The sequence below is a fragment of the Pseudopipra pipra genome, chromosome 2, assembly GCF_036250125.1.
Source record: "Pseudopipra pipra isolate bDixPip1 chromosome 2, bDixPip1.hap1, whole genome shotgun sequence".
NCBI classification, from domain to species: domain Eukaryota; kingdom Metazoa; phylum Chordata; class Aves; order Passeriformes; family Pipridae; genus Pseudopipra; species Pseudopipra pipra.
Window position 1 is genome coordinate 47922923 of NC_087550.1, and position 52542 is coordinate 47975464.

At 44.9% G+C, this 52542-nt stretch overlaps 1 protein-coding gene across 1 annotated transcript; it reads left to right on the forward strand.

Moving 5' to 3' along the window:
* The first annotated feature begins 13175 nt into the window (after positions 1-13175).
* Positions 13176-43125, forward strand: GSX1 (GS homeobox 1). Its single transcript, XM_064645427.1, has 3 exons — positions 13176-28347; positions 28389-41708; positions 42131-43125. The coding sequence occupies exons 2-3, from the start codon at positions 41321-41323 to the stop codon at positions 42484-42486; spliced, it is 744 nt and encodes a 247-aa protein (XP_064501497.1). The 5' UTR covers positions 13176-28347; positions 28389-41320; the 3' UTR covers positions 42487-43125.
* The last annotated feature ends 9417 nt before the right edge of the window (positions 43126-52542 follow it).

Genomic DNA, 52542 nt, shown 5'->3' on the forward strand with positions numbered 1-52542 from the left:
CTTGCATCATCTGCTGGCAAAAGGACTGAGGATCGGCCCCACTGTGGGGGAATCCCTTCCTGAGGGTGGTTCTAGGTCTGCCTCACCAACAGGTCCCATTTAGACTTGGATCCCTACAGGAAACTTGCAGCAAGGAAGGGACCAGGAAGGCACAGCTCTACCTTTCTGTAGCAAGACCCATTGCATCCTGCTCAGTAAGCTCTCTGCTGTCTGAGAAATGAGTTAAACTAGCAATAAAAGTCCACTGGAATGAATTTCATCTAAACTTCATTTTTCTTTGCCTGTTGAAAATCATTTCCCAGGCATCTCCGCCCTTGGGAAAGAGCAAAGAGCCCCCACCGCACTCTCATTACTTGAGATTCACCTCCAGCCGTCGCTGCCAACATTTTTTCTTTTTTTTTTCTTCTTTCTAGGTTGAGTTCTTTAATAGCTCCATGTCTCTTTCAGTCTAGGCTCCAGCCTGAGAAAAACAAACCTGCTAGCCTGGCGAAAGCCAAACACACACGGCCCAATTACCAGCTTCCCCACTGTTCCTTTGGGCCGGCTGGTATTCTCCCTGCCTTTGTTTTGCTGCCTGCTCCCTGCCTTGGAGCAGCTTCCTTTGACTCAGCTCCGTGCAGCCGGGCAGAACGAGATCCAGCAGGTAAACTGAGGAAGGGCTATTGTCCGGCTGCCCCTCGCCTGCGGACCACTGTGGTTTATCTGCCAGCAGAGCTTCCCACAGCATACCTCTGTAAAGAGCTGCTTTGCTTTTGGATTAGGGGGAAACGCCTTGTTCCTTTGCACCTAGAATGTTTGTGCATAGGGAGGGCAGCATTGGTGTGTCAGTAACAGCAGACCTTGTTGGGGTGCTGGATGTCGGTCACGTTGCTTTGGCCCTGACTGTGTGGGCCTTGTCTGTCCTCCAGCCAGTGCCTTGGCTGGTGCTTGTTCTGACAGCCTTGGGAAGAGTCAGGGAGGATGGATGGGACTGTCTCCACAGCTGTGCACTCCCACAGCTTTCTGGGACGAGGGAAGGTATGTGGGAGCAGTGCTATGAGGACCTGGCCTGACTGTCCTGTGGCAGGGAAAGGATGGTGCCCATTGTTACCTGTCAAGTTTGGGAGGTGAGAAATGGCAGGCCCTCGTGGTAGGTGCCCACCATGGTGGGGTCTCAGCTCATGCCACCACCAAGCTTCCCTGGTGCAGCGGCAGGGTGTCCACTGGAGGGTACAGGAGAGCAAACTGTTTTCCCAATGTGCTGCACCAACTGCGATCCCCAGAAATACTGGGAATGAAGAGAAATGGCCAGTCTTGTGTCTGTTTGTCGAGCCATACCAGCTTGTCCCTCTGCCCCTGCTCCCCCACCTTGCTGTGACCTGAGCTCCCATGCAGCCCAGGCTATCCAGGCAATGAGGGCTTGTACTGAGGACCAGCTCTCTGCAGGTACATCAGTGGGGTCCTCCAGCCCCGAGGCTTCTGCCTCACATCTACCTGGCTGCAGTACTTTAAGCAGGGCAGCCCCAGGCAAACTGCCCATGCTGAGCCTGGGCACTCTCTGGGATGGAGCCAAAGCTGTGTCAGGGTCACAAGGCTGGAGTTAGGTGGGTTTCTCCCTCTGACTCTGCTGAGTAGTGTGAAGGTGTGAGGTGTGGGCCATGCAGCTGGCTGCTGGTACCTGTCCTGGAGAGCAGGGTGCTTCAGGAGATGCACCCAACACAGAGTTCCCCAAATGCACAGCAGCTGTGTGGCTGTTCTTTAACAACTAAGACTCAACTTTGAAGGGTGAGAACTGACTGGAAACAAAATATCTTTACCATTTTTCATTAGCACCAGTACAGCTACAAATACACTTGTGCTGCTCAAAAGGATTTACAGTTCATGAAGGATTTATGTGTTGGGAGGTAGCCAGCAAGGGGAGCACTGGGGAGAAGCTTAGAATTGTTAGAACATATCTCCATCTCAGTGCTCAGTTTGTAAAACAAATTCTTCAGGCAGGTGCTTGAATTCACAGCCTCTACAGAGGGAATTTATCAGCTTCAGGAATATACTGGTTAAGAAAAAAAAAACTATCACCATCAGCTGCAAGGAGGGAAAAGCTAATCATCTAAACTTTATGGCAGGAGAGGTGCAGCTGTCAAAGCAATAAGGTAAATGAGTCTGAGGCTGAAATGGTTTTTGCAGCAGAACTCTGCTCCCTGTTAAATAGGAGAGATTGAACTATAGCACCATTCCACTATTCCCTGGTAATGCACCATTTTGGGGCTGACTGGGTGGTCTTAAGTCCATTGCCACAGTGGTTATATCGCTGATACCAATCAAGGCCCCGCAGCTGAGACCCTGAGTGACCTGCTTCAGCAGCTTTTTTCAAACCCCAATTCACTCATTTGTGTGGGATGCTTTTCTGCTACTTTATTTATGGGATTACATAAATGAGCCATTAAAAATGTAAATCTTCAGAACAGTTGAATAATACAGATTTAAACAATAAGCTCAGGGCGGTACAGTACAGAAACTTCCCTGAACCAGCAGTACTGCACCATCGTGGCTATGGCAACAATAGTGGGTTAAGGGAAAGAGAGCAAGGAGGAAAATAAAACGTCCCAGCATTGTTACAGTCACTGGCACCACAGAAAGATTAGGGATTTTTTTTTTTTTCAGAGTATTAGAACAATAATGAAGATGTGTCATTATGCACCACAAAGGAGACCATGCCATCCCACACATAGTGCAGGTGTCAAAACAATCAGGCTGGCCACAGAATTGAGTTTAAGTGAAGTTTGTCCCACCTCACCACAAAGCATTTAACCCTTCCAGGGCCAGAGCCAACTACAGCCATGCCATGGCTAGCACAGGCTCTTTTCCTCTCTCCCATGCCATTAGGCATCTAGTCTGAGCACCTTTCTTCAGCAGCAGCAGCAACAAAGCTGTACACTATGTAACTTATGGAGGAGGAGCTGGCTGCAGATTTTATTTGCCTTTCTTCTGTCCTTATGCCATGTTAAAGTACCTGGTGAGGCAATACACAGTGAACTAAAGTTTAGTTAAGTCCCACTGCAACCTTCTGTCTGCAAAGGATAAGATCATGGAAGTAGCTTCTAAGCCCTGTTTAGTTCACAATTTGTGAGAAGCGGTAGCAGTCTACTGATTTTCCCTGTTCAGCAATGTATTTTAGGTATCAGTAATAACCTTAATGTGACAACTGTTGTGAAGAGACATGCCTACCTTGAAGACAAGCTCTGAGACATATCAGTGCTCTTCCTAGAAGTGGATTACATCATGTGGCACATTATTTTAGTAAGTTTTTCCTATCATTTGGTTCTGGAACTGAGTAGATATTTTGTATAAGTAAATTTGGGAGAGTAAATTTGGTAATTTATGTAAGAGGCATGTTACTTCTCTATTTCAAAGGTCAGCACACCTTGAATTTTAATATGTCTAACCTAAAGGCAAATGTATATTCCTATCATCCTAATTCCTATGCTGTAAGAAGGGCAAGGTTGCTGCCCAGTGAATCACAACTCACTCTCAGGAAAGACCACGGTCCCACCAAACCAGAGCTGTGTTTATAGGTCTGACTATGATGAAAACAGCTGAATACAGATACAGTATTTTGAATTGCTTCGGTTTGTAAAACTTACAAATCAAGTGCCCTGTGGAAAAAAAGAATTAAATTCTTCTGCAAATAAGTAAGCAAGGTGTGAAATGGATTGCAAGTGAAGGCTTCTACAACAATAGTTTTTCATGCATCACTGTGTTTGACTGACCTTTGAGACAACTTCTTTTTTCAGAATTGTGGAACCTGGACTGGATATATATATTATAACATCCAGCACTCAACTTAGCATCACAGGGAGGTTGACGTTGACCTCTGGAGGTCACCTAGTCCAACCCACCTGCTCAAGCAGGACCACCTAGAGCTCATTGCCCAGGACCATCTTCAGAAGACTTCTGAATATCTCCAAGGAGTTATGAGTATCTCCAAGCATCATAGCCTTACTTCATCATATTGTGATGATTTTTTATAGGTTCAACTGCTATTGATAACAGTAGGACTGATTTCACTTTATGTAGATAATTGACACAATAAAAACTTGCCAACTCCATAGTATTTTCTACCTGCTGTAATGTGAGAGGAAGAATTCCTGGTAGTGGAAACGGGGAAATACCTAAAGAATACTATGATTATCAGCTGTGCTAGCGTGATGGTTTATTTTATTAATGGTGGCTTTCCCAATGGGATTGTTTCTTTGGGGCAAGGGAAGGGAGAGTTGAAACAGGAATTTTGATTTATTGGCAAAATAGAGAGGTCACAAGAATGCAGAATGTAGACAGCTTTGTGTTAATGAAGAAAGTCTTCCTCTGGGTTGCACATGAGACTTTTTGAGATCACTAGATTTATCTCAGGGCAGCAATGGGTTTTTAGGACAGATAGACCCTGCTCCCAGTCAGAGTGGTGGTATATCCAGATGTTCCTGCCTTGTTGTGTGTGATGTTGTTAGTTACAAGTGGTTACAGTATTGCTTTGTGCAGATGTGGGCACTAAGAAGGCAGGTCATGGACTACAGCCCCATCCAGCCCACCCACCAGGGGGGTAGCACATTGGAAGAGGGGCACATGTTGGGCAGCCTCTTCAGAAGTTCCACTTCAGTGCAGAAAGTAGGAAGGGCAGTACACAAGAAAGCTGTCCTTGAGGAAGATCTTCCATGGGTTAATGAGCCATGTGCATGTTCAGGCTTCTTAGATATTGTGGCCTGAGTGATCTGGATCCAGGTCCATAAACATATGTAAAGAAGTAGCAATGGGCTACAATCCTGTTTGCTTCAGGGAGATAGCTGAATATTAATCTTAACTATTCTATCTGAGAGCAGGGAGTTCATTGCAAACAGATGCTTAAGAAGATCAGCCACTCCACCATCCTAATGTACAATATTTTCTTTTTTCTTTATTCTACATCAGCTTAACTCATTTATCTCTGAGAAGGGGAAAGAAGATCCTGCAATAAATGTGGCCAAAGAGATTTTTCCCAGTAGCCAGTTATCCTAATCCCCATTCTGGTTCTTAATGGTGTGACTTCGAAGCGCCCGCAAGGAAAAGGTAAGGGCATGGGGTGAGCTGGAGAGCTCCCATGGCACAGGGTACTGCCTTTCCTGGGGCTTGGCTGGGTGAATAATGTCAGAGACTGTCAGCTGGTGGGCAACACCAGCTCAGTGAAGGCATTTCCATGGTCAAGCAGCTCAAATCAGTCATGGTCCTGGTTGCACTCCAGCCTGGTTAAAGTGAATTCATGTGGCAGTATGGGACGTGCCCACCAATCTCACAGCTGTGAATCCACTCTGGAATGGAAGAGCAAAACAGACCACATTCCAAATCAATTAACAACATGCCACTTGCAGGAAAAATCCCTCTTTGAACCACCACATTTGGTTAATGATGTTTTTGATTATTATATCATTGCTTCAGTCTCTGTGTAAAAGCAAGTGATTTTATTTCATTTCCAAAGTAGATAGAAAGGTAACTGCAGTCTTCATTGGCTTTTCCTGCATCTCATCAGCAAGCCAGGATTTGGATCCTGAAGATACTAGGACACAGAGTTGAGAAAGGTGTGGTTTACACAAATGTTAGGTTCACATGGTGGAGTGCACAATGAATTAAAAGTTTCCCAGTACTTCGTGTGTCTAAGTCAGACTGTAGCCCTTCTGATGTCATCAAAGTTATTCTGCTCTGTTCCCTCAGTCACCAACAATGAAGGAAGCTTTCGAGTCCTGTCTAATTTGGAACCTCTCTTATGATTCAGGAATGAAAAGTTTGGACCTCACTGTGAGGGAAGGAGTGAGAGGGGGAGAGAGAGAAAGGTGGAGGGAGGGAAAGAAGGGTAGGAGGGAAGAAGCATTTTAATGATCTGGTATTGTGTAAGGCAGCTTCTGTCCTTCAGACAGGATCTGATACCAAGCTCACCATGCTGATGTCACCAAGAGCACTCTCTCTCCTCCCACCCCATCTTGCTTTTTCTGCAGGCAGCTAAGGGCACTGCCAAAGGTCACCTGCACCAAACTGCTGTCCTGGGTCAGGGAAGCTCATAAATAAGAGCTTCAGTGGAGGAAAAAGATCAGGGTGACTGTCTCCTCTAGGATATGTTTCAAGGAAAAGAAAAGCCAAATTTCATGTCTGGATTTATAGAAGGGAGGCTTCCCTTATAGCTTTCCCAATATGCCAGATTTTAAGTACTTTGGCTGATATTTAAATGGAGCTGGAATTCTTCAGTGAATGCAGTTGAAGAGATGTGTCAAGATAATTTTGTGAGTCTCTTAAAGCCCTGCTGGAAGAGCAGGAAAGTCAGAAGAGGAGCTGGTGGGAACATGAAACTTGTGTCTGTGTCCTGAGTTCCTTGAAGACGTCAGGGCAGCCCTGACCTCGGGACTGGCTATGTGAGGATGGTGATGGAGACGGAGGGCTGATCAGAGGTATGATAGCAAATGCCAGCTCTAGGCATTATTCATCCTGGTCTTGCTCCTTTGCATTACCTCAGGCAGGAATACCATTGCTGCCTGACTGAAATCCGAATGTCCTGCACCAGCAGGACACCCAGCACCAGCATGAAGGCTCACCAGGGCCAAAGACCATGGGACCTGCAGCTGCAGAGCTCTCCTGCACTCTCTGCGTTGAAAACTTGCTGCCAGGATCAATGGGGTCCTCACTTTTTTACTTGCTTTGGGTTACAAATGCAAACCAATACAACAAGCTCTTTTGGGGGGATGAAGGAATGAGGGATGAAAGGTGACTCTCAGCCTCATCACAATTCCTTGGGTGGGTCCGTCCTTTCCCTACAGACCTGAGGTTAGCAGAAAATGACCATAAAATATCAGAATATTGAACTCCCTTTGAAATCAATCCATTGAAAGAGCCTCCCCAAAAGCTGTTATTTTCCTTTCCATGTCTGCATCAGTGCATCTGTCTCCAGTCCTCTGTTGGGACCCATTGCAGAAGGTGGTCAGGAGACGAGTTCAGTGGAGCCTCTCGGTTAAGCCACGGTCAGGTGAAAGCTGGGATTCTTTGGAGCAGCAGCAGCTGTGGCTAAAGAATGGCCTGGGTGGGTGCATGCAAAGCACAGTATGCAGGGAGTAGTTGTGTCTGTCACAGCCTGGAAACATGGGAAGTTCTTGGAGCAGCAAGTCTTTCTGCTGATCCAGAAAAGAGACAGAAACCTTCTCTGCCTGAAGTCTGCGGCTCCTGTATAGGTCTGAAGAAAAGCTCCTATGCCTGAAGCTTTATTTCTCCATCTCTGTCTGTTGGTTTAATAAAAATCTTCCACTATACTGACATAAAATACTTTCTTTCCTTCTTTCTCCTTTCTTTTTTAAGCTGTTTCCCCTGAAATGAAAGTGACAATCAGACACCCCAAATAAAGCTGGAGTTTGCCCTCTCATAAACCATGAACATAAGTGCAGGAACAACTTAAAGTAAAAAAGAATCAAACAACCAAATATAACCAGTGTGAATTCAAAGTGAAAATGAATGGAGTCTGTCTCATTCATAAATGTCATACGAGACTTTGGTTAAAAAGGTAAGCCTGTCATCCCAAGGCCAGCAGCTGTTGTTATGTTGAACAAAATGGATACAAATGGGTATTATTTTAAAGTGAAATGCTTAATCCAGGCCTAACAAGCCCACTGTCCTCTCTGTAACCCTGTGTCATACAAGCCATGATCTCCAGTAGAGGGCTTGATTGCACAGGAAATAAAATTCCCTGTCTATGCCCTACCAAACCGACAAACACCCTGGCAATGTTTGAGTTACTATGGCAATCACAAAATAGGAAGGCCTTTTCTTCTTTTCCCCATCTCTGCATGCAGCCGCAGGCTGCTCCTGAATAGCTCACATCTGCAAAAAGTTTTAACACGGTACTCAGATAAAGAAAAGGATCCCAAAAATGGGCATTGACCCGTCTCAAAAAATGTTGCAAATTTTATATACAAGAATTGGGGAGCTGTGCCACTTTGCGCAGGTTATGTCATAATGTGAACAAAAAGGGATAAAAGCTGATGAAGGCTTTTGCTGTCAAATATGGAGAGAGGGGAAAAAGCAGAAGTAAATGACAGCTTTAATGCAGATGTAAGAAGAAAAGTCAAAGATGGGTGACAGAAAGTTGCTGGTCAATGAATAAAGGAAAAATTTCTAACACAAAAACCAGACAAAAGAGTAAAATACAATAAAAATCTCACTATAGAGAATACTGAGAATAGTCCCAAAAGCACAGTGAGCAAAATCTTGGAGCTATCAAACCATGTGAAACAGACATGTGGTTCTTTAGAGTGGCCCATTTCAGGCATTAATAGCTCCCATTATAAAAGGGGAACCTGATCTCTGGCCTGGAAAGCTTTCAAGAAGCAGACTTTTTACAATAAAATTGAAAAGCAAAACAAAACTGAACCTTTCTGCCTTGCACAAATTAACTAGGATTTTGGTCTTCCTAAACAAATTTGGTCTTGCATAATGAACTGTTATGCATTTTACCAGTTTTCCTTGAACAAATGCTTTCTGGTAATGAAGAATAATTATGTATTTAAATGGAGATTTGCTTTCTGGCATATCTGACACTTTCTGACAGTATGCCGTCCACCATTAAAATATATTTATTTTTGATAATAGAAACTTACCTTTACCAACAAGCTGATTTCAAACACCTAATTTAGATGCCTGCATAGAGTATGTGAACGTGTGTTAAATGCCTCATGGTCTCACCAGGCTATTTAAGCCCAGTGAGAGGAAAGGTATGAATCCAGAATTTAATGTACAGGCCTGCTGCTCCGAGCTAGCTTTGCCTCAGATGTCTGGATCTGTGCTGTAGGAGCTGGAAAGTGCCACCACCACCTTCACGTTTGGTAGCTCCATCTCTCAAGACGGTTCAGTAAGAGTAAATTTATTCTTAATTTGTTCTTAATCTTAGGTTCGATTGACATGTTATAGCTTCTGTAAGTATTATTGCACTTTAAAAGCTCTTACTGACAAGTCACATTAATCACTAGCTTCTGAGAAAGGCTTCATGTGGGGAAATGAATGAAAATGGCATAAACTGTTCACAAAAAAAGTCCAAGGGGCCAAAAGAAGCCCCAAATCCAGTAAAAGTGGGACTGCATTATACATTCATTGACTCTTGTTCTTTTGGGGGTGTTTTGCTATGGAAAGAAAGAGACAATGGAAGACAATAGCAGTACCTTATCAAAGTTCATTCAAGCAGCTATTTCAAATACTTTTAACGGCTTGTCACTGGGTCTTGCAAGTCTCTGAGAGTCTAAACACTCTGTCACATTTGTGTACTAACCACTTAAAGTGCTGCTAAAGCCTTTTGACCTGGACTGACTCTCCTTTATCTAGGTCAAAATGCAAGGCAAAGCCTTTGTGTTCCATGGCCTTCATTAAATTCATTGATTTGACCTGTATTTTAAAGACCAAAAGTCAAATGGAATGGGAAGTTAAAGTTCCCATACAAAATCTTCCACTGAGCACTTCACTGCCTCCTTGAACTATGTAACATACAGAAAAGGCCATATCACAGCCATTTGAAGTGTGGGCTATAGCTGGAGTGGCAGTTTTGTCCATTTTTTTCAAGAGCTTTGAAGGAATTCATCGGAGCTTTCCCTCTCTTAAATGAGGACAAAAAAGTTGAAGCTTGCAGGCAGTCCCTCTGGCCATTTTTTTTTGCTCCGAGTTATCTGTTCAACAGGGAATAGCAAAATTCAGGGGTAGATAAATAATGTTTAAATCTCTAGCACATAGATGGGCAGGAAGGAGGTTTGTTGCTTTACATTAGACTCTTGACATGCTCACGGTCAACTGCACTCTTGGAAATAGAAGTGATCAGCTTTTATGTATATAGAAATAAACCCTTTTCTGTGTTTGGAGACCAAATTTTAACACTAGTGTTTACTCTACCTGGAAACACACCATAAAACTCTGGGCTTTTAGAGAATAAACATAGGCTTAAGTCTTAATTTAATCTTCAGCTAGGACTCAGACATCAAACAGCTTGAAACCTGAGGGTTTTGTTCATCCCTAGTAAAGATGGACCCAGAGATGTTTCTGCATGTGTCTGATCCAGCTGATGTTGTGGGTCTGAGAAGGAAAAGACTGCTTATAAACTGCCAGGGATAGTCCAGATTGGCCAGAGAGGCAGGTCCTGCCCTGTGGGGATAGGGACAAGAGCAGATGCCAAGGGCCCTGGTTTGCCTCTGGAATGTCATTGTGCAAGGCTGGATGACACTGGTCACCTTGCTTGTCTGGCAGAAGTTCATGGTTTATTTACAATGGGAAGAATGGAGAGAAATAAAAATAAATTACAAACACGAAAGTAAACTTTAGTCAAATGACAGACCACACAGATCTTCAAAAACAACAATTTGCCTTGAGAAGATCTGCAAGTTTATAATGTCAATAAAAATTATCATGCATGATCCAAGTATCTGGCACAATTTTCCAGAAACTGTTGTTTTCTTGATCAGCCTTAGGAGCAGGATTCAGCTGCCTGAGGTATTAGGCTATGTGACTGAAAACTTATCCCTGTGAACACAAAGAATCACAGAGGAACAGTGATGACAGGGCAGGAACCTCCATAACCCAATCAGAGAAAACTAAGATAACCTGATGGAGAAACCTGACCTTTCCAGGGCTATCACAGACCAGACACCAGGCCCATGGTCTGGGGGTAACAGCTCCTAACCGAGCATCTCCCTGCTCACCTTAAAGACTGAGGGGGTTAGTGCCTATGGGGATGTGGGACAGAGTACAAGAAAAGTGGGAAGAACATTTTGGGGTAGTACAAAACTTGCAGCAGGTCCTGTAAGGGAAGGACTAAATGTAGGATGAAGAGGTAGAAGTGCTTTGAGGAAACAAATGTAGGAGAATGGAGGGAAAGAAAATCAAAAGGGCTGGTTGTGTGTAACGAAGCTGCTGGTCTGTCTCTGTGCCTGATCACCAGAGTCTATTCCATCTTCTCTTTAAACTCCATTTCTAGCTACTTTCCTGGGCACAGTGGCTCTGTGTGCCTGGCTGTGTGTGGAGGCCTGAGCACCAGCAATTGGAGCAGAACTGCAAGCCTCGCATGCCCGTGTGCTAGCGACTGCAATGGCCTCTCAGACAGTCATGGGATATCAGTCCTGACACCCAAGTCATGCACCTGGATAAAGCCCTTTAGCTATTGGAGTGTTGTGCCAAATGCTAGATGCAAATCTCCTCCTTCCAGATATTCGGGTGCTCACGGTCATTTACACTCCCAGGAGCTGGAGTTGCTTACACATCCAGCTCCATGTCACCCTGCACATGGAATAACTTGCAGGCAAGACAGACATGGGATTAACGTGTTTCAGAAATGTGGGTGATCCTTACTAGTGAAGAAATTGGGTGGAGCCTGAAGAAGGAGTCTCTCAGAGTATATCTCCACAGGATCTGAAGACACTGATTTTCTTTTCCAGGGATCTCACCATTCATTTTTCACATCTCACCTGCCAGAATCTTGAGAGCTGTTTACAGGCATGAGCAACTAAGAAGTTAAGAGATATTAAGGCAATTGGGAGTCCAGAAGACATGCTGGTGTGAAGACAGCAAAAGGAATGAGCAGAGGGGAGAGGTGTGAGGCAGTGCTGTGTTTGGATTCCTATTCACCCAAAGTTTGGCCATCCCACCCTTTCTCCTCTTCCCCCCTGAAACAGCTATCTCTTCATGGTCCCCTTGGATCGGCAATGCTCTCAGGAGCTTTGAAGAGGTTAAAATGCTTTCTCAGGAGCTTCCAGCAGAATGCATCCAGCTCTGACCTGATGCAGAACCAGGGCAAATCCAGTGCTTTAATCCATAAAATGGATGACCTCAGTAAACACAGCACCTCATATGGGGATCACTGATGAGTTTGAGTGTTCCAAAAAAAGTCCAGGAACAGGTTAAATCCCCTTAATCTAGCAACAGGCTATAAAAGAATAGACTCTGCTTCTACTTCTAGATTCACATAATTATGATTTTATATATCTAACCACATCAAAGACGAAAGGAAACAGCAGAAACAACACATGGAAGGTCTTTGATGTTGAGTAGGGGCAGCATGTCACCTTACAGAAAGGTTGGCTTGAAAAATGGAGGGATAAAGGAAGGTTTCTTTAGCTTTTGATTGAATTCTGTAGTTCCCAAACATCTTCCAAGGGCATAATGTTCATTCAAAAGAAGCAATTACAAACTTAAGAAAAAAAACCAAACACCCCAACCCATATCTGAAACAGGCCTTTGAGCCATTATTTTCTATTATTCCAATTTTGTACAAATCAAGGTTTTAAAAATTAGAACAGGACTTCTAACCAAGTCTAGTTTATCTGACATTTTCTTGTTTGCAAATTTATCTGTAAAAAGATTTTGTTTGCATTTATAATTCACCTGTAGCAATCTGCTCAGCAGTTGGGCAATCACTGGATTGTCTGCAGATTCTTTGACTATTGCTTTGTGCATTCCTAAAATACTTCTTTTTTATGTTTTGTGATTAGGCCATAACTGGTAACTTAGAGACACTTTTTTTCTAATGTCCAATTGGGCAATTCCTGGAGCTTTGAAGATCTACCAGATGATCCCTTCCTACTGTGAGTCTTCATGGAGGAGAGCATGTTTGCCAGAGGCTCTGTGTCCATGAACATCGTAACAAACCATATTCCCCTCACATCTCTGGAAAGGAATGATACGAAGGAATTGAATGCCACCAAAGCAGACTTATTATTTTGTATTTGGGAAAACATTTGCAAAAAGTTGTTTGGAGTTGGCTGTAAACAGAGTCACTCTAAAACAGTGTCTTTATTGAAGGAGTATTGTTCCCGGCCACCAAAGCAGAATAAAAGTAACTCCAGGACCACATTCAGAGACATGAGAACCATCTACTCCATGACATCACCCCCTTCCTGCCAGTCCATGGTGGTCCCTTTGCAAGTGAGAGCTTTCTTTGGGCTCTGGGGAGAGCAAGAAGCCGTTGGGGAAGAAAACTGCAGAAGGTGAACTTGAGAAACACTCTAGTGGGTCTGACCAGTGATCCCTGACCCCCCTACTCTGTCTCCTTTGTGGGCAGTAGGAACCACTATGAGGGAGAGCACAGGATTTTTACCATTTGCTGTGGTCCATTCACACTGCTGGGAGCTCCCAGTCCCAGAGGTGATGGTACCTCCCACTGGGTCCTGAATGCCAGCTCATGAGCCTGCTGGCCACAGAGATGTCTACTCCTATTGAGAACCTGCTGATACTATTCACCTTTGCAGCCTCCCATGGACATGATTCCCAGGTATTTGCTGCCAGCCATGCACTGGTCTGTGTGTTAAACCAATCTCCCCAAGTTTCCCAGAGCACTCTCTGGTGCTTGAATTAAAGGATTTAGTGGACAGCAGTTCCAAGTTTGCCTTACCCATCACCTTCATGTTTTTGTGAACTTTGTACATAACCCCTCAGCCTTCTCTCCTCTAAACTAAGGAGCCTTTTTAGTCTCTCCACATGAAGTGGCCGCTTCACCCCCAGTCATTTTCATTGCCCTTTTCTGTATCTTCTACTTCAGTACATCCTTCTTGAGATGCAGAGTCTTGAACTGCACCCAGTACTTAATGTATGGGAGAAATAAGGTTCTTGGTCTCTCTTTATCCTAAAAAGAAAATGAAAAAGAGTACAAAATGACTTAAAGGTAAACCCCATTATGCACTAAATAGAGTCATGTTATACCATGAACACCATAGTAATCTCACTAGTAGTGTCCTGTGAGTACCCTTAGTTCAAACAAGGCTCACAGTGGGAGAGATTTTGTCTGTATGACATCTGCTAAGTGCTCTGGTGACTGCAGCACACATAGGTTGCCTCCTGAGTCAGAAGCTGATTAAAAATATGAGCCTGAGTAACAAACCCTGTGCTCAGGCCACCCATCTGTCAAGTACAGATGCATGGGTAAGCTTCACACACTCCCCAGGTGTGATGTACAGTTGATTGGCTAAGCTTTTTTATCTCTTTAAGATAACAATTTTATGTGTCTATTTATTTTAGTACTTGCTGTCTTTACTTGGAAGTTTGAAATCTACAAATTGTGAATACCACAGTTAATTCAAACTGTGGCTATTTGAGGGGCAGAAAGGAAAAAATAAATCATTTAAGGCTCATTTTACACTGACAAACCACAGCCAGCACTAGAGGCATGTTATGCCAATTCAGACATGTTGCAAGGAACTTTTCCTGCTCAAAGAACTTGCAATCAAAATGGGCAAGGGAGGAAGAGGGAGAACAGGACCAGTGAGGTGAAGGGTGATGCTACACAGGAAAACAGAGAGATGTAAAGACTGGCTCTTTTATTTCAAGATTTACAGTCTTAGAAGGAAGATTTTTCACACAAGAAAAATATCTTCAAACACTCCTGTCTTTGTCCTCCCTGACCCTCTAATCTCCTTGTCAAAAAATCCCGCAGCTCCTTAGAAATTTGCTCTCAGAAGTCACCTGTGAGTATACCACAGCTATTCCTGCTTTGCAGGAAGACAGTGAAACAACTCACTCAGGCTGGAGCCATAGCTCAGACTGCCAACCCCCTTGATCCAAAACCACAGCACTGTCAGGTCTGATTCCTGGCCCAGTCCCCATCCCAGCGCAGGTCAGCACGGTGGCACAGCAGGGAAGTGGCTCTTGACTAGCAGCTGACCCTCTGCTCTGCCAGCATGAATGTGAGTCACCTCTGAAACCACTCAGTGCTTCCCAGGGAACCCAGCATGGCAAAAAGCACTCAGGACCATATTGGTCGTGGTCACAGGGATAACCACCAGTATCTCTGGGTTTGCTGAAGGCTTGCACTGGTGTTCACAGAACAGGCTTTTTGCTCCTTATGGACCCTTAGAGCTTTCTCTTTCTCCTTGGTTTCACTTCTCTTTTTGATCCCTCTTCAAAGGTATGTGGCTGCACTTTACAAACAGTGATCAGCTGTGTACAAAAAAGGGCCATCCTCTGCAGTGTACCAGCATATGAGGGAGTAGCTCACATTTTTGGTGCAACTGCAAAACAACAGCACTTGAATGCCAACATAAACACCTGAAACGGTGTGTTTGGGCTCCACTGCCATCATGAGAGTTCTTGTAGCTCCCGCTCCCTTGTGTGCATCCTCCCAGGCCACCTGCGGCAGCTGGGATGACACCTAACAGATACAGCAAGAAGCACTGAGTCCTGTTGTTTTACCTGCCACCTTAACACTCACACAGGGAAGGCACTCCCTGGAAAGCACCCTGTTTGAGCCCCAGCAGGTGGGAGCCCGTAGCTTTTTGTATTAAGGAGTTTGGGAGAGTTGTATTAATCTGCTGCACGGCCACGTCATCTGACAGCCTTGGTTGCCAAGCTGTGAGCGAGCAGGCAGCACGAAGTGTACCAAAACCTAATGATGTACTACCAACATCCACGCCAAAGACAAGGCCATTTAGAGCAGAGAGACAAGCTGAGTTAGCATAAAAGAAGAGGCATCAATCACCATTCCCCCAAGACAATGGCGATAATTTAATGGCTGTTTTTTAAGAAGAACTGACACTATACAAAGATTGAGGAGAAAGGTCTGGTAGGCTTCACCTGCAGCTGAGAGCTATTTGTTCCCATTGTGCCAACCAGAGCGAGGTTTGAAATGGCAATTTCGGCAGCTGGCATCATATGCATCAAGTTATGCAAGCAACTAAGGGTTTACTTTAAATCGCTAGATTTTCTGTCTCAGGCTGTTATTAGTCAAGCTTGAGTGACTTTACTAATGAATTAACTTTCTGTTGAATTTTAAGTTAAACTGCAGGGCTCTGTAGTGTGATTTTTCTTCTGTTAAAATCATTTAGCTGTTTTGGAATTATTTCCCTTTACTAATTCTGTAACACTTTTTCTATCAGGTTCATAGAGATCAAATTCAGACTTAGGACAAGAATTTGCAAACCTATTACATTTATCTCAGTTATATTCACATACTAGAACCTTATATTTGACACTATTTTGTTTTTAGAGGAATGAATCTTCGCAGACATCCTTACACATGGTGTAAGGTGACTCTACATAATCAAACCAAAAGTACCCAGAAAACTGAAGTCATCAAAGTAGATTCACTCTAAAAGAGTACAAAAATAAGGCTGAAGGGGTTTTCAAGCAGTCTTTTAGTACAAACCATCACCACAAAACACAGTCACCCTTACCTGTCAGTTGGTGGTTTCTGCAAGCTGTTTGGACAGCACACACTTCTCCAGCACAGCTCCACTCCTTCACTGTTCATACTGTTAGCAAGTGTTTCTAGTGTCTTATGAGAGCCTCCACACTGCACCTAAGTATGTTATTTCATGTCCTATATGGGCATGAAGAGCATTTTGCTCCTTTGCAGCAGTTCCTGTAATGTTTGAAAAATGTTATCAAAAAATCCCCTGGCATACACTAGAGTAACTCCAGTTTTTTCATTATATATCACACTTTCCAAACTTACTGTCATTCTTATTGTCTTCTTCTGGGCTCTCTGCTTTACCTGCACCTTCCCAGGTGTGCAGGTCCCAGTTCTGAGTGGAAGAGTTAGAGGGAGAGTTAGTCAGTGTCCAGCTCACCCTGTAGCTCTCCTCACCAGATGTTTGAATAAACACCCCCTGTTTTGCCAGAGACCTTCTCAAGATTCCACCTTAAACAACATATTTGGCTTTTGCAGTCTTCAAGGAAAATGTGGTAAGGACACTGAAATATTTTGAAACATACTTAGAAACAAGCAGTGTTCAAGGTCCTGCAGTGAGAACTTACAGGACCCATCAATCCCAGAACTGTTTAGTTTATTTAAGAGCTTTTAGTTTTATTTTAGCTTTTTTGAGCTGAATCTTTCCATTTGCTCCAGCAGCTATGGCTCTGGTCTGGTAACCCTTTTTAGTGATAGCTGCTGAAACGTATGCCAGGATGATAGCAAGCTTCTTTAACCATATTGAAGGGTTTCTAAAAAAATTGCTGGTTTTCACAGATGTTTTCTTTCTTTTTTTTCTTTTTCTTATATTAGCTTCCATTTCTACTCTGCTCATCCAAACTCCCTCAGCATGAGCTTCATGAGCATGATGGGCCAGAGAACAAACTTAGTCCATCATCTGCCCTGTGGTCATCGTTATGAGTGGGACTTAGTAGGCCCAGCCTACTGCTACCCTTGTGTATGGTTCATTGAATTCAGTCCACCTACACACCACAGCTATCCCAGACAGAGTGACAATTTCATGCAACACTGGAATGTGAAACAAGCAACTTGGTGATGAGCATCTCACATACTGGAGATGGGGCAGCTCTGGGTCAGCAGTGATACAGCAATAATAGAAAAGCTCTGTGTTTATCTCAGACTTTTTCTTCTGCCTTGTCAGTATGAAGAGGAGGCAATTTTGGTTCTACATTCAGATTTCAGGTACCAGTCCAAATGTAGCTTACCTATCAGGGCCTGCCCCATAGAGTTCTAGCCTTGAGTCCCTGTTCAGACCCAAATTTGGATTATACCTGCACTGAGAAGGCTTGCGAGGAGACAAAAGCACCCATGTCTGTGAATAAGTTTGTCCGACTGATGTTGAATGTCCAACCTGACCTTTCTAAGTCTTTCACTCTGCTACATTGCTCAGACCACTGCAACTTCCAGGGAAACATGCTTCAGCAAAGCCTCTGGTACCTGCTCAGGAAAGAGCTCTTTAAAATTTTTTAAAGAATGTCTCATGTGCTTCAGGGTTTAATGTAATCAGTGCATCACCTGAATACCTGCCTTATAGTTCTCAGGTATGACTTTAAGGTGCTACATTTTGACTATTTGGTCTTCAGAACCACATAAATCTTGTCTTCCTAATAAATATTTGTCCTATAAATTGCCCATGGTTACTAAAGAGGCCACTGCCAGATCAAGAAAAGGAGCTAATGACTTCCTATCATTCTTCCATTCATTCTTAGCTACTGAAATATCAGCAGGAACATCAGGAGCAGTTTAGGACTTCTGACTGTGCTGGAAATGGAAATTATCCCAATCTGCTTTGCATAGAGGACTGAGGACAATACTTTGTGTCAGCTTTATAAAATCAAAGCTCAAGTGCGATTGTTACAGTCCTTGAGATAACTCCTGGCTGAGTCACTAATGCCTTGGAATGGAAAGATCATGTCTGTCTCGCTTGTAGCAGGGATCAGGTGGTATGTTTGGGTCACCTTGGTGGTGTACTCATGCAGCTGCTTGGCAGTTGAGCTGCCACAAGTTAGACCAACTTGCAAGTCCTCAGAGAACCAGAAGGAGCTGAAAAATCCCAGACCTTTCTGTTCCTGCACGAACTGTCAGAGTACCCATTCTATTGTGTGGTTTTGTGGGGGTGTTTTTTGTCACATTTCCCCAAAGATAGAATCCCTGTCATGAGAACAAAAGCATGCCTGAATTTAGAACTCCAAAAGGGTTAGTCCAGATTTACTGGACTTCTATACAAGTAGAAATCGGAAAAATTCCGTTGAAGTTACTGGGTTTGATTCCCAAGACTTGCACTGGGAAGACTTGTCTGTGCATGTTCGATAACTATCCAGACCAGAGGGGTTAGCACACTGCTGATTGAGGCCACCTAACTATCTACAAAGACAGAAGCTTCACTCAGACTAGAGTAATGATGGTACAAAATTGGAGACTGGCCATTTCCCCCCTTCCAGGAGGGTGGAGGTAGTGGGCAGAACTTTCACTGGTGGAACTAGAAGATAAAGGATCCCCAGCCGTTTCTTCCAGCTTCATGCACTTCTACGGTGTTATGACAATCTCTGTCTGAAAGTTTGCCCCTACGAAATACTTTATATAATATGATTACAGTTATGTTTTATAATTTGCAATTAAGTAGATATGCCATCAGCTGGCTCTCCATGAGGTTGCTGCACTTACTCTGAAATGTTATAATCTCTTAGAATACACTGAAAGAGTAGGTGGAATCTGAAGTGACCTTATTTTTACTGGAGTTTTAATTAAGCTTTCAAAGCCAAATAGGTGAAGCCATGAGCAGATGGTGTGGAATCACACATCACTTGTGCAAATATCTAAGCTTTGGCCAAAGGAATAACAGTGACACCAATATGGTTCATTTGAGCAAACACACAGAAATACTTGGCTTAGACAAATGCATAGCGAATTATTTTAGGTTTTTCCAAGGAAGTTTATCAGATTGGCCATCAATCATCTAAACTGACCAAGGATACAGTGTCTTTGCAATAAGTGTTCATGCTTGTCGTCATTAACATCATTTAGATTTTAGACTTTTTCTAATTAAGAAAGGTTCCCACCAGCAACAGCAAAAATCCCCACCACCTCTTTCATTATCTCAGCTTTTCTTCCCTTTAATTACTATTGAGCTCCTGGCTGATTAAATTAGGTTTTTTAGGTCTTTTCTGAAATCTTAGGGAAATTATCTAAAAATCATGAAATCAATTCCCTTACGCTGTTTTAATCTTTTATGTTTTGGGCTCCAAGAGGGACGGGCGGACAAGTGCAGCCCCTCAGAAAAGTGTGCAGCACTAGACTGCTTGCCAGCCTTCTATTGCCTTTGTGGACCATCTGGGTCAATTTCCTTCCAACTAAATGAAATGCAAATAAAAATTCCAGCAGTTTTTCAGCTGCAGGCTGCCCAGCTGATTAGCATGACAGAGGCCGGGAGATGAGGCCTGACCCTGTGCACTTCCCCTCATCTCATTAAGTTGTAACTCTACCGTGGCTGCATTCATGGTGTTTATTGACGCTGAAAGGCGTCTTTATCCAAAACTAGCTAAATTCACATTCAGAGTTTTTCCATGAAGGCTAGCCTGCTACAGCATCCACATGAAAGTGAACCTATTGTAACTTGGTGATGTGTCCTGCTGATTCCTTAACAATCTGAGCTTTCTCCAAAAATGTTAGATTCGCAAGTTAAAGTTCCATTAAAAAAAAAACAAACCCACAAACCTAAGCCCCAAACATTTTAACAACTTTGTAGTTTAAAACATAGAGCATATAAACAAATCTTATTGTGGTGATGACAGTGTGTGTATTAAACTGTACACATGAGGAGACAATCCTGCCAAAGTACAGTAACGAGCAAGTGCCTATATCATGTAGGACTGCAGACAATGGGGTATTATACATATTCTCACATCCATCAGCCTGGAGAAGGATGTAAGATTCATGAAGGCAACATCTTCAGCAATTTATAGTGCTCTGAGAGTCACAGCTGGACAATGGAGAGAAATAAACCTTCCAGCTGCCCAGTATTTCATGTCTTGTCACAACTCTACATTAAAGAAAGGGAAATACTGTAGAACCAAAGTCTGGTGGAAATGAGCATAATAATGATTATGATTCTTTCACCCTTCTCTTGAGTGCCATAACTAGCATCCTAGCTGGATGACAGCAGTCACAAAGCTAAGACACTGCTTCTAAAGTTCTAGAGTGGACAGGTCTGGTGGGCACTGCATCATCTCTTCACTCTCATGACCAGTGACAGGACTCAAGGAAATGGAGTGCAACTGAGTCAGAGAAGGTTTAGGCTGGATATCAGGGAAAATGTTTTTCACCCAGAGGGTGGTTGAGCACTGGAACAGGCTCCCCAGGGAAATGGTCACAGTACCAAGCCTGCCTGAGTTCAAGAAGTGTTTGGACAACGCTCTCAGTCACATGGTGTGACTCCTGGGGTGTCCTGCACAGGGCCAGGATTTGGACTCAATGATCCTGATGGATCCCTTCCGACTCAGTGTAGTTGGTGATTCTGTGATTCTCTGCTGTCAAGTTTGAGGACTAGATGGTAACTAAGGTAGATGGGCTGTTTCCAGGAGGCATGGAAAGGAATAGAAGCTACCTACACTTTTTGGAAAGGAATAACCAAGTGTTCATGCTTTCCCTACTATTTGGGTCTACAGGGGATGCACAGTAAAGACTAACTACTCTCTTACAGGGCTCCCAGACTGCAAACAGGAATTAGGGAGGGTCCGCCCCTGACACCAATGCACTTCTAGAGTCAAAGCCTCAGTTTTAATTGTTTCTGCTCATGGTAGTTGGATTAGAACAAAAGGACAAGGGAATTTTCACTGGACCACTGCCAAGTCTCTCATGAGATATTTAATGATTTCTATGAGAAGGAGGGAATGTGGGGGTTTTGTTATTAAAACCAGCTTTTTTTGCTTCCACTGTGCCACGGCAGATACAGGTGAGCAAATGCAGGAAAGTCAGGTAGAGATCAACTCTTTGTATGAGGTTGCAAGAAGAGGTTACAGGTCTGTAAGCATTTCATCAAAGTGATTTATACCTGTGTGGGGCTAAAAAGTTAAGTCACTGCATAAAACAGACTGGCATCACAGTTGTAAAAAAAAAAAAAAAAAAAAGGAGAAATTTTATGTCATCTCTACTCCATTCAAAAGTCACATGGATCACACTGAACATGATCGCTATTAAATTATCCCATGAAGAAGAAATTCAATAGTAATTTGCCCATGGCTCTTCCCTAGACTTCCAATCTCAGCTGCAAAGTTCACTTTGCTCCATACAGACTTGTACAAAGGTTATCTTGATCTGAGAAGCAATAGAGAATGTTTGGGCAGGAAAATGAATTTTTAGAAGTTCATGGTACAATAATGTCTTCCCACTGAGCCATGTCATGTTTCGGCTTTGCAGGATCTTGGAAATACCTTCCTTCTACATATCAGTTCAGCCTCATCAGTGACAGAACATGGCTAAGGCTTGCCTGAAATCAGGAGTTTGAATAGCTTTAGCCAATCCAATGAAAAGGCCATGTGAACATCCTCGTTTACTTTAAATACACATCCCATTTCAACTAAATTTAATGAAGAATTACTATTGTGAAACTGAAACCAAAAATCTTAAGCTATAGTGAGCATGTAGTCAGTGCACCCTGACTTGGTGCAAGTAGATGAGTTCAAACATTTTGGCATTTTATTAGAAAGGTTTCATTAAATTCTGCTTCACAGAAGTCAAAAGGCAGAGAACTGACATTTTATCTACTCTGCACTGATGTGAACTTTATTTGCTTCTGTGTTTTCCTTTGAACTAACATCGTTTTTTGTTGGTTTCATATTTCCTGAGCACAAACAGATGATTTTTTTTCCCATAAGTAGCTATGACATGGTTTGTGCTTGATGCATTTTGCTATCAGACACATCAACCTTAAAGCCAACCTATGGTGTTACTGGCAGCTCATGAATTGTGTTTCAAAATAATAGCAGATTATGATAACCTGCTACCTATAAAAGGAGTCCCATGATGGATGGGAATGTACTCGGAGCAACAGGAAGCCAACTGTTCCATTCCAAGGAGGCTGAAAAAAGGGAGAGGTGTGCTCTCTATACTCCTTGGCATTTCATATTGAGCAAAGCCAGCACCTAAAAATTCCTGCTGAATTCACATTTGAATAAAAAAAAAAAAGTATGACTTAGGATCCTTGAAAGATTTTGCTTTGGTAATTCAGTACATTTTCATTTTACAATTCATTTAACTTTAATAAAGAGAAAACATATAATAAAATGTTAGGTAATAATATGTGCTACAATAGCACCAGTACTAGAATAAAAATATATATATATTTTGACTTTATAAAAATTGAATATGTCACAATATCCTTTAGTGTGGAATAATAAAGAATAATAAAACCACTGCAAGTTCTTCTAACTGAAAATTTTTCATGCTTGGTATCTTCCTTAGGCACATTTTGATTTTGACAAAGATATGATAGATTTCTATATGATAGAAAATTGTCTTCAAGAGTTTTCATCCAGGTTCAGTTGCCACTGTTATCCATTCAAAAGAACATGGGAGTTTGGATGTTGTTTCACTTGGGAAGGTAAAAGCAATTATGGTTGTGCTTTTTTTTTGTGTCATTTTCTTAGCTTATGAAACAAGAGCCAAATATAATTTTTTTAGTCCACAGCAGGAAAGACTAAGCAAAGAGTAAAGAAAAAAAGTGAAGAAAAAACTAAATCTAATTCAGAGGCTCAATGGTGGTTAGAGCTGGACTTGTTCTGTAGATGAAAAGCAGAGCAGCTACAAGCACAAGCCTTGTGTCCAAGGTAACAGAAATGAGTGACCAAATGAAAAGGAACAGAAAGGAGAATGTCTTGAAGACATAGGGACAGGGAAAGAGCGCTGTGGGGAGAGTCTGCAATGGGACAGAAAGTCCTCCTCTGGGTTACCTTTTGCCAGATCAGCACAGCAAATGGGACAGGCTGATCTGACAGCAGCAGCAGCAGCAAAAATATGAGCTTTACCGTTTACCCGGTTTGGCAGACTTGATGAATGACTCTTGATTTCTAATTTTTCTCAGTCCCAGTTATAAGATATTCTTGGCCTGGGCTAAGAAACAGCCATAACATGTTGCATGGTGTCCAAATTGTGGATGAGAGTTTGAAAAGGTGGCTGCTACTGGTTAGAAAACACCACAAACAACGAAGACAAGTTCAGATTTATTATTGCAAACATAGTATCTGGGAGCCGGACTCATTATTCACTGAGATCTGGAGCTCTCTGTATTGCTTATCATTGAGATGAGAGGCAGCAGTGATGACTACCCTCATTCTGAACCTGAAGAGGATCCTGAACCAGTGGAGACACTGTCTGGTTAGGAAAACTGAACTCACTCCTTAGCATGCAAAAAAGGGAGTTTGCAGGCATACACTTCACTGCAGTGTACCAATCAAAAGGAATCATACAACAGGAGACCTTAATGTCTTTCCAAATACAAGTTAAAAAGAAATGAAAACTACAAAGCCAGTCCTTGAGGATTCTGGGTAAAAATGCCCAGCTTGATAGGGGACGCTGCAGGGTTACACAGAGGAGCAGGTCAAGAAGCCTGCAGAAGGATGGGTGCAGAACAGGGTACAGGCAATGGCCAACAGCTGTAGTTCTGAGGTCCCATTGCCTTGCAAAGCTGCCACTATATATGCCCCATTGATATTTCTTGCATCTTGGTCTTGAATCATGAGGGCTAATGTCCTCCTGCTTGGGGACTGTTTTTGTTTCCTGCTGTGTTTTGAGGTCCAGATCAATGCAAACATGTTTGTTTGCATCAGACCAAACATACCCTGCCTGGGACTGGATCCAGGTTTCCTATTCCTCTGCATTCAACTTTGGCAGCCGTAGGGCAACATTTGTTCTGAATTGCAATTTAGCAATTCATGGATCTGAAGTGTGCTTCTTTCTCCCTTGCTTTGCACAGAGAGTGCTCTGCAGTATGTACATGAGAGCCCAGGGTATCAAGTCAAGCTCAGAATTCATGACATCTTTACCAATCCGTGTGCATCTCAGGCACAATGAAGGAGCAGAAATTCCCTTTTAAGGAAGGTCTAGTCCTTTCATCACTTCACAGTGAATAAAAATTTTGCATCAAGCATAGGTAGAAATACATATTTTTCTCAGAAATGTCCAACTTGCTATTATTGGACCATCTGTAGTTACACGTCACACAACTTTGGGTAATCCAAACTTCAGGATTACAGGCTGCTGGGTTGACAAGAGGTGGGACCAAGGGTTTTTCAAAGGAGAGGTGCCAAGCAATCTGTGACAGGGATGGTGTCTACTACAGGAAAGTGAACTTTCCTAATAGCAGGCGCAGCAGACCGTGTACAGGACGGGATACTTGTTTCAATTTATTTGGTTTCTGATACTTCCCATCACTGTGTTTTTCCGCCTTTGACATCTCACTTTTGAATCTTTGCATACATTTCACAGGACCACATTGCTGTTGGTAGCTGAGGAAGACTGGACAGGAGGGTCAGATACCTCTGTGTAGGGGTCTCACCCTGAGTTCAATGTGAGGGGACATGTACTCAGTACACTGGAGCCTGGAGGACAACCTTCTCATTCCTGAGATCAATACTTCCATTTATTGCTCTCGAATCACTGTTCACTGCCTCCAAGCTCCTCATCTCCATTTTTCTTCTGGTGAAGGTTTATTTTTTTTTCAGTTGAGCTATATGTTGTTTTCAGGCCGGACCTAGAACCCCAATGACATACACATTTACAGGATCAAGAAAGTTATGGATTTCAAAAAGGGCCAGTATTGTAGGTCATCTATCTAGCCCATTACATAGGATAAATTTTATCAAATAAGAAAAATTGAATCATTCAATTGAAGAAAGGGTGGGCCCTTTTTTAAGACATTCTGACTATGTGAAGGGCAAAAGGAACTGAAAATTGTCTTAAAGGCTCTCTGTCTTCAGAATTGCCTCTAAGAACTGCTGCATGTTCTTAACTTCTTAACACCATGTGCTCACATGTGGAAAGTCAGTCATGTGCAGGAGAGTTTTCAGCTTTGGATAATGTAACTGCAGTGTGGTCACAGTCATTGCTCAGATGTGGAGTGTGACTCTGACAGGTGATATATGTCACTGAGTTTTGGGATGGGGTTCTAGGGAAATGAGATTGCCCTGCTGGGGGATTAGTTAATGGCTGGCGATGCCTCCCTCCTTCCATGGACTACAGCAGAGCCCAGATGACTTATTTCCCCTTAACTCCAGCATCTGGGCAGCCAAGGGTGAATGTGATGACTCCCACTCTTACATAGTCAATGACTGTGCCAGATGTTTCTGGAGGTCTTACCATGCCACTCTGTGCCATCCTGGGCCAACAGCTAAGACAATGAAATGGGCATTAGCAAAGGGCTGTTACTTTGATTTCACTTTAATCCTCTTCAACACCTCTTTCCCTCCTGCCCCCTGCCACCCACACCAGCTCCCTGTCTCAGCCAGACCCAGTGCTGTCCCTGGTTGCTCTCGCAGAGCTGCAGGTCACAGAAATTGGTCGCTGAAGATGTATCAGCTGGCAACTTGCCTCTCACCCAGGCTTGAGAGCACCTACCTTCAACAAGGAAAATACACTCAAAGGACTGGTGAAAGCATGAACTCAGTCAATCTCTGTGAATTTTTTACCACGCAGTTTTGGCACCTGTCTCTTTCCGAAGTCCAGGAGCGAGGTACCAAATGTCCCACCATACCTATGTGTCTGAGACCAAGGTTCAAAATACCTCAGAGATTTTGTCTCCTGGGTTAGTCAGCATTCTTGACCCACAGCTCCTCAATGGCCATCCACAGAGAAAAGGCACAAGCTGTCTTTACCTACAAAATAGCTGTCCTTGCTCTCCCAGCAGAAGCACTAGCAAAGGTGCTCTTGTTTGCATTCAGTTGCCAGTCAGACCTTCCCAATGCCTTGTCACAGGCAACTGATATTTCCTCTCCAGTCTCCATGAGTTTTGTCCATCAAAGCAGCAGCCAGTGTTGTTTTATGATGTGTTGTAAAACTACCATGCTACCCTGAGTGTGCTCAGCATGGCTGCCTCATTTATCACTGCTCAGCCTTCACACTGGGACATCATCCATCACTGCCTCCTTAGAGCTAAGAGTCAGAACCTGGTCTGTAGTGCTGCTATAGCCCAGAGTCGTGTGAACACTCATGAGCAGGTCCCTTTGTCCTCAGGCTTTTTTTTTTTTTCCAGGAAATGTGACTTCTTCTTATATTTAGTTCCCAACCAAGACTCCAGAATAGAAAACCCAACTTCAAAATTCAATTGACTGTGCCTAATGGAGGGGATTTTAATGTGTAGCCTTTGACCCTTATCTATTATTGAAGGAAATAAAGACTTTTTTTGTTCCATATTAGAAGTTAATGGCAAAAGAAAAATTTGGAGGTTTTAATTTTTTGATTCTAATAGTGACCTCCATGTCCATTGTGAAACCATGAATAATCACTGCTTGAAAAAGGCATTTCTAAGAGCAATCTAGAAAGTGGACAAAGGAATCTTTGAGACATATGCAGAAAAAAAAGCTCAAGAATATATTTGTGGCTGGTTTTCATCTTCTGCAATAGAAAGACAAGCGTCTTTCCTGTTATTAATTATATTAACTAATTGCATTGAACTTATGTCCTTATGTCTCACAAGTTTATTCTATTCTAATGATACTAATAAAAAAATGAAAAATGTCAACCGATGTAAAACCTGTAAATTCAGAGCCTTCTCTGACTCCTAGTGTCATCAAAGGTTAAAAATACCATAGTTTTCATCAAGTCTGTACAGTAAGGTGGAGATATTGTACTGCGGTTAACACAGAAATAGGGCTTTGGTTGTTTCTGGGCTCTAACACCCTTGTTCTTCAGTGCTTTCCTACTTCTGGATGCAGAGCTCTGTAATGGATGACAAAGTAGCAAATGTGACTCAGGCACATTATTATTCTCTCTTTGGGATTTAGCCTCCCGTGCTGGAAGGCACTGTGCACAGCTTGCAGGGCAATTGTCCTCCAGAAGAAGCCAAGCAGTGAGCATGTACTCTGCTTTACACTCTTCTTTTGGAGGTGAAGCTTCATAAAAGTGGCCTTCCAGGAAATAGTCGCTACTGTGCAGGTAGATGGGGACAGGCCATACATTGATTGTGGTTTCCTGCGTTCCATGATTGATATGTGCATTGTGGAATCATGCTTATGGTTGTCAGTGATGTCCCAGCAGAGAAAGCTAAGTTTAGTGACCCAGACCCTTGAAATATCTTCAGCAAAACATGGCTACTTATAAGGAGTGAAACAAACAGTATTTAGTTTTTAAATGTATTGCTTTGCCATTGTGGTTCAGCTTTCCATCCACTCAATAACTTGGACACAAAGTCGCAGACTGAGCATGGTGAATTTGGATGGCCTGGCTATGGAGAGAACATGCTTGTCCTCATGGGTGGGTGTACTTTGTCTTCTGGGGCTGCACTGGCCCAACCAGCAATGCAGCATAGTAGGGGCAGGCGTGTAGCCTGAAGCCTCTGCAATCTCATCTTCTACATTCATTTTCAGATGAGGGGCCATCTTCTGAGCAAGATTTGGTCCAAATGTTCCCACTGTACCTCTGCTTTGCTGCTTCTTGAGGGCCCAGTTACCGGTTCAGGTCCTCATGCCCATATTTACAGGCTGTATCCCACTTCACATGCCTCTTGGGCAGAGCTTCCCAATTTGTTCTTTTCCAGAAAGCACTTGACTTGCATATACTCAAACCATTCTATCAACCAAGCCAAAGTGTGATATAAGCAGATGGCTAGCGACTTGCTTGAAAATAATGCTATTGCTCCCTACAAAACCTCTAATGTAGTAAACATATCTTAAGAAAGTTGTGTTGCCTGACATGAGCTCCTACCTTGGATTTGGTCACACAAGACTTCCCTTCTCTGAAGGCCCTCTAAAGTGTGAGCACGGCTCAGCAGCTCCTGCTGTTGCTGTTGGTACATTCAGGACGTGGGGTGGTTGGCTGCACAGTGCTCCATGAATCCTCTGATGTTAGAATGGTGTATAGAGCTTTGTGAGGATAAACCATGAAGTGGAAGGAGGATCAGAGGATGCTGAAACTTATTCCTCTTGCTGGTGTGAAGAATAGCACAAAACAAATCCATTGAAGAGGGGAGGTGTGAAGAATAGCACAAAACAAATCCATTGAAGAGGGGACAACTACAAACCCATGGAAAAGCATTGCAAGGTGGTAGGTGTTCAAAAGCCATTGTGAGCAGTGGCATTTCTTCCACTGACTTCAAAGCACATTTGACCAGAAACCCGAAGATGTGATAATATTTAAGAAATAAAGTTTAATTTGAGGCAAAGAAACATAGATGTAGTAGTTTTCCCCTTGTAAGGACCCACAGTCTCTCAGCACTTGTCCTCCAGGCTGAGAGGTGGACAAATGCCAGCAGCCATACACTTTGCCCAACTGCCCAGAGGCTGATGTTAAGCAGCAGATTGGAGCAGTGACAGAATAAGTATGATATGCTAGTCTGAGAAATAAAAACCAAATGGGGTATGCATCATTAGTGGCAACATATTTTTTTTCCAAACTTACAATTTTAAAAAAATATCAAATGAATGGGTTATTTTTTTGTTTGATGTCCTTTGTTAATTTTTAACTCCAATGAAACATGTGCCTCTCTCTCCTGAGCTATTCTGTGAGACTCTGTTAGTGACATTTTTCCATGGCCAAGGGAGAACTTCTCCTAATTATTACCTCATTTTTACCATAAAATTTTAAATAGTAAAAATAATATTTGTTGAAACTGGAGGTGGGAGTGCTCTTACATTGTGCACACTCTTATCTTGGCTGCCTTCCCCTCCTCTTAAGAAAACTGCAGTAGTGGTAACCTTTGCTATTTCTCACTTGCAAGCATAACTGAAGGGGCCGCCAAAGGGACATGTGCAAGGGGTGTTGAACTTACACTGCTTTTCCCACATAGCCTGGGTTGAACAAGCTCATATAAACAGGAGAAATACAATTCAAATGTAGAAGAAACACAGAAAACAAGGTAATATTCTTAAAACCTCAAACAAAATTTCCAGTCTGTGACAGAGATGGGACAGGACCTGCAATGCTTCCCAGGCAAAGAGCCCACTGACAGCAGCTTCTGAAGTGATTGGGAGTCTGCAGAATGAGCTGGTCTCAGAAGAGCTCATTCTGAGCTCTCAGTGTTGAATTGATTCCTGAAAAATAACCTGAGCTAACAAGCAGCTGAATTACATTTTGCATACTTATAGGCTTTGTGGAAGCCACAACAGTGATTTTCAGACTCACACTTGCACCTTTGTATGTGTGGTTTTAGTTTGGGGGTTTTTTTCTTGTGTTTAGTTATACTGGCATCTTTTGTATTTCTTTGACTTTGCTTTTCAGAGAGTGGAAAACATTTGTCATGATTTTGATTCTGTATTAGCAGCCTTCACTGGATATTCAGCCTACTTCTGGGCAGGTTTTACATGGGAGTTGCTGTCATGTCTGCAAAGTATTTTAGATTTAGACCTAATTTAGATTGCAAACATCTGTCTCAGAGGAGCAACTCACCTACAGACAAGCTTGGAACAGTCCTGAATAGACGAGCACAACACACGCATGCTCTCGTGCTCTTTTTCCCTATCTCATGCAACCAATACAGTAATTCTCTCAGAAGGTCTCCTTCCTTCGAAGCAAGATTTCAGCACTGATCTAAATCGTATTACTCTAGGAAGAGGCAGAGAAGCCTTCCTGAAATATGCAACAACACAGAAGTTGTGGAGCTGTTACCACCATGGACACCAAGCTCGAGGACTCCTGGTTATGGCCAGCGCTGTGACCTGCCAAAACCCAGCCAGCAGCACCACAAGGCCACTGTCACCTCAGAGGCTGTCCCCAAGCAGCCTGTGTGTCATTGTGTGCTATGTGGTGATGGTCGTGGCACAAACAAGAGACCCCCTTTCACAGCCACACACAAACATCCCCCATGTGAGAAAAGGCAGCAGCAAAAGTCAGCAGGAGAAGCTGAGGGCTGCACCCCCCGGGCCTGGGGAGCACCCTGAATGCTGCTTGTTCCTGCAAACTTGCTGTGGAGAAACAAATTACTCTGACCCCAGCCTTTTATCCCTCTGGGGATGTCTTAGGAAAGTATGTCAGGGACTCTTGGAGAGCCTCTCCAGAAACTATGGGCACAGCATCCTGGCTAGTCATGCAGGGTGGTGGCTGATGGGAGCAGGGCTGACTATAGGGGTACTTTGCCCAGGATCCCTGGGTGGGATGGGGCTCCTCTGCTTCGTGCTGACAGTGATCAGCCCCCTGGATGGGCCCACGGTGCTGTGCACTGCCCTCCCCACAGGCCATTCCCCACAGGAAACTCATGTTTCCAAAAGTGGGATGTCCAAATCCCACACGAAAATGTGCTTCTGCTGGGTCACCCAACATACCAGGGAAGTGAGCAACCAGCATACAGACACACACCCTCATGTAACAGCATGCCACAAACAACACAAGTCCTGCAGTTGTGCCTCCTTATAATAACGCTTTCCACTTCCTTCCTAACCCTTTTTAAATTCCTCTAAGAAACATATATATGCTCTGTTGAATCTATTGCTTAAATAAGATGGGGTAAACCTGTCAGATACTTCCTCTTCCTTTTAAAATACAACTTTGATGAGTTTGTAAAACTGTCTAATCCAGCAACCCCAGGCTGTGCGGGAGCACGTGTAGTGGCCATAGGGCAGGGACAATTGGTCCAGAACCTCAGGAGGCCACTCCTCCAGGCCAGGGGGACAGTAACAGCCTGCAGTTGCAGCTGGATTCACCTGCAGGTTCTTTCTAATCCTGACAACCTGAGGGGCAGAGCCTAAGCCACAAAGTCTGTAAGAAGTAAGTCCTGCACTTCTGCTGCCTTGGGAGAGACACATATTTGCGCTCAGTGTCTGCCTCTGTATATGTGCATGTATATGTGTAAGTTTTCACATTAAGTACCATAGTAAAGTCAAAAGGTGTGTGCAAACAAAATGCACACAATTGATTTAGTAATTTATACAAAGTTGATTTAGTAATCAAATCTAAAAATAACTCTCCCAAAATGTCTAAAATAAGGGAGAGCTGTTATATGGCTTTTTCTCCGTGGAAGCACTCAGTGCTGCAAATGATTTGTTTTTTCTCTCTGGTGAGACAAGCCAAGCTTCCCTAAGCCAAAGACAGCATTCTGACCAAAACATGGATGGACCAGGTGGTGAAAAATGTGGTACCTAAAAACAGATCAGCCCAGGCAAATACCCTGGGCAAATTGCTTCATGAAGAGGATGACAATAAGGCCAGGACTTGTGAGCTACAAGTACCAAAATGACTGCAATATCAAAGAGGAAAGCCCAGCAATATCAAGGTTCATCACTGTGTCCTCCAAAGTACTGCTGCCCTTCCGTAAGAGTAAGGTGCTTCCTACTGAGGTGCTGCAGAATCCTGCCTGGAACAGCAAAGCAAATTGGGCTCAGGAGCTTACCTTCACTGCCTCAGCTCCAAAAGGAAGATGTAGTTTTGAGACCACTGGTGATAAAAAACTGCTATCCCTTCTGAAGGGAGGAAAAACTCTCCTGATATGAGGAAACCAAGGGATTTGATGGCATGAAAGGCAGATAGTGTCCACAAGACAAGTGAGGTGGAAACCCATGGCAGGCACATTTCAGTCTGTTTTTTCTTGGTGTAGGACAGCTCGTCTGTCAAAGGGAATAAAACTGAAAATGCAAGTATGAAGGCTAGTTCTGTTTTTTCTTGCTCTGCCTTTGTCAGTGCTGAAGAGTCTTTGTGGATGGCAGAAAGGCTGCAGAGAGGGCTCTGCACTGCCTGCCGGCTACCAGACACAGAAGTGGCTGAGGAAGAGATGTCTGTGTCATACCAGTACTGGTGAGCAGATATTTAAGCTCCTTTATGTGACCTTGATTCCTCCGTTGGGTCAAGCCAAATCTGTGGCTATTTTAATGACCAAACAACTGGAGAACATGTATTGGTCATAGTTTTACCCTTCAAACACTGCTGTAATAATGATGTTCCTCTTGCAGAGAGTCTCCATCTTTTACTTGAGCAACTTGACCAGTATATTACTTAGCAAAGAGGATGTCCTAGGCACTGTTGTGTGTACATTAAGTATACTAATGAACACACAAAAAGCCACCCTGGATTTGGAATTTTGATACCTTCCCCTCTTTCAGTCCCTTTCCAGTTGTTTTTAACCATGAAGGAAAGTATTTCAATATCTGATCTAAGCTTGGTCATGAAAAAGAGAATAAGTGGAAGTTTGGTTAAAATCTCTGAAGAAGAAGGGACAGTTTGTGCAATTGCTGAGCTTTTTCATTCTATGCTGAAGACTGAGCTTAAGTATTCGTTCACCTCTGGGCACAATTAGTCTCCTGACATCTGCAGAAATTTCTGAAATTTATCTCCTCATCTTTCCAGATTACAACATTGCTTTTCTGCCAGCCTGCTCCTTATGGTAGTATTAACTTATCATTTCTTTTTATGGGCCTGTGACCAAGACAGTAGAATCTCCTAATCTGCAGCAGGCAAAATACTTTTGTGGTATGCTCTTTTTTTTTTTTTTCTAACCCTTCATCGGGATAATGTGAAAAATTTGGAGAAGACATTATCAACCCTCCAAGTTTTATCTTTTGGAGGCAATAATTGGAAGACTTCCAACTCAAACCTTTTCTCTCACACTTCTGGATAAAAAGTGATTAGATTTGTTCCATTTACTGAGATAGTGATCTGACTGAAGAGAAGAAAAGAGATACAGTGAGGGAACATGGTGATGGAGAAAATGACAAACACTCTGAGGAAGAGAAGGAAAAGTAGGGAAAGCATGCAAAGAAGGAGTGAAACTGAAAAACTAGAGGGAAAAGTTAGAAAATACAGAGCAAAGAGAAATGGCTAAAATCTAATGGATCGGTTTGGTATCCCAGGACAGGGAGACCAAACCCACACAGGGTTCTAACTAGTTTCCATACTCTGGGACAGGAGTAGAATTAAAAGGCTCTGACCTCACCTATACAAGCTGAAAGAGGTGTCAAAAAAGCAATGATTCATGTGTAAAAGTCAAAGTGGGAGTAGAGGGGTTCCACGCAGCCCACACTAGGCAACCCCATGGCTTCTGAAGAGTCCATGCTCCGAAGAGTTGCAGCTTCCATCCATGAGAAAAGGCAACAGCTGAGGCAGAACAGCACAGCGAGAGTACAAGTAGACTTCAGCTGGGCACATGCATTTGGGTTAGGCATTTTGGGATACTTCATAGCACCAGGTAGGCATTTCTGGTGGGATTTTTTTTGAAAATTTAAGGATTTCTGAGATAAGTCAAATAAATTCCTCTGCGCAGGTGCACTGACTACAAAGGCGGCCAACAATGACCAGTTCTTATTTAGACTCCCTCCTCTTAAAACAGCGCGTTCCCTATATGTCTGTACTAAGTAAAGTGGAAGGTGATGTACTGAGAAGAGTTTATATATCCACAGTAGAACTGCATGAGGAATAAAGTTTGACTAAGATTATTTAGTTTCTTACAGGGGTTAAAGAGTATTTTGAAAGGCTGCCAATAAGCATTTATATGGCCATAAATTTATCCTTTCATAGGCAACTATTTCACACAAACTGCAAGAATTGAAGTTCAAGGCTCTGACAAGTTCTTTGGGATTCCAGAAGTCCATGGTACCCAACTTGTATTTGGAGTATACTGCCTTCCTATTAAACTTTTCTGGCATAAGGCTCGTATTTTGGGATAATCTTTTCCATATCAAAGCACATGGCTTTGGGCTATCTTCCCAAAACATAAGACAGCTCTGCTTGGGATCATGTGATGGACAGTATTGCTGAAACATAATGGAGGGAACCACCTTAGCCCATGATGGGAAGGACTGGGGCACTAGGCTAAAGCCAAGAAGTGAACTCTTCCAAGAGGTGCCTTGAGCCTCTTTGCTCATGTGCATCCCCAGCAGTAACTCAACTGTGATTCTACACACCAGGTACACAGGGCCACAGGACACAGGAGAGCCACAGGACAGTCACAGGACGCTACTCTCCAAATGTGGAAGATGAAGATCCAACAGCAAAAGTGCATGAATTCCGATTTGTGATGTTTGTGTTTTGAGTAGGAAAATTCCCAGGTCTGCTACTAATCCAGGACAGACTATAACAACTACAAATCCAAACTTAGTATGTGTTGGGTCATCATACTTACAAAAACAAAGAAGCAGAAGAAAGAGGTTCACAGGCTTTACTTGCATTTGAAATACATAAAAACTGCAGTGCCATCACATATATTTGCCAGGTACTGACTTAATATCCCTGATGCTGTTTTTGTTAACCAATGGTTGTTTCGTTTCTCTAGAAAATGTTCTGGAAGATTTCCATGCATTCAGCTTCCAGGAAAATATTTCTATAAAATTGCCACATTATGGTTGTGCATGGGTGTACTCTCTCATCCTATACATTTGATGTGTCAATTGATATATTTAATAATATAATATACTGGTTCATGTCCAAATATGCAGACACAAACACATGTGACCTAATATGTTCTGGATACTCTACTGTGTTCAAAAGGGTTTTTTAAGTCTTCAAAATGTAATTAAAAGAAGAAATTATTTTCTCAGTTCAAAGTGTTCCTTTTCTCAGTCTACTGTCAGGACTGGCAAGTTAAAGGAATTAATATGCCTTGGTAAGGTCTGCTTTACACAAGCTGAATAAACACTTAAAATAATCATTTGACATTTATGTGTGATAAACACTTGAAGAACACATATTTGTCAACACAAAAGAAGGAACTGAGCTACACAGTTCTGATCTGGAACTTTCAGGCTCTGTCACTATGCCACCAGCAGTGGCCAGGAAACCCTGGGGCAGGTAAGCCAGCCTCCCTCTTTTCTCAGAACCCTTGCCACTCACCGTGTGCAACCTACCAGGAAAACACCCTGCCACATTTGCCATATTCCTCTTTTGGCAACACTCATGGTATGTTTCTGCATGTGGCTGTATAGCAGCATTGCAAAAGAATCTGGGAAATGTCTTCTGTGTGTTGGAGAACTCCATCTGGGAGTTTGTTTTTGAGTGAGTTTATTGGCTCAGCATCTTCCACTCTCTGGTATTCTTTTTTAAATGACGGGAAAAATGCTTTTTCCTGTCAGCTTCCTGTACAACTTCATTTAGAAGTTGAAGAAAGATCTTTAACAGTGAATCTAATAAACATTTATTTGTTTCTCTTACATCACAGAATGCACTAACCAGCTGTCTCATTCAGCAATAACCACAACCACTGCAAAATCCTCCAGATTTTCCAGGAAGGGGACAAGAAGCCAGCACTGAAGCCAGTGTACCCATAAGCTCAAGTACACATGCTACAGATCAATACAGTTTGTTGAGTACTTGCCACATGAATGTGATTAAAACTTGAAAAGAAGTACGTCAGCTACAGAGAAGTGTTCAAGTGCTTCATATAAATAACAGATATGATATGGTTTCTTACCATACATGATGACAGAATTTCCCCTTGGATGTTCTCAAAGAGCAGACTGACAACCTCAATAACTTTCAGTTTGTAGAGGACTCAGAATACCTAAAGGTGAGAAATTTGGATAAAGGGGAAGAAGGTAGTAAAAAAAAAGCTGGGAAATAGGGGGGATTCTGAGGTTGAAGGATTTTATCTCTAATTTCATAATTTAATCATGTCTGCGGAACTAATATCCGGTTCCTTTTTTGCAATTCCTTGTCTTCATTACTCTCAAGTTCTTTTCCATCCTGTATGTACTTTTGTCTTGAAAGGTTTCCACCAATTTGAAATGTGGTCTCTCTAAAAGCAAAAGGTTATTTTAAATTGCTTGATTTTACATATTCCTACTTTTCCTGTTACTTTTCCACCATTTCTGTACAACTACTTCTTTGAGACCTCCTCCTCAGTGAAAGGTTCAAATCAAGGAAGACAAACAGAACAGGATAATGTCTTCTTAGAAGATGAGTACAGGATTCCCTTGTAGACCAACCCTGTTAGCAAGCAATGGGACTGAAGAAGATTCAAATGGCAAATCTGTACCCTAGGTAGGGTAGATAGGCTGTGGAAAATGATCAAAGAAAAAAAAAATAAATGTCCTGGAGATGAACAGCTTTGATTTGGTCCTCCTGTGACACAGGCTTTACTGGCAAGATTACTTATTGACTGGATAGCTTATGATGGCAACTAGATGAAACTGAATGAACCACAATGGAAATGTGGCAGGGCTGGATCACAGAAACATAGACTGCTTTACGTTTGAAGGGACCTTAAAGATCATCTACTTTCAACCCCCCCACCCACATTGGGCAGGAGTGCTACCCACTAGACCAGGTTGCTCAGGGCCCCATCCAACCTGGCTTTGAATACTTCCAGGGATGGGGCATCCACAACTTCTCTGTGCAACCTGTTCTAGTATCTCACTACCCTCTGAATCTATTCCTAATGTATAATTTAAGTCTCTTCTCTTTAATTTTAAACCCATTCCCTTTTATCCCATCATTATCTGTCCCTATAAATAGTCTCTCCATCTTTTTTTAAGCCCCCTTTGAAACCATTGCTGGTAGACTACCAAATTTATAAAGTTATAAATTTAGAAGGAATTGATAGATAAGACAAGAGATGAAGGAAAACATAAGACAACTTCATGGGGGGGAAAAAACTCTAACCCTGTGTTTTAGCCTTTATTTTGGAAAAACTGAAATTAAACACAAACATCGCCTATGTTTCTGGAATCCCTCGTATTGCATATCAGTGGCTGCCAGGAGTAAACTGTGGAAGGATCACTCTGTGTTTCTTGTTTTCCCATAGACTTCCTTAGATTTCCGTCACAGCCACTGCTGCAGAGAAGTTATGGCTGTAGAAGGGCTTCTGGTCTGATGTGATGTGGCCTGTCTTCCAACTGGGTTTTATTCCTGCTTCTCTGATGGTACTCACGGACAGTGTTAAGTAGATCACTGAGCTCATGACAAAAAATTGGGATTTGGCTTCTTTGCAGATACTTAATACTTGCATTCTTCTCATTGACTGTTTCCCTGAACCCTGGCTTTGAGGGTGACAAATGCTTCTAGCATTTGACCAAAATCAGTGCACAAAATATACACTGCAGTTTTCAAACACTGAGTTTCATGTAAACGTAGGGTGACACGAACACTCCACAAAGCATCACCTGCTGGTCCCAAATAGGTACCAGCCCTCTTCACTTCACCTTGGCCCAGCAGAAGAACAGAGCTTTCTCCACCTCTCCTCTGAGATGCTGTGGAAATAAACACTGCTGAACTGGCTGGTCACACAGGGCCTGTTGTGTCACTGTGCAAGATAAGCCCGTGGGAAACACTCATTCTGTACAGAACATGGCTGTAAGTAAGTAGCCAGTAATAACAGTAAGTAGCCAAAAATAACATTTTGTATATGTGCTAATGCAGTTAGTCCTGTACTATAAAGCAAGAGACCAATGAAGCAAGTACAGCAGCCAAAGAAATCAATTTTGCTGATGAGGCAGTGATAATTAAAAAATCTGTTTCTAGTTAATCAAGTAACTCAGAATCATTCTTTGGTCAAGCTAATTAAAGCGGTGCACAAATATCTCACAGACTTGCTCCTGTCTGTGTTTGTCCAATGTAAAAAGGCATATTCCTGGGACAATCCATCACGTGGTGTGTGGCTTGTGGTACAGAACTGGCTTCGATTTACATTTTGGTATTTGCCATTAGAAAATCACTTCTTGTACTAGGCTGGGGAATATTACAGTCATTCGCAAATCATTAGTCCTCCTCAGCTACCAAGGATGTGGTCCTTTTGGAAATAGTGATTCCATCCTACCCCAGCCAGATTTCATCCTCACCTCCTCTCCTCTCTCAGATTAATGCATCTCTCCGTACTCTGCTTAGGGATTGATGGTGTGTGTCACTTCCCACCTCCAGGCAGTAAGGGCAACTGTCCCGGAGAGAGAAGCCGTCATTATAAAAGGCGGTGACGGCTGGTCCCTCAAAATGATGGGGGAGCTCTTTTCAGCCGATGTCCACACAGCTACCCTTAGGCAGCCGCAGTTTGACACCTCGTCTCGCAGGCAGCGGTGCCATAGGCCACCCAGCCCCGGGGAGGAAGGCAAGGCTCACTCAGTGCTAACGCTGTTGCCCTCTCTCTCCTTCATCCCCCGCAATGACCCCTGACGCCCTGCTCCCTGAGGGTCCCCCAGCTGATGCGCACTCTAATGCCTCCCTCTCCACATCCTCTTCTCCGGGGGGTGTGATAGCGAGTGCAGGGCGCGGGGGTAGCAATTACCACCCAGCGTTTCTTTCCCTCCGGAGCCCAAACGACGGCACTTCCCGGTGCCACCGGGGCCCCTGTCCCGACAGGACCCCCCTCACGGCCGGGGCAGCCGCCCTGCCCGCCTCACGCAGCACAGGCAGGTCCGGGCGGGGGCCGCCCCGCAGCACCGGAAGGGGCTCCCCCCGACCCCCGCCACCCGTGCCCCTCGAGCCGCCTGCTGTGCGTACCCCGCCGGCGGAGCTCTTTACCCCGCTCTCGGAGCCGTTTTCGTTTAGCGGCGATCGCTTCGAGACAGCAAATATAGGTTAGAATTTCCACTATCAAAAAAAAAAAAAACAAAAAAACAAAAAACCAAAAAAACCCACAAAATAACCCCCAAAATGGTGGGGAGACGCAAAAAACCAGGGAGGGGGTCTAGTTTGAAGCGCTGGGATTAAAGATCTGTGCTAGTTTCAAACGCTTATAAAACGGCCTGAAGGATGCTATTTTGCTGCAGTCTAGGTTATTTCAGCCCGCAGTTGCACAACAAACCATTTAAACATTTCAGCACAAAACAGATTCCATTGTTGGGCTGCACATTAAAAAGTGTTATTCGCTTTGAAGTTTTTGTCTAATGGCTCTAAACTGAAAGAAAATGTTTTCCTATTACTTAATTCAATCATAGCGAAGAGGCTTGGTAAAAAGCCCACGGATTTTGCCCAAAGTGTGACAGAGTTCTCTTTGTGTTTGCTTATCCTCTGCTGTCACACACTTTAATTCGCCTCTCTTTATCTGGCATTCAAAACTTTCTTCAATGACATTCAATAAGGTCCAGCGGCTGGAAAAAAAACTGGTTATTTTTTTGGATATTCTTTCCCAGTAGCTTTGGGCTTGGTGTGCATTCAGAAGCTGTTAACCCTTTGCCTCCCTGCGGCTCGGAGCCCCGGGGTTCAGCCCCCGGGCAGCGGGAATCCCTCAGCATAAGCCTGAATCCACCACCCCCCGGTGGCGAGACACTTCTCAGCGGGGAGAGATGCCCCTTACCGGGCGCCAGCTCCAGCGGAAAATGTTTTAAAATACCTTTCCCTTAAAAATAAAACAAACAAACAAACAAAAAAATCCAAACCCTGTTAACGCTTTCAGGGGAAGGGCACTTGGGAATCCTTTCTATATCGTTGCGAGACTGAATGTTTAGTAATATTCGTTTTTGTTCGCTCTGTAATTTTCGTCTTTCATTTTTGCACATCAATATATTTCTAGGCTCGGGCATCAACAGTATCTCGGCAAAACTTCCGTGGATTTCAGTGAGGAATGTGAACACAGACACAACAACCTCTGCACAGCCGGAGACACTGGAGTACACTGCTTTCAAGGCTTTTACTTCTTTTCCCTCTTTTTTCACCCCCTTTAATAAAAGTCCATTTAGTTTCGAGGCGGGGAGATTACTGCAGGGAGTAATCTCTCCACGTTTTGACAGGAGTCGATGGATGCGTTTGTCTTTTTACTCCCCGTATATTAAAATTGGGAAAATCGGGGGAGATATTGCGATAATTTTTTTCTTATTTGTTAGCATTCTTTATTCTCCTACTAAATCAACAAGCTCCACAGAGTGCGACGCCGGGAGCCGCTGCGCGGAGCAGCGCCGGTGCGCGTTAGCTCTGACGGACGCGCACTCGCTTTGGAGGCTGCCGTGAGCTTTGCAGATCCCTGTGCTAAAACATTCAGGCACCGCAGCAGTGTTTAAGTTAAATCCCATCGTTCGGGAGAAATGAGCCGTTTCCCTGTCGGTCCCCATGGCCCCAGGGGCTCCCCGGCGCACTTGTGCGCGGCGATGCGGGGCCGAGCCTGATCGGTTTGGTGGCGGCCGGGACCGGGGCCGCCGCACGTGGAGAGCGATGGTGCGATGGCAGGTGTTATCGGTGGCAGGTGCTAAGACCGAGCAGAGGGACCAGGTATAAAGAATGCGGAATGCGCCGAGCGCCTCTTCTCCCTCTGCTGAAGCGCCCGCCGCGGGTGCCGCCGACACGGAGCGGTGTCTGTGTGTCGGGTTTTCTATACCCGCACCAGTGCAGCCGCGATGCTTGTGGCGCTCCATACCCGTTATCTGTGCCCGGGCGCCTACGCCCACACAGGGGCCTGGCGGATGTCCCTGCCGATGGAGCAACGGCGGGCACATCTCTGCGGCCAGAGGTTTCGCCCGACGGCGGCGACAGCGATAAGCGGCAGGTCCTGGCACCGGGCTGTGAACAAAGACGCGGGGTTAGGGACGGCGGCAGGCGCGGTAGTGGGGACGAAGCATCCCGGAGGCGAGAGGAGAGAGAAAGGCCGTCGAGGCTGGGGGGCCGACCTGGTGCCACAGGTGGGAAAGGCGCCGGGGGCCTGGCAGGGGAAGCTGGCGCCGGCGGAGACCGCGGCTGCAGCCGGCAAAATAAACAGGGGGGAGCGGGCTGAAAGCTGGGCTGAAAGCGAAGGAGAGCGATAAAGAGAAAGAAAAGAATATTAAATCGCGAGAGAATGAGAAAATAACCCCGCCAAAGGGAGAGGAGGGGAGAGGCCGCCTGCTACGGCGTGGGTGGGGTCGACAAGAATAGAGTACATTATGCAGTTCATTTAGTTAACAAGGGAAATAATGAGGGAGCGTGCGGCGTGAATGCCAAGAGAAGAGCCACAGAAAGCCCATTGAGCGCCCGGCGCCGCCATCACATGGCGCGGGCGCTATTTAAAGCGGGCGGCGGGCCCCGTTCAGCACCACTCAGGCTGGCCAGCGGCGCCGCGCGGGGGCTGCGCGGGCGCTGCGTGGGGCCATGCCGCGCTCCTTCCTAGTGGACTCGCTAGTGCTGCGGGAGGCGGGCGAGAAGAAGGGGGAGGGCAGCCCGCCGCCGCCGCTCTTCCCCTACGCCGTGCACCCCTCGCACCCGCTGCCCGGGCTGCCGGCCGGAGCCTGCCACGCTCGCAAGGCCGGGCTGCTCTGCGTCTGTCCGCTCTGTGTCACCGCCTCCCAGCTGCACCCGCCGCCGCCTGCCATCCCCCTCATCAAGGCCTCCTTCCCCCCCTTCGGCTCCCAGTACTGCCACTCGCCCCTGGCCCGCCAGCAGCACTCTGTCTCCGCCGTCAGCGTCGGGCACGCACCGGCGCTCTACCAGGGCGCCTACCCGCTGCCAGACCCCCGTCAGTTCCACTGCATCTCCGTGGGTAAGGGGGCAGGGGTGGGAAGCGGGGTGGTGCATGCCTGCATGACAGCACTGAACCGGAGAGGTGATGGGGATCCCGGGGGAGGAGAGTCCCTACCCAGCACTAGCAGGTTGGACGGGGAGTCCCGGCACCTCTCTCTGCTGGTGCCTCGGACGATGCGCAGGGGAAGCCCTGCTGCTGCCCGCCGAGCCTCCGATCCAGGCCGTGCGAACGGGGATAGGCGGCCGCGGTACCCCGTGAGCTTGGACTCCAGCCTGGCAGCCGCTTGCCGGGTCACCGGCCTTCTGGGGACGAGGAAGGGTTGTGACCCCCCAGAGCGGGCGGCGAGGAGGGCTCAGCGGGGACCGGGGGGAGACCGACGTTGCGGGGTGGGCGGCGGCGGGTCCGGCAGTTCCTGACCGTGCGCTGTGCTCCGTTCCCAGACAGCACGTCCAGCCAGCTGCCCAGCAGCAAGCGGATGCGCACCGCCTTCACCAGCACGCAGCTCCTGGAGCTGGAGAGGGAGTTCGCCTCGAACATGTACCTCTCCCGGCTGCGGCGAATCGAGATCGCCACCTACCTGAACCTCTCCGAGAAGCAGGTGAAGATCTGGTTCCAGAACCGACGGGTCAAGCACAAGAAAGAAGGCAAAAGTAGCTCACACCGGGGCGGGGGGAGCGGCCACAGCTGCAAATGCTCATCCCTTTCCACCATCAAATGCTCGGAAGACGACGAGGACTTGCGCATGTCTCCGTCCTCCTCGGGGAAGGACGACAGAGGTCTCGCAGTCACGCCCTAGCCCCCCGCACACCCACCCCGGCTCCCCAGGAACTGTGGCGAGAGCAGGGGAAGGAGGCCTGCCTGCCCCGGTGCTGAAATGCAGCCGAAGGATTTTATAATGTTTTGTATAATTTGTGTAATTTACAAAGGACTTTCTAGTCTTTCTAGACCCCCGGCCCACGAGGACGGGTACCCTGGCACCCTGTTGTAAATAAATTGCTCCCTAGGACCCCAGGCGCCCCCCCGTAGTGCTCTCTCACTTGTCTCCCCACAGGCACAGCCCCAAGCCCGGGAAGGTCCTCGCAGACCTCCCCGCGCACCGAGACGGGCGCGGATGCTGCGCGGTGCCGGGAGGTGCGTCCGCCTGGAGTGTTGCCTGTCCTGAGCTTTCTCCGGTAACTCGGCGGTGCCTGAAAGCAGGCGGATGGGGAGGGTCGAAGGCTGCTTGGATTATTATATTTTCCTTTTCCCCTTTTTTTTTTCTTTCAAAAATTGCTCTCGGTTTTGTTTCGACTTAGTCGCTGCCGGGCACACAGCTGTGGTTGTACCGTTCCGTCCCACTCCCTCCCCCTGGGAGATATTTATTTATTTATTTATGTGCAGATGATGGCGATGATAATAATGATTATGATAACAATAAAAGCTCGTTGGTGGTTTATGTCCTTCCCTTCGCGTAGAAAGCAGCCCCTCGGTGTTTGCGATCGTGCGCTGGGAGCACCGTCGGTCTCCAACTCACCCCGCCGTAGCCCGGCACCGGGACCCTCCCGCCCCGGCGAGCGCAGATGGCGGGGACTCTTCCTTTCCCCGGGTCGAGTTGAAGGTACGGGGTGCGGGGGACCCTTGCCCCCTGTCCCGGGAGCTTTTTCGGTCTTTCCCGCGAAGCTAAAGGTCGGGCTGGGGAGAGACTGGGCTGAACATATTTCCTTCCCACCCCGGTAGCAAGTCTGCCGGGGAGAGATGCACGATGTGTACCCATAGATACGTACGGCTGCACGTGAATACAAACACCTGGCTGATGGAGGGCTCGGCTCCTCTCTCCATGTGCCCGCTGCCATCAGCGGCGAAGGACCGCCCCGGCCTTTCGCTAACCCGTCGGGGCTAAGGCCGAGGCCGGCCGTACTAGGGCTCCCTCACGACCACCGGGCTCCGGCAGCCCCGCTCGGCCGCCGCATCCTCCCGGCACCACTTTGCCGTTTTTAAGCGCGGTGCCTCATCCCGGTGGCCCTCGGAGAGACCTGCCGGAAGCAGCCGGCAGGTCCCGCAGACCCGGGGGTGCCACACGCGGCGGCAGGGCCGGACCGGCATCAAACTCCCGCGAATGCGGCACTCTCAGGGTCCGGCGCTCCCGCCGCCGCTCCATTTGTGCAGGGAATGGCCCTTTGTGCGGGAAGCTGCACCACCTGACCCGGCGGGTTTCAGGTCCAAGGAATGTGCTTGGGTCTCTGGGCTACCATCGGTCCCCGCCGGGACGGGACTCATTCCGGAGCATGTCCGAAACAACGGAGGCCACCGGGAAGAGTCAGGAAGGGAGATGGGAAATTCCCGTGGAGAAGGTCAACAAAGCTCCGCACACGGGCTGAACTTGCTGTGGGAAACTGTGCGCTTGGGATCCCTGGGCAGCAAGGATGAAGGTACAGCAGGTGACATTGCCACTGCTGGGACAGCCTCAACTCCTGTCCATAAAACAAATGTGTTGTCTTTCGGTCTTCCCAGGTCCCTGAAGCTCTTTGTATAGCTGTGGGTCCAGGAGATCTACAGGCTCCTATATCTCCATCCCATGGGGGAGCAGAGACCATGACCTTGCAGCCCATGGCACACTGTGAACCTCTGTGGACACCCAGGAAAATGGGAGGTGGAGGGGAACCATAGACATGACAGTGCAGGACAGGCACAAGGCAGTAGCCATACCCTACTGTGTCTGGCCTGATTTGTGTTCCCTTGCCTGGAAGGTGCAAGAACTTGGTGACACTAGGCAGCTGTATTATCAAGATGGGGACACATGGACAAAATCTTTAGGCTGCTTTCTCTCCTTGGTGGTCTGCCTTCACCCACTGACTCCTGGGACCCTTAGACCTCTGACTTCTTTCTCCCTGCTCCCTCCTCTGCTTGCTTCCCATATTACCCATGTGAGATGGGATGGCAGGACAAGCTCAAAGTTTGGACACAACACAGGCATCATCTTCCTAGCTCTTTTTCCCGTGGCTCTTGGGGATGAACTTGGCAGGTCTGAGACCAAAATCTGGCCTTGATATAAGAGTCAGTCAATCTCACTCCGTGCTTGGCCCCATAATCCCTGTGTGCCCTTCCTTCCCCAGTGGACCAGTTTCAAAAGGAAAGACCCCTCGGGGGACCCTAATTGGCACAGCAGGGCCCTGCAGGCTCTCCGGCACTCACCTCCCATCCTGTTCACATTTACCAGACTTGTTTTGAAAAGCCATTGCAAAATAGAGGCAGAAACAGCCTCATGTGGGTTTACCGAGGGGTCTGGCATCCTCTTTAATAGAGCACTGGCACTAAAGTCAACGAACACCCGCAGAGGCATGTGTGTGTGCTCCTCATGCCTGTTCAGCAGCATGGGTTTGAGCCAGTTGGCTGGCAGTGAGATGGGAGGAACAAGGGAACTGGGTGTTTGAGTGTTGCTATTGAAGTGTTATTGTGGCAGTTGTGTTGAGGCTCTCGAAGTCCTTGTCTGCCAACACAGCCCCACCATCTCTCTGTCCTTCCTGGTACAAGCTCTGATATAAAAAAGTGTGCCTCCTCACACTCTTGTTTAGAGGTTGAGCAGAGGCAGATAGGGACAGTTCCTCACCATGGTGAGAGAGATGATCAGGCAGTGGCATTGCCCAGCCAGCTTGCTCCTCTCTCGCTCCGAAACCTGGGCAGCAGTACCCAGACACCTGGAGGACAAAACACATTTTGAACCAGAGCTGCTGGGCTCCCAGGGTGCAGCTGGAAAACTTTCTAGGTGTGCAGAACCAAGTTCACTATCACATCCTCATTGCAGGCACAGAGGCCATGGACTGCAAGGAAGGATCTGGCAGTGATGCTGTCCCAGTGGATGCATACACTACAGAGAGTGTGGGCGCACATGTGACTGCATCCTTTATGGACTGAGTTTGTCAGCCAGACAATTTGGAACTAATCCTCAGCTCTAAAATGTACCTCATATATGTAAAGTAGCAAAGAGAATTCCCTCGTATGGTATAATTTTGTCTGAACAGCAGTAGAGTATCACAATGGATGCCCCCAACAAGACAGTATTAATATTCTCCAATACACACTGGCCTCTGCTGCAGACCCTGTGTACCTTGCAAAGCCCAGTGGGGCTCTCAGTGCACTTGACAGTCATTATGCCACATCCACATGCAGAGATAATCCCTCCTTAGTTGGGCATTTTTCTAATTTAGTGAGAAATCATTACAGCAAATGCTCAGTGTCATTTTCAAGGACTCTGAGGTTGGGCAAATTAAAGTCATTTTGCTGTGGGAAGAGCGTGGGCACCTCTGCTAAAGTGAATGTCATAACATGCCAATTTTCAGCTTTCTATCTCTAGCCATTTTGGTGGCAGGTTTCCGAAAGTTACTTAAGCATTTTAGCATCTAAAATGACCGGTCTCACCCAATTACAATGGAAGCAGATTTAAAAATGTGCAAAGTGAATTTAAATATTTTCCAGCATATACTTTTTTTACTATATTTTCATCTTAAAATTGAATTATTTCTGCCCTATCATGCAGAGAGGAGACTCTTTGGATGCTATCGAGGCTTTAAAGACTGTGTCCCAGAGGAAAAGTGGCTATTCTGGCAGGGGAAGGAGGACAAAGGATCATGCTGATTTTCAGGGGTCTCTTTTCCACCCATTGGCAATGTTGAATGTGGGTGTTCCATGCCCCATCCCATCACATATGTAGCCACTCTCCTTTCACAGGCGCAAAAATGTGAACAAAATGATAGATTCCTGGAAAAGACCAGAAGTTTGGAGTGAAGAATCTTTTCAACACTAATGGCCTATGTACTTACAACTATTTATTATTAATTTACATTATTTGGCTTTTATGTTTATGTGATTTTTATTTCTATATCTAGACTTAATTTCATTCCACATAAAGGCTGCATCAAATAGGTTTGTCAAACATGTATTGGTATTTTAAATGCTGTTGCTCTTAACCACAAAACTAGTATTATTAACCCAGGAATTCCATAATTCAGTTTATCTGTATTTACACAGTGCCAGCTCAGAGCTGGCCCAATGGCTCTGGAATAGTGTTTGAAGTAAATGGACTTTCTGCTTTGGAATAGCATTACATTGAGGGTAGCTGGGTATTTCTTTCACTCTTGTTTACTTGGAGTGAATTTTACCTATTAATTTACTGGGATAGCAGGGCTTCATTTTTAATCCTTAGGTTCCTGAGGGTGGCTATGAAATTTGATTCTCTAATGACAATATAATTTTGTCTGTGAACATGATTACTCTAAAATATAGATGGGTGTTAACAAAAGATCCTAAATAAAATGGTTTTGTATGATATTCCTAATGATTTGAAGACAGGTACATCAACAGTAGCTATCTCTCAATTACATTAATTTTGAAAGTGTTTTTGGTATGAACATAAAGTACTCATTTATCAGGATGTAATTATGCAAGATCGGGACATCTCCTAGGATACTGGCACTGATGATGACAGCAAAAGTCTGGGCCTGGTGCTTAATATGTCTGTAGCCATATGAGAGTGGCTGCCCAGTGCTGGACAGTACTCTATGTATTCTATATTATATAACCCATATAAACTCATGTATATATAAATTAAAACAAACTAATTAACTAAAAAAAGAACTAGCAGCTATCATAAACAGGAAAAAAAAATCTTCATTCTTAAGTTTGCTAAATCCCCTTTCTCATTCTGCTGAAAGCTTCTCTAATTTCCCCTTTCCTTCTCGATATTTTCTATTAGGCTTGTTCCCAACAAAGGACACATGGAAAAGAGTACATTTTAATCATATATTTAATACCAGTCTGTATAGATCAAACTGGAAAAACATATCAGTAGAATCTCAGGATGGACTCAATATGTGCCTTGGATTCAGTTGCTCCTGTCAGATCTGTGTCTATTCTCTTTCTCAGCCTCAGCTTTCCAATTATTAAGTGTATTAGCATCAGTCACAGACTATGAATACATTATTTTATGCACTTTGCAGCCAGATGGGTAGTGACTCCCATACTTAAACATAGGTGTGTACTAGTATGTTAGATCTTGAGTGGGAGTATTTGATTTGGATTGGTCTTCAGTCACTGCTTCAGAAGGGTCTGCTGCAGGTCCTTCCTGCCAGTCTGATGAGGATGTCAGATACCCTGGTAAATCTAAAATATCACTAGGCACACATCCAGGCACATGAAACGGTTCTTGACAGGAGAACTTACACCTGAAGCACAAGCAGAGCAGACAGATAGCTGGAGAGAATACATGGTAGCTGTGACTGCAAATACATCTGGATTTAGTTTGATTTAAAAATATTTAAATATCCTGTGTGGAGGGCTAACTACCTGTACTTAACTAATCCTGGCCTGGGTAGACTACAAAAGTCTACAGTGTCTTCAATCACAGTTGTTCTTTTTTTGTTATTGTTTGTATGGGGATTTTGTGTGGATTTTTTTTTTTGGTTGGTTGGTTGTTTTTTAAGAAACCCCTTTCCAGTCAAACCTGAGATAAATAGTGAAGAATAGTAGATGATCCATATAGACCTGCAACATGTGCAGGTGTCCAGGTGGTTTGTAGTGTGCAAGGCAGAGCAGAGGGATAAAGCATAGTATGGTATAACATTAGGCATAGAATGGTAAAGCATATGTTTGTATGTTGTTCAGATTTTCTTTAAAGTCATAGTAATTTTGGACTTAGTATGGTATAAACTCAGAGGAAGTCCACTGGAATCAGTGACTCTGAGGAGAAAAGGTCTCCACAAGCCAGGTGGTGCAAAGGAGATACATGCACTGAATTGGGCAGAGGCTGTTACTTGAAGAGTAACACAAATACATACCTGGGAGCCATCTCATTCAGTCTGCACTCAGACCTTCACACTAAATAGGCGTCTTTTAGACCAGAGCTGTCTCTTTACTGATGTTCTATTGGAGGCAGCCACAGAGATGCCTGATCTGTAAATGCTATCCTGTTGAGCAAGCTGTTCACATCTGATGCAATTGTCTCTGCATCTACTCCTGTGGTCTCAGGTATGAGTAGTACATGGGATTGCAGAATCACTTTTTATAGCAGACAGGTTAACATGCCTCTCCATAAATTCTTTGCTCTAGAGACTTTGCAACCAGAGTCTGAGAGGTTCACTGAATCCACAAGAGATATTTATGTTCCATGCCACCATGTCAAATACAAATTTTCTTAAGTGCCTAAGCTGTGAGGACACCACACTGTATAAATGGGTAGGTAAATGAAAGTTGATGATGTGGGAAACTTCTACCCTTAGTTCCTGTGCATCAAGACGCTCTTTCTGAGCACAAGCAGTCCCCAGCCTAGATGTGCTATGGGCACAGAGGGAAAACGAAACAGTTGGAGATTTGTCATTGTCAAACCTGCTGGATCTCACACCTCCTACCTTAGATGCCTGTGACTGCAGTGAAATGGTCCTGATCTGTGAAATGGTCTGTGATCTGTCTGTGTCCTACCCTGGCCCCATACAGAGCTGACTTAATCTGTCACAACCCAGATCCTAGCTGCTCCAGCACCCTAAAAGCCTGTTCTGCTCCCACATCAACTCCAGGGCTTTCAGCTTCCCCACCCACCTCTCATCCTCCCCTGCACTGACTGGTGAAATCCCCATCTCCCTGGCTGACCCCAGCTCCAGCTTTGCATGCTTTCAGCCATTCTCTACCATCATTCACAATTCTTCCCCCAGTTTCTGTCTTTTCCCAAGGTCCCATCCTTTCAGAGACCTTCTGGGGCTCTATTTCACTCCCAGCCCTACTTGCACAACTGTTGAAGCCAACACTCAGGTTGCCAGCAGTGGTGAGCAAGCAGAATTTCATTCAGTGCAGAGGAACTACATCAGTTTATACCAGCTGATATCTGGGTGCATCATTCACCACCACACAGGCTTCCCTGTACACAGTGTCGTGGCACAGCTCTCTGTACACCCTTCCAACCCACCAGCTCCTCCTAGCCAACACTGCCTTCAGCCTACACACCCCTCCTGGCCCTTCTGCAGCACTGCCAGCTCGCATGACCAAGCTGACTCCCTGTCATTATTCTCTCTTCTTCTACTAATCTATTTTTTTCTCACTTCTCTGTGTCTTTTTGTTTTTTTCTGCATTTCAGTCTATCACCTGTTTAAAATTAAGCACATGCTTAAATACTCTGCCAAAATGAGCCTTAGATTTTCTCAGTGGTTTTCCATCCTGTATTTGATAATTACCCCCCGCCTGTTTCTCCAGAACATATGGGGGTCATGTATCTAGCTCTTATGTTTAATTTTGCACACAGTTTAGATTACACTTTGTGTGAAACATGCTACCAAAAGTGAAGCTCTCCTCTCCTTTCTCTTCCTTTCTTTCTCTTTAGTTAAGCATACGTGTAAAGAAACCTTTCAATGCATTTGCAGAGCCCGAATACAGTAGAGTGACACAAAGCATTCTGGATATTGCTATGCAAATGACATGCCAAGAATGTTTAGACTGTACCTTGAAGCAGTAAACAAGTTGATTGTCATGGTGTCATGGTAACTAGAGCTGGATCCCCTTCATACGAATGAGGTCCCAACCTTTGTTTTTATTTGGATTGCTAAAGCAACTCAGTGGTCCAAAGTGCATCACACCCTTGGTCCTCTGGAGAGTAAGAGGTACAAGAAATGGATTCATGTATCAGGACACCATTTAAAAAGAAAAAATGAACTACTCTGACACTCAGCTTCAGGTCACTGAGGATATTCAAGCATACACAGATCTGAGTTGGGTGATGCTATCAACACCATGGGGATTTGCCATGTACCCTAGGCAGCACTGCTGTCCCACTAATGTAGTTACAATACACAGAAATTATGTTTGGGGGTGACAAAAATTGTGTCTATAAACTGGTGATGTGCTCCTATCTCACAGAAGCATGGAAATATGGGTGCTGGAGAAGGCAGCAGGGCTCTTCTGTGAGCAGCATCTCTATGTGGGTCTATAGGATCGAGAACTCAGACTTCTGGTCAGCAGCTTGTATTGTCCACTCGATACACAATTTCTTGCCAAGCAGAGGCATGACCATTTCCCTGGTTTTGACTCAGCCATCCTTCCCTGGGTATCAGGAAAGCCCTCTATCACCACAGGAGAATCACACCAATGACTTAGAGATTACAGAGTCTTTTTCCTAACCTAGTAACTCAGGGTTGAACTATTCCAGGCTCTGATGAGCCATGTCATTTACCAAAGTAAATGCACTCCTGGAAATTGTTCATCCAAGCTGAGCCACCAGACTTGGCTCCAAACCTCATCTTCTACCTTTGCAAACAGAAGATACTTTCACTGACAAAACCAGCAACAAGTCAACACTGTCCTACTGTACAAAATAAACTAACTAGGGTTTCCTAGAAGGCTGTGGAAACAGAAGTTCAAGGCTAAAAGATTGGCCTTACTCCAAATGCTCAAAAAGGGAATTCTTTTTTTAAGAGTCATGTGCCCAATGGTAAGTGCCAGCTGATCTCAGAGCATTAATTTGGCAGAGGAATTTGCCCTTTTTGCACTAATTATCACTAGTGATCTGAGCTTTAAGGAGGACCACAGAGCTGCTGAGCCAGCCTGGTACCAACCACAGGGATGAACCAAGGAATCAGCTTGCTGTCTCTCTCTATTGGTTCTTCCATCTCACACAGTTCAATACATGTTGGAAGATACTTTGAAAAGAATCTTTCATAATATAGGGCACAGAATGATAACCCTCCATATGCTGAGAAGTGTGTGAGCTCCTTGGCAGTGCACCAAACCTGTCTCACATTGCCTGAGGCCTTGCATGCTGTGTATTGGCTCTTCTCTGTGCTTGTGTTGACTAGAGATGCTACATCCCACAGTCCTGTTTCATCTCTTGTTGTCTGAGGTGACCTGCAGTGATCTGTCTGAATGACTCACATGCAACTCCTTAATTCACACTATCAGTAAGAGGGTGGGAATCCTCCCACCAGCTGCAAGACCTGCACTGAAGACATACTGCAACTGCTTGGCCAGACTCGCCATCCAGAATGAGAGCAGAGGAAGAAGCCCTGGAAGACAAGAGTTATCTCCTTCTGCAGGACATACCTTGGCTAGACCGGCTGAATCAGGCCCCGGAAACCATTGCAATTGAGGCAGTCTAGAAAGACTGGCTCCAGTGCAGTTGGATACCTTCTCAATCCCAGGAGGGAGGCAGGGGAACCCCTGGAAACTGATTACTCACTGACCTAGGTTCCTTAGCTGTAACAACTGCATTTATGCAGCTGCACTTGTATAAATCAGTTAAGGAAATCAGAGGGAGAGACACTGGAAAGCAGCTGGGACAGGGTGTGGAGGTTAAACATTTTCAGCTGTTTGCAAAAGTAGTGTCTGAGCATTCTTTCTTGTTGCTCATCAGCCACTGCAATGTATCCCTGGAAGTAGCTTGTGGGAAATATCAGCACCCTATAGGAACAAAGCAAATCCTGACCTAAGAGGAGGGTGGAAAGGATTTACCCCATTGATCTAAACCCATTACTGAGGTAATTTAAGTGCTGTCAGGGACCAGATGCTTACATGTGATCTACTGACTGCAAAATATCTTCTCTGGCACTTTCAGTCTTGGGGTCTAGCAAAGTCTCTTACGCTCTTCACAAATTCATCAGTGGGGAAGTCCTTGTTTCTTGCTGAATCATTTCTTTTTCTGAAGCAGAATTTGTACACTGCTTTATCAGGCAAGTGCAGTTTTGGATGGTTCAGTAAATGCAGTATTCAGTATCAGCATCAGATTGATGCTGTATTCAGTAGGGCTGAGGAAGGCACTGGAGCCCAGGTCAATTGGAGAGAGAGCAGAAAAGCTGTGTGTCCAGTCTGCTCCGTGTAACTGTGGAGCCATCCCCCCGGAGAT

Coding starts and splice junctions, on each gene's coding strand:
- GSX1 (XM_064645427.1), top strand. CDS start 41,321: ATGCCGCGCTCCTTCCTAGTGGACTCGCTAGTGCTGCGGGAGGCGGGC. Junction 41,709..42,130: donor GTTCCACTGCATCTCCGTGG/GTAAGGGGGCAG, acceptor CTCCGTTCCCAG/ACAGCACGTCCAGCCAGCTG.